This window comes from Struthio camelus, chromosome 8 (genome assembly GCF_040807025.1).
Source record: "Struthio camelus isolate bStrCam1 chromosome 8, bStrCam1.hap1, whole genome shotgun sequence".
Lineage (NCBI taxonomy): Eukaryota > Metazoa > Chordata > Aves > Struthioniformes > Struthionidae > Struthio > Struthio camelus.
In genome coordinates, this window is record NC_090949.1 from 28,153,271 (window position 1) to 28,224,778 (window position 71,508).

General features: G+C 46.8%; 1 protein-coding gene across 1 annotated transcript; it reads right to left on the reverse strand.

Moving 5' to 3' along the window:
* Positions 1-3,507: 3,507 nt before the first annotated feature.
* Positions 3,508-27,247, reverse strand: DMBX1 (diencephalon/mesencephalon homeobox 1). The gene is given in 6 exon segments (XM_068952378.1): positions 3,508-4,856; positions 5,328-5,682; positions 6,854-7,032; positions 11,762-11,927; positions 27,064-27,153; positions 27,155-27,247. Coding segments are annotated over 6 exon segments (1,284 nt in total). The 3' UTR covers positions 3,508-4,455.
* Between the last annotated feature and the right edge of the window lie 44,261 nt (positions 27,248-71,508).

Below are 71,508 nucleotides of genomic sequence, written 5' to 3' on the forward strand. Positions count from 1 at the left end.
AAAGGAAAGAAGAAGAGGTTCCTTTTCTGCCTCCATTACTAGTCCATTGCTGGACGTTTTTGTCACTAGCAGTAAGTATTTGGTATTTCTTCTGCACTGTTTAAATACCTTTTATTTTATTAACATCTATGAGACTCCTCCTGCAGAGCAGAAGAAATTTTCTGCAAACTCTAACTCTGGATATTTTGACCAGTTTTCTCATGGGCCCTGATCCTGCAAGGTCTGTAGCTAAAATGTTTAAAAATTGTGTGAGTAGGGTTTGGAGGGACAGTTTGTTCACTAAGGAGCGGGAATGCAAGCAAAGCCGTAGGAAGGGGAAAAGACTGGCAGAGAAAATCTCCAGACGCACAACTTGTTTCAAAATAGAAATTAGGGAGTTTTCTCCAGTCTCTCCACAACTATTTTTGAAGGAACAGACATGTCCTTTCCCAGCCCTCATGCCATGCTATGCATTTATTTGGGGAACATTCCTTTCACTCATTAAAAAAACAGCTTGACAGCCTGCATTACGAAATACAAAATGTTGCTTCCCTTTTTACGTTTATCTCCCTGCAGCTAAAACTGTACCAGTGCTGTTATGCTCCAGCATCAGGTTGGCTGGACACTCAGAGAAGATGGGAAGTTTCTTCCATAGTAGCTCTTCTCTCTGATGGGCTAGGATAATCGATATGGGTTACACTCCCGGCATTTTATGCCTGTGATGAAAGAAACTGCATTATATTACATCCAACCTCAGTGTTTGCTAGAGTGGTTCAGATCACTGCCTGGACAATGAGGGGAGGGAAACGGTGTTCTATTTTGTTTCTGAAACTCCATCAACAATTTGAATTTCGTAAGTAGCTCAGGCCGATGGCCTAGGAAACGGAACGAATGGAGCTCACCTTCTCCAATGCAAATCGAGGAAGATTTGCATGACTTCTTCTAACTTCAAAAAGTTAGGAGGAATATCACTCCTTTTGGTCTTCCCACTACACATACAGGCTTGAATTGGTTGCGGAATTTCTCCCTTTCCTTCTTTTTTTTTTTTTAATTAAAAAAAAGCCCCAAAGACTAGAGGCATTAAAATACATTGCAGGTAAGAGTCGGATCTGACAAGTAATTCCTTATGAAACTTTTATAAATTAGGAATCTAAATTCTTGCTTTTTGCATTTTGAAACCAATTTTGGCTTTATGTATGAGCTTACTATCATTTTTGAAACTTCAGCTAATTTTGACCAAAAAAAGAGAGAAAAAAAAAAACTTGGCTTAAAATGCTTCAATGGGCTCATATATTTTTAAGGCAATTTTTTTCTTATTTATTTTTAAATTTTAGATAATGTATTCATTCGCACTTAGAATGGGAGATTATCCCAACAGAAGAAATATTTCCATGCCTTGGTCCGGGACCAGCTGCACCTCAGTCAGTTGGCACCTCTTGCAGAGGTAGACACATATGACATGGACTAGACATCCCCAGATAGTGATGGAGATTCAGGTGTCTCTGCTTGTGGCTGTGCTGGACCCAGTTTACTTTGTGCTTTGCTGGTGTCATTCAGATGCCCATAATCTTAGGGATGTGCCAGAGGCTCTGCACGCAAAGTCCACAGGAGCTGATCAGAGCCCACCACGAGGATCCCAGCAGTATGACAGGCGATGAGAGAGGTCAGACACAGGAGTAGGTTGAGCCATATTAAGATGCACGATATTAAAATGAATTTTTGCCCTGAGGCATTGAGCATGACTCCCCTCCATGGCCTGGTGGGAAGTCCTCATATTCTGGAAGATCAAGGCAAACCTAGTGCTGGGTCAAGTGAGCCTCTCTCTTGCACTCCATTTGCACTTGCAAAAGCAGTGCAGATATCCATGGATTTTGCCCTTCCTGCAACAGGTGCTAACAAACCCTGACCTACAGTGTGGCTATATCTTCCCTGGCCGGAGACTGTGTCGCCCTCTCCAACTCTGCAATGCCAGAGGGCAGAACTGATGCCCGTCTTACCTTGGATGGCACAGGGAGATGGCGACTCTCTGCCTGAAACATCTGCTGATATGACCTGCAGTTTTGTGGGAATCTTTTGTTGTTTAAAGGAGAGCTAAAGTCCGGATTCTGATCTCTGTGCAGATTTCAATCCTTACTTCGTTCGTCGGCTCACTTCTAGACTGGCACTAGGAGACAACATCTAAGGAGCACTAATTAAATTTACTGTTGCCTTGCTCTAGCAAAGCAACTCCGCAACCTACATATGTGCTGAGGTTAGCAGGAGGCTTAAAAATAAGGTAAATACAGTTTTGAGGGGAAGGGGTGGAGAAAAATTAAAGCTTTGATCTAGTGTCCTTGGTTTCGGTGACAGGCACTCACTGCTACAAAAATGAAAGTTGGGACTTTCAAAGGATCTTTTTGGAGACTGCAGATGCACTTTGGTCCTTTTAATTTAATCAAGACTCCTTTGAAGGTGGCAGCCAAAATGCACTTTCTACAAATACATTTGGTTTTGGTAAAGTGTAGACTTCTGTTGGTCACAGAGGTTGATCTGATAAAATTAGAAAAAATAAAGCAGGCGAGAAACCCCGAAACTGAAGTATTTGCAGAACAGAAATGTTTAAGAACGATGCTCCATTTTCCTTGGAAGCTGGTGCTGCTGACAAATGGCACCCTCCCTCCCCCCGGCCAAGGTCTGCTCTTGCTACAACTGTAGGAGGGATAAAACATAATTTCCAACCAAAAACAACTATCCTCATACCTCAGCTTACAAGAGTTGAAACACTGCTGGAGTTGGAAACAGGCTTTTCTCTTCCCACATACTTATAGAAGTAATTTGAACCATGGCTTCTGCATTTGTATGAAGCAAGAAAAGAGTGAGAGGGGCTGTGGACTGTGCACACATGCTACATCTATGCTACGTGTTAGCATCAGGCACGGATCAGATTATCATCTGCAGTGAATTAACACTGCTCTGTTAAGTGTGTTAGTGGCAGACTCAGCTGACATCCTTTAGATTCAAACCTACACCTGCCACAGTCTGGATTTTTGGTCCTAGGCAATATTAGAGATTAGATCTGGATTTCATCCCTCCCTAATACTCAGGATAACAGCAGTGCGTTCAATGGCTTTATATGGTTTGGCAAAAGTGTCATTTGGGTTGGCAGAAACATTGCTTCTCAAAAAGGAAAAAAACCCTAAGTTGATTATTGAAATGAAGGGTTATTCCAATGAAATGAGGCCAAAACTATTAACTGAATTCATTTTGAAGTTGGTGAATTTGGGTTACTTGCAAACCCTGTATCTTTTGGCAAGTTATCTATTCCCCCTCAGCTCCAGAGAATATAAAGCCTCTGCACATCACCTGCTTTGCCTCCAGCATTTCAGCATTTTTTGCTTGTTATATTTTCACTTGCTAACCATTTTCTGAAGCTGCAGGGCTTGAGGGTAAAAATTTGGTGATGAGAGCATTTTTCTAAACACAGCTTGCATTAATCATGGTTTTGTCAAATAATCATATAATACATGGTGTATGAACACACTAGGAGCTCATGTAAAGTTTTTATTGCCCTCTGTTGTCAAAGTTAGATCAAGATGCTCTCCAGAAAGAAATCCCCATAATTTGTAAATAGAAGAGTTTACACTTCATTGAAGATCAAAGAGGAAACCATCTCGATCAAAAACAATCCTGTGAATTTGGCTTTCATTTTTCTCCCCATAGCCAGCAGCTTTGGGCCAATATTTCATCCTCCGTCTTTGAACAAGTGCTATTAAAAAGCAAATGAAAAATGCTTGCCCTATAGGAAGTGCTTAAACAGGAAATTTACCTCTGTTGTTATTTCCCAGTTATTACAAAATTGGCTTTGGCAGAGAAGAGAGAAGCAGAGCAGTGAAGTGCTCCATCCTTTCTCTTCATCTTAAACACCTTTCGGACTCTGACCCAAGGAGAGCAACTAGCTACAAGCTGAGGTGGGGACGATGGCTGACTTGTAATTTTGATACCAGCTACTCAAACTGAGAAAGAAGGAGTAAAAGCAAAAGAGGTCACAGGTCTGTAACACTGACAGTAACACACAGGTGAAGGATGCTTTCAACATTGTAAACTATATACAGGATAAAGCAGGACTCTCTCTTTTCCCAAAGAATGCAACAACAACAAAAATGTATATACAACACAGTTGGCACATTATCGTGGAGTTGAGGAAAGAGAGCTTTTTCTGAATCTCACAGGCTTAACTGACGGCAATCTGGAGGACAGTTCATCTGTCTAAATATACATCCTCTCCCCCTTCCTCGTTAAATATTTAGCAAAGACCAGGCTGATAGCAATGTCTGATGCAATCGTGGTGCTAATTAAGATGCTAATAAATGCAAAGTTTTCCCTGAATGGGAGCACCTTACTCCAGGAAGAGCTGAGGATGGGGGGTTCAAGGTGTGACATATCTAGTGCCAAACTTCCGGTGCATCTTCTTGTGGGTGACGGCAGCTCATCTTGCAGTCAGTTGGGTAGAGTGTCAAGCCCAAGGGAAGCTGCGTGCTGCTTTGCCCGGAGCCTGAGGTTCTCAATACTTGTCGTTTTACTGTTCAGGCTTGGAAGGGAGTTGGAGGCCTGCAGGATGGGTGAGGACCAGACCTGCTGAGCGTGGGAGAGTGACTGGTAGTAAGACTGACAGTGCAGAGAGCTCAGCGGCGCCATGTTGACATTCATGCCCAAGTAGGGCATGGCAGACGGTGTCCCCATTTCAAAGGAGGAGTAATGCACCAAGTTGTTGGTTGCCGCCATGTGCTGGCGAAATTGCTCCTGCAGGCGGAAGAGGCTCAGAGGCGAAGAGGAGTAGGAGTGGGTCTGAGCCAGGCTGCTGCTGGATGAAGGCGTCACAGTTGCACTGAGAGGAGACTCTGTAGCAGGAAGCAGAGGGGATAGGGGTTATTTCTACAAGCCGGATGAAAGCACTAATCCTTGTCCAGGTAAGGTTTGGACAACAGCATGGTTCTCTCCCCAGAAATGCATTGGGAATGCACCACAAAAGAGATGGGTTGTGTTAGCTCAGGAGAGCTAAAGCATGTCTGTGTGTTACGCTGAGCACCCTAGTTCCTAGAAATGGGTCTGCCCTTTTTCCTAGTGCTTTCCTGCTGCCACTAGGCACTGTTTTCCTCCCAAGCTCTAACTTGAGCAGAAGGTTTTTTTCCCCTCTCTGCTACAATAGAGGTCAGGCCTTCCACAGGCTCCCTTTAGTGCTGGCACCTAGTTTGGGCAGCCTACCTGCAAGATCCCATGCTCTAGGGAATAAAGGGCTATATCCAACCACTGGCATTCCCTTGGGAAAAGCCAAGTCCTGACACCGATGCTCCACCGATGCTGCCCCTCACCTGCTTTTGGGCTTGCTCTCTTGCAGTTCAAAGCCTTGCCATCCACACCAGGACTCTTGTCTGCTTTAGCCTCTTCCAAGGTGGTCTTGAACTCCTCCTCTCTGTCTGTCTGGTCCTCAGGTGCTGATTCGCTGGCCGACTGCTCTGAAAGGGTTAGGTTGAGCTCCACGCTTACCTCACTTGGGAGGTTCTGGGCCTTTTCGGCCTCTGGGGTGGTGGCCTGGGTCTCCAGTACAGGTGCCTCTGTCTTTCCTTCGCTGTGGCTCCCTTCACAGTCCTTTTGCTTCTGCAGCTGCTCCTTCTGCAGGCTGCGCTGCTTCTTCCGGAATTTGGCCCTCCGATTCTTGAACCAAACCTTCAGTGCCACAAATGGCAAGGAAAGAAAAGAGGTGAAAATCCTGCTTAGTGCCAAGCTCGGCATCATGCAGCCTGGAAGCTTCAAGGGAATCCCAAGTAATTAGGTACTGCAAGCCCATGGTACCCAAATGTCAATCCACTTGGTTGGACCTTAGAGCTCTGCCTTCTTTTAGTGCTTGTACAAATAGCACAATAAATATATATATTTTTTAATTACAACCTCTATATTGGATCTTTAAGGAAAAATCTTTTCTTTTTTTTTTTTTTTTCTCTAAACTGGTCAGATGGTCAGGATGGCTTATAGCTGAGTCTGAAGAAATTACATTGGCTGAGAGTACAGTGCTGTCAGTTTCTAAAAACATCCTATTATCAGTGTGCCAAAACTAGAGGAAACAGCCGAAATAAGTCATTACAGCTATAAGCTGATGTCTTGAAATCGGATCTAGGGGATGGGGGAGAATCTATAGTTTTTAAATAAAAATCTGCAGACATGGATTGGAAGAAATACCTTTGCAATTTATGTTAGTGTTGACTGGCTAGTTAGACCAGGAAACAAAAATTCTGAAGGTCAAAAATATCTTGACATCTGTATAAAAGAAATGAACTAACTTTTTTCCTAGAGCTACCGCTTATCCACTTCACACAGAAGAACTTGCTATTTAGTCTTTTAAAGTCACAACAGTGTAAGAACCACCTCATCAGCAGGTTACAAAGCACGTTGCAATAGTTGAAACTAAAAAAATAGGAAATCTTGGCCTGAAATGTTACAAATATTGATGCTGGTGGAAACGAGCAGCTGGAATTACTTGGATTTCTGCTTCTCTAAGAAAGCCAGAAAAATCTCACAAATAAATAAATAAGTAGACTTCTGTTGATGTTTCTAAAACTTCCACCAAAGAAATGTGAAATGACAAATGAAAACCAGCGTACAGTTCAGACAAACCTAAATTTAAAAAATGTGCTGGTGGATTAAGAACTTTTTTAGCAGATGTGTGCCTTGGGTTGAATGGTTTGGGTTTTTTTTTTTGTCCTCTTTGACAGGTTTATCTGCCCAAAAATCTTTGGTTATGCTGTAAGAATCTTGAAAGACCTATAGAGCTGGTCAACCCTCTGGGAACCTCACAGTATCCTTTAAAACGTCCCCACTAACAAAACCACAAAATCGGTACCTGTACTCTGGCTTCAGGTAGATTTGTGCACATAGCCAGCCGCTCTCTCATCACCACATCTGGATAATGAGTCTTCTGGAAGGTCTTCTCCAGGGCCTCCAGCTGTTGGGCTGTGAAAGCCGTGCGACTTCGCCTTTGTTTGCGATGCTGGGATCCATAACGTGCCTCCAAAATGATGTCTTGAAATGTACAGCCGTTGGAAGACAAGAGAAGTGGCCAATTTAATTATTGGAATTTGTATGCTGACAGTTGAATAAAACACTTGATAACAATACCAAATGAACCTACATAACAAGTGTTTTTGTGGCATTTTAGATCTGAAAAAGCCTGTGCATGCATTTTGCTAGTAACACAGGTGTCTGAGGAGATAAAACCTCTGACTAGGAATCTTCTTCTGGAGTGACAATCTTTCTATGACAGCTATGGGGACTTTTGAGACTCCTGCGCTACATTTGGTTGAAATAAGCCAACAAAAGTTAGGGGGGCAGGACATACAGATGCACAGATCCCACTATGAGATAAACATCGTTCATAGGAAACACAATAAAAAACAAGGGACTCCCTGTCATAATCAGGAGAGGGGCCCAACGTTACGTGTCACGTTCTCAGTGAAGACAAAGGCAGAGCTCCGGTAGGCTTCAACGCTGCAATGAAACTCAGTGCTGATCAGTGGGAAGTGCCCATGCAGCTCGAACACAGCTGCCTCGAGCCTGTTGTGTTGGCTGCAGCTGCATTAGAAGGCATGCATCTTCCCAGAAACCAGGCTGAGTAGGCTCTTCTTTAGGGTCTTGTATGTCACTTATTGTAGTGTTCAAGGCGTGATATTGGAGAGCTGTTCTGGGCTCCGGTTCAGGAAAGCACTTAAGCTTATGTGCTTATGTCTGTTTAGCTTGAAAGCACGTGCTTTACTGAGCACGGATACTCTCCAGCATCTGGGTTGGAAAAATCAGCCAGGAAGCAAACCCAGCCCCACTGATTGCAAGCCCAGAGCTCACGCAGTACACCTTTCACAGTAGAGGAGCTACTCAGAAGGTCTGACCTTGCAAACTGTGCTTGCAAAATTGAGGGCAGAGAAGAAATTCAGGCTGGGGAAAATCTGAGTCCCACAGTAAGGGCTTATTATTTTACCACAGGCGTTATGCTTTCACAACAGCTAGTTGGAGTAGAAAGATCGCCTTAAATCAATGAAAATAAGCTATTTTAAAATGAAAAAAAAAGCCTTTATTATGCAAGTTGGGACATGTTGTGCTACAGAGCTGGAATGAAATATTCGCTCTTGTGAGAGGTTTGCTCTCAAAGATGAAATGCAGAAAGAGCTTTAGCAGCGTCTGGTATTGTTTTTAATTTAGTTAAGACTATGACTTTGAGTAAAAGAGGGGTATAAAAACACTAGAAAACAACCTAACAGGGGAAAAAGTCAGCATTATCAGTGCACAGAGCCAGATGAAGGCTTTTGTTGCTGTTTATTTGCGCTTTTGTCACGAGTATCACGGCATGAATGTAAACAATAAAACAAAACCTGCTGTCAGGTCAGTCCCAGAACTGCACAGCCAGGTTCCAAATATGTTAGCTAATGAGCGTAGCAAATCAGCTTTGCACTGCTCAAGCATTCCTCTCCCAAACTTCCAGCTGTTTCATTCTAGGTCAGCATTTGCAGAGCCTTTCTGGGCTGTTGCCAAAGCAGTGTGGCTTTGGAGACCTGGAAAAGATGTGATTGGGCTAAAGGTCTTTGGCCAAATACAATACAGTGTTGGTTGCATACAAGAGACTTTTGTATTCAAGGTGTCAGAACTCTTGGGGGAATTAAAACACTGGTAATAGTTGCTGCCACTTTGGGAGGCAAAGACGGCATCCGTTATGCATTCAGAAGCAACGCACAACGCACCCAGGCTAGGAAAAGGAATGTTCCAGGACAAGAAATAGAAGCTACCCTGAAATGTTTTACAAAGCTAACATTTATGCTTCAAGTACAAGAAGTCAGGAGAAAGGACATTGGTTTAACACCCTACCTGCAGGCTGGAATATTCCCAAACTCCTAGAGTAGAGGTTAGACCTATCAGCTCCCCAGAGGTGGCAGCTCATGCATTCAGTTTGGCTACGCGAATGAAAGCTAAACAACAATTATTTTAATGTTTTAACAATGTTTTCAGGCTTTTTGCAAGAAGGAGAATATAAATTGCAGGTGAGGCTTTGCAGTTAAAATCAGAAACCTCTGTTTTCTGACTTAAGGTCGTTTGCTTTTGTGCTGCTTTATTCTGACTGTCCCTGGAAGGCAAATGAGATCTATAACCCTGCACTAAAAGATATTCAGAGCTAACAAAATGTGAAGTAACTGCAAAGGAACTGGCTTGTAGGTATGTAATGCCTACCCCACCAAAGATAAGGAGATCACAAGGGGACAGCGGGGTTTAATTTGGTGACACTCTTCCAAGTGGGTTATTAATTTTAAAGATAAGAGATCAGAAAATCAATTGAATTTCCTGTCAGAGAATATGAGAATATCTCTTCCATTTCTCCGTCTCCCTCTGCTTTTTCCCTAGTTAGGGTCAAAGACATTAAGTCCTCCATGTTCTATAGTAAAAGGTGCAAGTGATCAGAAAAATCTTTCAAAAGATTTTTGTGTCTAGGGATGGGCCACCAAATGCCCAAAGTCTGCAAGGCACATTACAGTACTTGGGACCATCCATTCCCACCCAATCACCTGCAAGCTGAAAGTGTGAGGGAAGGAGAGGATGGATGACCAAGACAAGGAAAGTGCCCACCTGTCATCACTCTTCAGGCCAATGACAGAACCAGGATTAGAGTCTAGGTCTCCTTGATCCCACTTTGATTCCCTTTTGTTGAGGACAGTGATTCCCCAGCTCCATCCTACAGGCCCCCAGGCATCTCAGAGGCCACAGTGAGTGACCTGAGGAACCATGTGAAGAAGGTCACTAGTAGCATTTTCTTCATAAAGTGGATAAGGGATCGTGGCTGACAAGAAGACTTGACAGTCAACAGTGGTCTGTTGATTCAAAAAGACTGAGACCCTTGCATCTTGCTTTCATGGAACACCCACCTAGGAGGACTGGCCTGAGACTTTTGTGTCCCTACCTTGACTTAAGCCTACGTCTCTTAAATTCAGCCTACTAAAGTTGTCTGCGTAGATGACTCTTTCCACTTACTCTAGGCTGGAAAGAGTCACTCCCGAGCTTTTTTCCAAAATATCAGAAATCTAGGAAGCTAGATTAAAGCAGATGCTTAATTTTTAGACAGTCCAGGGAAGATGAGCCCACTCTTGGAAGGTCTCTAGAATCACATCTACAGTAACTTTTCACTTTAGCTTTGCTATGTTGGTACAGTGCTTCTCCACTTCACCTATAGTTAGGTCTGGTCTATTATGCTGCATCCAAGCCCTGACCAAAACTGCGATTTGTATCTGTTGATCATTTGCACTGGAGTAGCCAACCCTTAACGATTTCAGATAGATCTAGGTGTGCGGTGGTAGGCTGAAATGTAGAGCAGATATACTCACCCTGCCTTGCAACATAACCTCTGATCTCTGTCAACTATTTTTGAACAATTCCTCCTACCAAATCATAAAATACTACGTGGACTTTGCAATTCCTTTTAATGGCAGTATTGTTGTAGCACTATTACAATCGTGGCTAAACATGGGAAACAGACCAGATACAAGACACTCGAGCAGTGACTCTTGTTCCAGTGTCCTGCCAGCAACAAATCCATGTGAAAAACACTCACTGGGTAAAGTCACATGTGACTTTCTTTGGACTTAAAGAAGTTTATTTAATGAAGGCAAAACACAAGAGCAAAAGACAGAGCAGGACCTTCAAGCGTCACCCAAGCCAATGTCTAGGATTTCCTGAAGAAATAGGTCAAGGTGAGACCCAAGAGAGGATCCAAATGAAGAAGACCTTTTTGCAAGAGAACAGAGTGCTTGGTGGGACAGTAGTTTGGAAAGTAGTTTGAAGAAGGGGCAGCATAGAAGGAGCAGGAATTTGCCTATAGCCTAGGATGGCAGGATACGGTTTGCAGGGAATGCAAGGCCTGGGCCCCTCGGGGAAATCGAAATCACTACATGCTCATGTTCATTGTGCTGTTACTAGTGACAAAGTCAGTCACAGAATCGCAGAATCGTTTAGGTTGGAAGGGACCTCTGGAGATCATCTAGTCCAACCTCTCTGCTCAAGCAGCATCCTCTAGAGCATATTTCCCAGGATCACATCCAGATGGGTTTTGAATATTTCCAGGGAAGGAGACTCCACTACCCCTCCGGGCAACCTGTTCCAATGCTCTGTCACCCTCACAGTGAAGAAGTTGTTTCTCAGGTTCAGATGGAACTTCCTGTGGTTCAGTTTCTGCCCATTGCCTCTTGTCCTGTTGCTGGGCACCACAGAGAAGTCTTTGTGGCATTTATTGGTTGCCGGTTAAAACAGATTACAGTGTCCTTTTAAACCTATCCTTTTAATACCATGTAGTGGCACCATGTTCCCTCTTGCACCCAGGCTCCCCAGCTTAGAAGGCCAGTCCGGAGCAAAGTGCAACAGCCAGTGTGCAGCAAACGCTGGAGGGCACGTGTCGTTCATACAGTATGGCCTATACGTGTGATATATGGGATTGCCAATGTTTGTCATCAAGGAGTTAACAGGTGAAATGCTGCCACTCCTAGAGATCTAGCCAACACCTCCATGATTTAAAAGCATGCTGCCTTCCCTCCTCTCCTGCACAGGGCTCAGTAGCTCTCTAGCCAGGGCACTCTGTGGTGCACATAGGCTCGTCCTTTTCCCACTGTGCCCGTTTGCTAAGTCACACTCCAATCTGCTTAAAATTCCCTGCTGAGGAAGAGTTTTGCTTGATAAAAACAAGCATTTTCCCCAGGGAATTGCAAAAGCCATAAGTTGTTCTTACCAGCCAGTCTCTCTGCCAGAGTGAGGGCGTGCACTGAGGGTCTGTAATCGGGGGCGTGTTGGGCTTGCTGAGCTGCCTGCTGATGCAGGTTGTACATGGCGCTCAGTGAGTTCATGGCATGAAGGGAGTAACCGTTCACTCCATAGTGCTGCATGGCGACATAAACCTGAAAAACAAGAGCCAGCAGGAGAGAGGTGCTTAGCAACACGCCATTCCAGTGTCCTGATGTCCCAGCAGAGCCTTGAAAACACTGACCTGAAATGTAAACTGAGGCATGCAAGGGTCACTTCCAACTGCCTGACTCCAACAGATGCAAACTAGTTCCTGCAGACCAGGAACCTAAAGCACCAATGACACCAGTCTGGCTTCCAAGCTGATGAGAGATCAGCATCTGACTATCTCCTAGAAGAGATATACTGAACAAAATATGGGACAGGATTTTCAGGACTGTTAGGTACATGCCGTCATAAAATGCATTATATTACCACCTTTAATGAATTGATCAAGCTTTATCCCAGAACCAGCTGGGATTTCGTCCCCGTCATTGCCTGCGGTGGGCTGTTTCACAGTCCTGTTGTCATAATGTCAAAGTGTGTCTTATCCGCACACATTCATGTGTAATTTATTTCCATTTACTCTTCTTAAGGGTCTTCTTAACAAAACACAAATGGTAGGCAAAAAAAAAAAAAAAAAGCTTGTGATGTAAAGAAAAATAAATCTGTAGTGTAATAGGGCCAAAAATGTCATGGCTAAAGGGAGAATTAAAGTTTGCAATAAATACTGTAGTCTTATAGTTCAACAGCAAGGAAATTATTTGAAAAACTCTTTTTTTTTTTTTTTTAACTGTGGGCTCTGTACAAAACTTCAAGCTGTTTTTCCTTACAGACCATCTGTAAAACTGAGCCAATATTGGTCTCAAAAGCTGAATGATGCTCCATTCATCCATGTTACAAATGACTAAGGACCTCCAGGATGTTCTTTCCCTGCTTTATAAGACATCAGAAGGCAAGAGGTGAAACATTTACCACCAAAAAAAAATTCCAAAATAACATTCACACTAGCAAGTCATCGACCAGAAAGTCAATGCAACAAATGACCATTCAGAGACAGAAGAGTTCCAGCTGAGCTAATGTAAGGAAAGCAGACAGGTTATCTATGCAACCTCTTAAAAAGTAGTTTTGATCCTTGGAGGGAGTTGGTTCAACTCCCATGTCTTTCAGGGGAACCTGATGCATTGAACTGCAAAACTTCTGTGTAGCTATTAGAATGAAAAATTAATTGCTGTTTTTTCCATAATAAGGACTCTCAGATCTCATCCTCATGCCTAAAGACTTCCTTTCTGCCTGAGGAGCACCTGTACCGTGGAGGAGGAGACCTCAGTGAAGATGGAGGAGTGGAAGCACATGAACGTGAACCTCTGGGGCGGGGCTCACCTGGGTCACACTACCTCCCTTGCTAAGATCTCCCCTTTGCTCCCCACCACTGTGAGGTAGCAAGTGCAAACCTGGAGTGACCTTGTTTAACATCCAGAGACCAAGCTGCTAGTTCCTGGAAAAGAACCAGCTAATTCCTGTGCTATGTGCTATGACTGACAATGAAACGGGGCCCCTTCCAACCTCCACCTCGCAAGCATCTCCCACTCACAGTGCCTGGGAGCAAAGGAGGAAAGCCTTGTGGTCTGGATTTTGGTGAAACTCCCTGACACCTCAGAGATGTTCCTCGTTGCTCTAGGTTCTTTTCTTTTGACTAAGGGATTTTGTGAAGCCATGAGCAAGATCCTTTGGGGTGGTCCTCTCAATGAGGCTGCAATAATGATGTACCAATAATTCAGGAATCTACCACCCAACCTCACTCTTGTTTCCCAAAATCCCTTGCGCTGCCATCATTTCATCTCAGTGCCAATAGCGCTCATGGAGGGCAACAGATCCGGATACGGTTACACCAGGGAGATCCGACACAGAACCTAACGCAGCCTTCATCTGCTTTGGGCCTTCCTATTCACCCACTCTAGATTCATTCCCAAATTAGTCTTCAGTTTTAGACTCCAAAAAAGCTTAGTGGCTTATCCGCACCCATTTCCCACCTTGCTCTGCACAGACGCAAGGCACATCCCTATGGCACATGGAGAGTGCTACCGGTGACATCCTTTCCTGGGCAAGCAAAAAGCACAAGCAAAAAAACTCTTCCCTATTTTAAACCATGGAAAGACAATTTTTACATGAATAGATGAGTTACTGAAAAATGCATCGAAGTGGGGAAGGGGACCTGAAATCTATTTTGTAACTGTTTCTGGAAAACCCGAGACGGGGAATGAAATCCAATCTGTTTTGTTTCTATATATGCAAGCAATTAACTTTGATTTCATTTTCAAAATGCTTCATTTCAAAATTTACCCAAGTTTTATTTTCAGAAAAGACATCCCCAAACTATAATAATCTGTTCAGCCTTCATCTATACCTTATTATGGTTTTATTCATTCTAATGGGGAAGAAAGAACAAGCCAACACTGTTTTGAGTTGAGCCACTGGGATGACAGATATTTTTGATGCAGATGCTCTCCTAAACACAAGGATAACTCTGCTCTAACACAGCTTAAGGAAGACTTAAGCAATGAGAAAATTTAGTTGGTTCTCTGTTCAAGGTGAAGAACTTCACGTGCCAACAGTTTTTTGGCATTTGTATTTTCCCCACTACGGATGCACAACAATATTACTTTGGAAACACTGCAGTTCTGGAGTGCATGGATTTGATGCTCTGGCCAGGAGCTGGGAAAGCAGGCAGGTGAAAAAGCTTTGCTCTCCCTTTTGCTGTTTGCAGCACATGCTGCAGGGCGGGAGGGGTCCTGGTGACCCGTACAGCTGGTGTGGGACCAGAGGTGACGTCCTGCGACCCATGGGAAGGAAGGGCCTGGCTAGCAGCCGAGGGATCGCAGAGTCTCTGGCAAAGCCTCACCCGGTCTGTCCCCTGGGCAGCTGCTCCCCATGAGCATCATCCCTCCCCAGCAGTGGGAAGCCACATCCCGCAGCCTCGCACACCGGCCTGACTTTGCAGATGGGAGCACCCAGCGCGTATGGATCCCGGCACAGCCAGGCAGGGGAAGCTGGCCAGAGCCATTCTCTACTGTGCTCTTCCAGGTTAGGAGCAGGACCGGCATTTCTGACCCCACAGAAGCAGGGAAACAGGAATTTTACAACATCGCTTTGTCTCCTCCCTTGCCACCCTCTAACTTTTGAACCGGCAGACCAATTTCACCAGCATTGGCCAGCCCGGTGGAGGTCTCAAAGCTTATTAAGTTCCTGTGCATGTTGCGAAAACCCATCGAGGACACAGAACCTATTAGCTGCTCTGGGCTGCTGCCAGACCTCAGTCCTTAACAGACGCTAGAGAATCCACGCTGGGCTCAGCCTTGCCAGGAGGTATGTGGGAGGCCAAGTGGCTTTGGCTCCCATACTCACAGAAATGCCTGTTTGTTTTCTAATCCCCTTTGCATGCTGCTGTTTGTATACCACAAGGGCACATTCGGCAAACAACAAGAGGAGGGGAATTCTCCCAGAATATGCAGTCCTCCGAGGACACAGCCAATGATCTTGGGTTTGGAGCCCAGTGTTTCCACTGAAACACTTTCCTCAGGAATATCTCCTTTTATTTGGTTGTTAAAAACTGATTTTGTATATGCACATTTGGACAAACTCTCCCGGGTGGCCTAGAAGAAAATGTATTAATAATAATAATAAAGCAGGGATCTTAAAAAAAAAAAAAATAGTGACAGATGCATGAAGACAGTCAACATACCTCACAGCTTTAGTGATAATTGCCTGGCGTGCTGCAGTGCAGTCGGCAAGCAGAACTTTCTAGTCACTTGTGCAGTAAATGCATCATCCCAGATTCAGTGTAAAAAATGGGGAAAAAAAGGAGATATCCTGTATTTACTGAGTTAGACTGTTCAACCCAATAGGCAAAGTTAGCTGAGACCGCAAACAATTCCTATTTAACTGTCAGCTCTGAGCACACTCCAACCCCAATAAATTAAATATTTAAAAGACATCATGCAGCAATTTTTTTTAATGGAGAAAGCCATTCATCAAGCCACTACTGTGTTTCATAAACTGTCGAATAGTGCTTACACTGGTTAAAATAATCTTTATATTTCATTAAGCAACCAAATAAGCTGATCCCTCCCCACTGGCTGTATAGATGGTTTTAATTTTCAAAATCTGCAAATGCATCTTTTATGTCTCTGTTGGCTGGAGGGCCTAAGGAACAAGAGCAACCGGAAGGAGGATGAGAGCAAAGTCTGAGCTTCTGCTTTGTGGAAAGGTATGGCCTCGAGTGGTTATTGAAGCAGCTGGGAGGGTAGCACAGGGCCCACCGGGATGGAAAAGGGATGTTTCACCCCGCTTGAGTGCGGCAGAGATGCAGACTGAGAAAGGGCGCGGGGCAAGGACAGATGGACGAGAGGCAAACACATACGTAGGAGGAGGTGAGCGCTGCTTCGCCCATGCCGAGAGCCACAGGAGGCTGGAGCTGACCCGCTGTGAGCGCATGGCGCATGCGGCACCAGGGCTGCTGCCTCCCGGGCAGGCGCTTCCCTTCCCCATCGAGTCTTCAGCAGCCCAAGGCTTGCTTCTCTCTTGGCCACCCACGCTGTCTGGGCTCACCTCTTCTCCCCAAGCATACGACCTGTCTTGCTATAAGGGCCCCATCCCTCTGTCGCAGTCTGCCAAGATCTGGCCTCAGAAAGAGGACCGGGAGGAATAAACGAGTGTTCCCCCAGCTCTCACCATCCCGGCTATGGGAAAGCCAGGTTTCTCCACCCTCCGCATTATTAGATGCCAGGCAAGGTGCGTCTCTGCCCACCCCAGGCTGACCCTGGGAGCACATCACTATCAGCTGCTCGGGTTCAATCCAATGCAAAACATGGCACATGTACGGGCCAGAACCTCCACAGCAGCGTTGCTGTTCCTGCTGCACCGCTGCTCCCAGTTGCCCCTTCCCAACAGCCGCCGTGAAAACTGCAGGCTCCCGTAATGAATGCCGTAACATCAGAGCAGTGCAAGTCCTTTTATGCCACTTGCCAACACAGCATACAAGGGGAGATTTGGCCCAGGACTTCAGAGTAGTATCATCTGCCACTAAGACTAGTGTCAGCTGGCCTGGGTTTCTCAACTTGTATAAATGACTCTAAGTTTCCCTATTTAAATAGTATCTAAGTACACATCCAGGAGCACAATCCTGTCCTAAGACAAAGGAAAGTAAAGAGAAAATAGCCACCTGTTTCCTCACTAGGTGAAAAAGTCTCTTCCTAAGAGCCGGTGTTTTTATATGTATGTATTTGAAACAGGTATGAAAACCATAAAACATCTTTTAAAATTTTGTGTGTCACTTGTGCTGGCCACATAGCTCATGGAAAGCAGGAGAGCTCGCCTCCATGGTGAGCTGTCCTGAATAAGGACAGCCACAATAGCTCCTTGTGTAGACACTGCTCTGGAGCAAAGCAATTTTAAACTAAGACAGTGGTTTTGCTTAAGTGGGTTGTTCTGGAGTAAAACCTTATTCTTCCAAAATAGACTATGTCTAGATAGATGAAGCTTCTTCAAAAGTTTATTCTGGCCAATTTTCCCAGAATTGAAGAAAATGTGTGTGTTTCCTAGCACAGAACAGTTGCTCTGCTCAAACTCTGCTGAGCACCATGAGTTTGAGGTCGGGTGTAGGGCTCACAGCTTTGCAGGGGCTTTGGACCATGTTCTCTTTTCCCTTCGGGTGGGCTCCTTCCAATAGTGAGTCATCCCAAACTTAAAGAAGGACTCAGACTAAATTCACTGGCCTGAGCATCACATGATGCTCAGATACCATTATGAAAAATGGAGTAATAAAACCTATGAGATCAGAGTTAAGAACAATACTAAATTTTTCTTGGAGGAGTCAGGAATGGGATACCAGCATCTGCTTGAGACTGGTCAGCATCAGCGAGATGTTGCTTCATCATTTCATTAGAACTTTTTGGAAACTGAGGAAGCTGGTGGGGGGAAAGGGTATGTATGAAGCCTTCTTAATGTAGAAAATAAGCTACAGCGAAAAAATTATATCTGCATTTTGATAATTCATTGGTAGAAGGCAATTTCAACACCACAGGTGCCATGAAGGCATCTCAGGAAAGTTCATTGCTGATGAAAATGAATTACCGAGAGATGCATTTTAATTTTGGAAGAGCTCTGCATCTCCTCGAGTCTGCACCTTGAAGCAAGACACAGCATGCAGAACAGGAAAAGCATCAGGAAAAACTTGTGAAAGAAGTGTCTAATGTTCACTCATGACCTATGCCTTACTCCCATTGGCATACGGTGCTCTGTAGGTGACCGAAAAATAGGAGCATCCCTGTCACATAAAGAGAAAAGTTGCAGTCTGCCAGCTGGGCACAGCATTGTCAGTGCCTGCTCGAATGCTACAAATTACTGCTCTTGTTTCCCTACATGAAGGGCAGAAATCTGTTCATTATCAACAGGGAACAGCTGAAAATGGTTTGTGTTAACAGCACCCTTCTTATTACTACTGGCAATGAATGTCACCAAAAAAACTTAACAAAATATTCCTCCAGTCCTAGAGCCGTTCTGCTTTATGATTTCATGCTTCGAGTCCTTATTCAGACACACTTTAAATCAGCAAGATAAATAACGAATCTCTGCCTCTACTTATCTGACAGTCTAGGAAAAGAGGCTCAATCTATCCACAGACATAGGTTTTATACGTATTTGGTGCTAAATGAATTACATACCTAGGGGGTTCTGAATAAATGAACCTTGCAAGAGGTTTTCTTCAATCTCTCTCTTTTTTTTTTTTTAATATCCCTAAATCTTTAAGATATAGAAGGGTCCAAAATCAAGTAAGATAATAACTAGCATGTCATAAATCAGTTTTGTTCCTCACGTGAGATTGCTAAATGTCTAAGGAAACAATCTCACCTTTGTAGTGGCTGAAATATAAATAACTTGAAATACTGCAACACATCATATTTTCTCATTCAAATAACAAACTCTCGGAGAAACATGCGTCGTAAAAAGTTCCAAAGGATTTTTCTTAAGACTGGAATAAAGAAACTGAGAATAGCTCTAAAAAAATCAAGATTCCCCATTTCTGATCTGCCTGCAACATTTTCACACCTGTGTAAATCCCTGGATTTAAATACAGTTAATTTCCTGATGTCGTGTGAGACCAAAATTAGATCTAGTCTATCTGAACAAACCTCAGCTCACCCAAAAGCAAAAACTGGCTTATTACACAAATTTTTGCAGCAGCTGATGTTCAGCTACTACTACTGACCTTAGTAAAAGTATTCCATTCCTCTTCGCAACAGGCAAGCAGTGCCTCTCTCTAGCCTTTAAAATGAAGATCATTTTCTTAAAAACCCGAGGTTAGCTAGCAGCTGAAATTTGGAAATACTTCCATTTAGGGACAGCATCACCTTTTTGGGGTAGACCTTGTCAAATCTTTGCCTCTGTCAGGGCTCTGGTGCTGTAGTGTACAGCAACTGTATTTATAGTGCTCACTTATTCGTAGTGGAAGCCCCATAGGATCCGAGCGGTTTCGTAAGTTTAAAAAAAAACAAAAAAACAAAAAAACCCCACAAACCAACCAACCTCCGAGCACCCTGCTGAAACGGGGAAGTTTTATCGTATGGCTCTGCAAACTCGGATGCTAGGTTGCAAGCAGGTGAGACAACAGGCCCTGGCTGATGGAGGTAACTCAGCTGTTGCTGTGATTTTTATTTAAGACTTTTGTGAAATCATCTTGTTCACCCCCCCGCCCCAGGCCCTGGATAACAGACCCAAGTGACTGAGTAGGCAGTTCCCGTTTAAAGAATTTCTAGTGCTTCTGTTTGCAGAGACTTGCTTCAAAGTGCCATCTCTAAAGGTCTGAAATAAAATAAAAATCAAGAGACCTTCAAAGCGTCTGCTTTTGAGCCAGGCACAATTTCTAAGGCTTGGAGACCAGTGATTCGCAGGGCAGAGCCTGGATCGGGATCACCAGACATCGCCGTGGTGCTAAATCTCTTGCTGTCCTTTTGAGCACATCAGTCATAACTGACACCTGACAAACTGTTCTTACAGGTCGGGTCAGTGTAAACGCAGCTCCCGTTTCACCTTCGGAGCAGTGCTCAGCCCTCAGTAACAGCTCTTGTAATCTGTGCTGAAGCAGAAAGGTTTTCCTGAGTAAATGAGAAAACGTCTCAAAACGAACATCGCTCGGGCTCTGGTTCCTGGATCCTGTTCTGCTTCCAGTTCAGGCAACAGCAAAGAAAAAGGGTGTTTTATGCAGATCTCTCATGATTACTATTGCAGAGGAAACCGACCTCTGCAGCCCAGACTGACCCCAGGTTACTCGAGCGCCTCCAGCCCGGCTCCGCTGCCGCGCGCTCCCCTTCCCGGGATGTCGAACGCAGCAGCCAGGCTGCTCCCGACCTGCTTGGCCAGCCCGTCCTCACGTCTCGAGCCCTCTGCCTCGAAACTAGCCCTGAGTTCAGGGCTCGGAGTAACCTTAAAGGGCTATGCAATCAAACTACCAAATTCACAAACAGCTTAAATTGTTTAAATTGGCTGTTTGCATGAGAAAAAGGAAAAAAAAAAAGTGCTTTCTGCCTCACCTCCTCCAAAACAAGCATGTTTCTGGCTTAGCTGTATTTGTGTGTGGTTTGCCTGGCTCAGCCCTTCCTCTCACTTCGGTAAAAATGGCTTTGTTTGAGAAGCGTCATTTCATTCTTCTTAACGCCAGTAGAGGGAATTTTCCAAACTGCATGATGAGAGGGCGCCAGCCTCCCTAACTCTGCCCTTCCCCGGGGCTGCGGGCTGCTGGGGGGGACTTATCTTGCTCCCTGCCCCGTGCCAGCTTTGCCCGCAGTGGACCAGACCGCAGACTGCCGCGCAGGCAAATCGCCCCACTCGAGACAGCTCCTTGGAGCTGCTGGCTGGCTCACTGGTGGGAGTTCAGGAGTCACTAGTGTCCCCGAAATCTGGAGAAACATCCTGGAGGTTCATACTCCTTGACATGGTCACATCAAATTGCCAGTGATCTACAATTTTGCACCAAAATAAGGAGGCTCTCAGGAGAGTCACTGCAAGTAGCGCTGGCAAAGACGGCCCCACCAGATAAGGTTTGCAGAGGCAATTAAAGATTTCCAGGTCCTCTCCTGCTGCTCTGCAGCTGTTACCACCCTGGGCGCTGGCTTGGCAGAAGGCACCACGTGCTCAGTGCCGGCCCAGTGCCTCGGCCAAGACCCCGGGCTCCAGGGAGTGTGACCGCGACAAGGGCGTGTGCTCCCCTCTGCTCTCCTTTGGGCTGGGGAAAGGGGCAGGCACGGAGGGAGGGTAATTTCTTCACCTACCACAGTTACTCACCAAGCGAGCGCTAGTCAGAGTGGTAAGTGGTGGGCGCTAAACTCGTAGCGCTTAAACACACAGTAGAGGACAAGAGAGAAAAGCATCCTTGTGAAATTTGGTGGTTTGCACCCCATCGTTGGCATTTGCCACGCTTGGCGTGGAGCGACTTTCCTGGGTGCTCTTCACCTGTTTAGCTGAAATGCTGCAAGGCCACAGCACCAAGTACAATTTTGCTTGAATCTGATCTCAGCTAGACCTGAAGAACAAAATTAATTTTGAAGGAAATGGAGAAGATGAGATCCTGAGCCTGGGATGTTTCTGCAGGTACAGTCAGACGCTGGGTCAGCCTCTGCAGATGATATCTAAAAACTACAGTCACAACCCATGTGATAATCTGAGCAGAAGCAATTGCTAAGATCAGGCAGGATGACAGGCAAGGGTTACCTTAGTCAAAAAGAAAGGAAAAAAAAAAATCACCAAAAAACTTGGAAAAGACCTCTTCTGCAAGCTATAGAACTGTGGGACACTTAATACCTTAAAAGAATAAGTGTCTGCCCTGCAAAAGTTTTGAATTTTCTTTCCTCACAACAGATCATGCTCATTTTCCTCACATCACTGAAAAAGCCATTTGTGCTCAATGGCTTTTACAGGGAGAAGGGGGGGGGGGGAAGAAAAAAAAAGGAGTTATGCCCTCTTAAAAAAAGTGCCACAAATGAGAGTAAGTACAGAAAGCAGTAGCTGGGGAGAGCTGTGGGTGTATGCAATGCTTCCTTTCCCATAAGCTTTTGGATACATACACTGAATTCACTGCAGTTGCCAAGGTAAGCAATATATTTTGGCCATCAGCAGGTGACCTGAGCTTTAGAGAGCCACGCACCGCAAAACAGGCAGAGCAGCTAAACGCGCAAGGCACTGGTGCAGCTTGTCGGCAGAAGTGCGTTCACCCGGCTTCCTCTGACAGGCAGCGAGAGTGCGCGGGGCAGCTGCCTGCTCGCTGCCCACCCAGCGCTCGGCTCACGCTCAAGTGGCTGCAGAAATCACGTTTCTGCAGCTCCCTTTGCAGGAGTCTTTTGTGCCCCCTGCGACCCATCTGCCTGCTTCCCCAGCCCAGCTGGTTTCCCTTTTTTAGAGCAGGCTAGTGAAATTTCCAAGCTCCCCCCTTTTCTCCCCCCCCCCCCCCAGTACTTTATGTTTTATTGTCTGAACAGTTTAAAGTAGTATTTTTCAAGTCAATGTTTGCTCTGGCTGCAATTGGTCCCAACAGTGTTGTGCCAGCAGCTACCAGGAAGAAATCCCATTCGCATTGTGGCCCACCCACAACTCTTGCCTGTAAACTGAGTTTGCGGCCGCTCGGGGAGCAGCTGGCCCCAGGCACCCCCTCCACCGCAGCCCTGCTCCCATCCCTCACTCAGAGGCTCTGCCCTTTCCAGGAGCTGCACCAAACTTGCTTCAGAAATCATAAAGAGCATGATCCAAAACCCACACAAGTGAACAACAACAAAAAATAATAATTTCAGTAGCTTTTGGACTGCAATAGGGTGGAGGAAAAAAAAACAGGGTTTTGACCAATCTCAGTGCATCACAAATTAATTCCTAAATATTCAGCAGCATTTAAGAATTCTTCACTCTGTCTTTGCAACAAGCATAGTTTGATAGACGTTCCCCCAAAGCAGGTTATTCTTATCAGTAGCTGCATAAGGATCAGAATATTTTGGCTTGTTTGAATCCTTGTTCCTCAGCATCTTCCCCGAGGGCCCCCCCCACCACACAAGTGGTTCTAAATGTTTTGTTCTGACCTAAGTGGTAGAAATCAGTACTGAAGCTTTTGCAAGGGCCCAAACCTAATTGGCATTTGTCAGTGCCTCAGCAGAAGCATTTCCAGCTTGAAGAGCCAAATTTCAGCCAGCCGCTTGGTAATCCCTAGGAGGATGCTACAGCTGACGTCTTTGAAAACACAAGGCACTTCTAGCTAAGGGTTTGCCCATGGCTTTAGCAGCAAAAACAGCAGGCAGCCACATCAGAAGAGTTTGGTCCCAGTACTTTTTCTGCAGCATCTTTGTTTCAGTAGGGCTTGTTGTGGTGATGACAGAGGGGAGAGAAATCTCTGTTCTCTCTGGATTCTTTCCATCGGATTCCTCTCTTCCTCAAAGAAAGATTCTTGAAGGATAAATGCATGACATTGGGAACAAAACCTACTGCAATCACTCCCTCTATGACTGTTTCGTGCTAAACTTGCCTGGCCAGCCCGCCCTTACCTCTGGCCAGCGGGGAAGCCTCTCCAGCTCTGGGTCTGGCTCTTTGCCACAAGTAGTGGCCCTGATGCCAAGGGGCAGCAGCCTCTGCACCAACCAGCTCTGTGAACACAGAGCTTCATCTTCTGAGACAGCAACCAGATCTCTGCAGCAACCCACTAATTTGTGCAAGTATAAGGAGAATATCCCATGTGGACATCAACATCTGTTTGCATTAACATGGAAAGTTGGAACACCTCTCTAACTGGCTCAGTCTGACAGTACAATTTTGGATGTATTTTTTTGTATTGAATACATTGGTGTAATTTAATACAACCTCTCACCAGTCATGGGGTAGCTTAAAGAGCTGAGGTCACTCTTACCGTTCCAGGGATTTTCTGCCCTTGCGGTTCTTAGTTATTTAAATATCCAAATGGAAAAACTGAACTTAAAAACATGATCTGAAAGCCAAAGGGATGTAGGTTCAATTCTCTCCTGCTGGGGCAAATGAGGGACCTCAATTGACTTGCATAGGCTTACTCATTGGCAAAAAACTAGCATGGAAGGGAAAAAACTAAACAGCTAAAGTGCCAATTCTGAGATCCAGGTATTGAGGGAGAAACGTGGAGCAGAGAGGATCTGCAGGGCGAATCTCTCCTCACCACTGCCTCAAGTAGTGCAGAGAGCACAGATGGGAGGGTGTAAAAATCTCTCTCTGTCGGGGTGAGCCCTCCATCCTGCCCTTCCTAGGACAGGGCAGGGAGATGACCTTATCCTTACTAGGAGCACTCCGAGAGGCTCAGTCTTTGCCACCCATCCTAGGACAAGGCTTCGTGCCTTGCACACTCGCCACAGGGCTGAAGGCACTGAAACTCCAACCCCATCTGCCTCGGTTTAGCTGTCCAAGGTTTAGAAAGTCGGGGGAGGAATGGGGGGAGGGAGAAGCAAAGAGGTGCTTGAAGACCTCGGGCAGGAAGAGTGCAGGGGGAAAGGAGGCGAGCCTGCAGCCCTGCCCTGCTCTGGGCTATCCCTGCAGTTCACATCACTGAACCCCAGCCAGCCTGGCCCCTGTCGCCCCCCTTTCCCCGGGACCCCTCCAGCCACTTGTGCTCTGCTGTCGCCAGCCCCGGCCGGGAGGACAGGTCCCACTGAATCAGCTAATAGCACATTTCTTTCCTCATTTGCTTTGTGCTCCTGGCAGAGGTAAGGGGAGAGAAGGGAGGAAAAAACCCCTCCAGCCCTGCCTTTGGGGAAGCAGGAGGCTACTTCAGACAAAACTGTTATCCATTAACATCCAATTATCACTTGGTCCAAGCCATTAATTATAAATCAGCCTCCTAATTGGGATAATTAGCTCTCTGCTACTTAATGTAGTATGACTGATGCGTTTGGAAAGAAGGTAATCACTCCATTTGTTTAGCGTTAGGAGAACAAATCCAACTCTCATGGTTTAATTTCAGCCTTAGCCTCCCCTCTAAACAGCATGAAAAGCTCTTTCCAGCCCCATTAATTGTTTGGGAATCACGACGTTGATGGACACACGCCAGCCCCGCAGGGCTTTGGGGAGGGCAGACCCCGGCAGGGCTGCGCTGGGGTCCTGGAGGGTCACCCCGACACTCGCCGGCCACCCCCACTCCGCACCGTGTCCGTCCCCCCGGGGGATTGCTGTATTTTTGGAAAGGGGGTTAATTAGAGGGGATGGGGCTGAGGCTAGGCGCGACCCACAGGTGCGATCGCTCCGGAGGAATCGGGGCGGGGGAAGCGCGGTGCGGCCGCGTCCCTCCGCGCCCGCTCAGCCTGCGCCGCTGCCGGGTCTCGCAAGGCGGCCGGCAAAACACGTTTAGGGGAACGGAAAAAAAAAACCCACAACTTTCCTTCTTCCTTTTTTAAAATTTTTTTTTCCTCCTTCCTTTTTGCTTTCCCCCCACTTCCCCGGGATGTCTCATTAATGCCGGCTGCTCGGCGAGCCGCCGATAGCTGCGGGACATGATTAGATATTTATTACTGTCATTTACATGGAAAACTTGAGCTAACCAAGTGGAACTGGAGGGGGCCGCCGGAGGGGAACGGGATGGAGTGCGAGAAGGGGCGGGGGGATTTCTTTTTCCCCGGCGCTGGAAACCGAGCCGGAGCCCGGGACGCAGCCGGAGCCCGGCCGGCTGGAGCGGCTGCCGCGGGGCCCCCCAGTGGGACGGGTATTTCGGAGCGACCCCTCCTTCGGTCCCAGGCCGCGCTTGCTCTTTGCCCTGCGCGCGTTTCGTTTCAGAAGCGCTCAGACAGCGTTTGGGGCGCGGATCTCCCCGGGAAACGGGAGCGACCCCCCGCTTCTGCTGTGGGGCTCGGCGGTGCCCACACCAGCCCGGGGGCTGGGGACACCGCGGGTGTGGCCCGTCCCCAGCCCTCCGGTCTGTCCCCCCGGGCCGTGCGCCCGTCGGGAAATAGCGGAGAGCAGCAGCGGGCGAGGGCCGGGGAGCTCCGTTCCCAGCGCACCCACGCGAGGAGCTGCCAACTCCTTTCCCCCTTCCACCCAAAAAAACAGCCACGGCGGGTGTCCGAATCAAACGCTGTCTCCCTCGGAGGAGAAACTTCCCGGAGCGCCTTGCTCTGGCCGTCCCGGCCTCTCTCCCAGGGCACCCCTCCTCGGCAGGGCCAGCCTCTCCGTCCCTTTGCCCCCTACAAGGAGACCCTGTCCCCGGCGCCCCCCCACCCCCCCCCCCCCGGCAGCAGGCACCGACCGGGGACATGTACTTTCCTCCTCCGAAGCGCAGGCTGCGGCTGGAGCCTCCCCCTCCCCTCTCCTCGCTGTTATCCTATGGCCCGAGGGGCGACTCTGGCGGAGATGTATGAGACCTCTCCCGGTAAAAATATGCATGCTGATCCCCATTTGGTTAGCCCTATAATGGAGGTGTAAATAGGTTTCGACTGCGAAGCCCTTAATTTATCACGCGAGCCTGGCAGTGCCGGTCCGGCGTTTATATAGATCTTAAAGGGAGAGCGGGAGGGGGGTCGGGCGCAGCCCGGCTCCCCAGTCCGCGACTGTTTTGCCGTCTAACCTTTCCAAAGCGTGGTGGCCGGGGATTTTCCCTAGAAACACTTCCTAGCGCTGCTTAGAGCCTTGCCCTCTCCTTGCCGTCCCTCCCGCACGCAACTTTCCAGCGGCCCCGAAGCCCCCCGCGGCCAGGGCCGGCCCCGCGCCGCCGCCGGGCTCTGCGCGTTCATTTAAACACCGATATGTAAATGGAGCGCAAGTTGCGCTCTCCCGCCCGGAGCCCGAGTTTCGCCCGGGCCAGTCCCGCCTCCGCCGTGCGCCTTTCCCACCAGCTGCCCAAAGTCACGGCGGAGCGGCCACCCCGGCCCCAGCCCGCTTCGCGGTTCGTCCGAGTCAGTTGGTGGGTTCCTTCTCCCCCCCCTTTTGTTTTTCCCTGGAGGGGAGAAAGCGTACTATATTCCAAACAAAGTAAAAAGGGCGCAGCAGCGGCTGGAGAGCAGTTGGCGAGGACTTGTGCTGGACCCCGGACCGAGCTTCCCTTCCTCCGCGAGGCGCGCATCCCTACGAGCGGCTCCTCCGTAGGGCGCGGAGTCCCCCCCCCAACATTCCCCCCCTCCTTCCAAACAAGCTCCCAAACTTGTCTTAACTCTTCCTCCGCAGCCTCCAACCCCTTCCCCAGGGCCGCGCTACCCGGGGCCGGGGGTGTCCTACCTGGGGCGGCGGCGGCGGCGCAGTCTCTCCGCCCGCCGTGGAAGCCTGCCCGTGGGGAGAGGGTACGCGTGGGAGTGGGCGCTGCGCCCCGGCCTCGCCCCCTGCCCGCCTTACTCCATCCGCCCGCGCTGCTTCCGCGCTGCCTCCGCGCCCGGCGGAGCTGCCATCTACCGGGAGGCAGCATTGAAGAAGGATTTTTAAAAGGAGCTTCATAGCGACCCGGGAGCTACCCAGCAAGATTTTCAATGGTCCTCCACCCTGTCAATCAAAAGAGGGCTGCTGATACATCGCGCCCCCCCCCCCCCCCGACTTCTTACCAGTCTTTTACTCCAAGCTGAGGTGTAAACGGCTAATTAAATCCCTGGGAGAGGACGGGATGCCAGGGGAGGGAGGAGGGCTAGCCCCGGGCGGGGGGGGTGATGGGGTCCTTAGGACACAGGGGAGGGAAGCCGTGGCCCCCTCCACCCCCGGCTTAGCACCACGCTGGAGCGGACCCTGAAGTTTTCCTCCTCCCCCGATGGCCCTGTGGGTGTGTTGGTGGAGAATAATCTTTTCCCGGTGTTAACTACAGACCTGCCGCGATCCCGCTCCTCGGCCCCGCGGTCCCCCTACCTCTGTCCCGGCTCAGCCTGCTGCCCCCCGCCCCGGCTGGTCTTTCACAGGGGACGAGGAGGGGGCAGGTAAAATCCTGCTGGCTGAGGCGGGCGGGCGGACGGGCGGAGGAGCCGGGGGGCGGCGGGGGCGAGAGGCGCTCGGGCTGCTGCCAGGGCGAGGAAGGGAAGGGGGAAAAGAGGGAGAAGAAAGCAGCTGAGAAAGGGAGGCCACGGGATTTCAATACAGAAGAAATACCCTTTTAACGTCTCTCCCCTCACTTTTTTTTAATTTGTTTTACGCTCCTTCAAATTATTTTTAGGGGAGGATGTAAAAGTAAGAAAACTATTTTTTTTCTTTCTTTCTCTGCGGGATTTCGCAGGTACCTTCCCGGCCAGCGGTCGGGCTGGTTATCTGGCAGAGCTAACTAACTGGAGCGGTGGCTGTATTTGCTTTTCAGCTTTGCCATGCCTTCGCAGCAGAAAGAGCAGTTTAAAGCCTTTAGAGAGACTGCTAATAGATGCCAGCTCCTTGCCTTTAGATTCTCTCCTAGCCCAGAAGGATTTAGGATGGGATTGGGAGACAAGACGCCATTTCAGGCTCCAAAACACCCTGTTTTAAAATGACTGCGGGTAAGAGGATTAAAACAATAATACCCTTCTCTTCTTGAAGGTTTTTTTTTTCCTCTCTCCCTCCTATAGAAAAGATTTCTTCTCCCAGAGCAAAACCGTTTAGACAGGAATTAAGGGAACAAGAAAGAATAAGAGGGGGAGAGAGGACCTTTTAATTTGAGCTTGATATTTTGGACAAATTCTGTCCAAAAAAAAAAAGAGAGAGAGAGGGGGGACGAGGGGGTCGGTGTGGCTCAAGACACCAGAAGGCTCCAAGTGATACTTTCGTGTTTTTATTTTTATTGTATATTTTTTCCAGAGGAATAAGTGAACCAAGCGGTTATCTTGGGAAAGGAGGGGGGAGAGTCTATTTAAATCTATTCCAATCTATTCCAGTCCTCGCTCCATCAACACGCTACTTGCTCCTTAAGAAGACGGGGAGCCCCTCTGCAGCCCTCGCCCCTCACAATGCATCTTTTCCCGCTGCTATAACTAAGAACCACTCGCTTTGCCCCCTTGAAACCGATTGGGCAAAACTCGGTGGCTTTATTGCAGTTATAACTTTTCGGGAAGCGTTTGACCGCCGTGCTTGTGCTGGAGCCAGCCCGGGCACCACCCCGCAAAACCCACGGCGAATTGCCCTCCTTGCGCTTTTGGGCTGTGGCTGCAAAAGGATCCCCCGGGTTTGCAACCGGCACCTTCCCCTCTCCGCTGATTACAACGAGTTGAGCAGAGAAGAGGCGGGGGGCGGCATGCGATACTTCCCAAAATTGAATAACCCGCCTGGACACCCCGCTGGGCCCCCAAACCCTGGGTCGGAGCAGCCCGGCGGACCTGTAGCTCGCAAGAGCTGGGGCAGAAGCCGCAGCCCCGGGGTGCAAAAATCCGCAAAAGCGGTCGGCATACTTGTCCAGGCTCCTCGGCTGGATTTAGGGGGGCAGGGTCCCCCCCGGGTGCCGGGCCCGAGGGGGTCTGTGCCCGCCGGGGCGGGGGCAGCGCGCCTCGTTTGTTGTTGCTGAATTGTCGCTTGCAGATCAGACACGACATACCAACCCCTCCGACCGCGATTTCACCATTGTCTCGCCTTTCTGGTCGCCGAGCTATTAAGTAGTGGAGATTTTGTGATTGCTTCGATGCGAAACCCTTAGTTTTAATTCTCTCCCTCGACCTTTGTAGAATTAAGAAGAGTTTCTTTCTGTCCTTAGGAAATCTTTCTGAGCTCTCCAGCGGCTGGATTTCTGCTGTTTAACCAGCCCTTATAAATAAATAACAGTATTTAATTCAGTGCGCCTTCGCAGAAACGAGCAAATCGTGCATTTAGCACAGCTCGGAAGAGTATCCCCAGTCTGCCCCTTCAAACTGATTTACTAGATTTACCCCCCGCCTCAATGTATCGATGCGGTCAAAATACGAGGAAATTGGCACGAGTTGGCGTTGAAATCGCAGGGGTTTCTTCTCTAAAACGCGGGGGCAGGATGCAGTCTGCAAGGGAGGGAAAGCAGCCCGGGGAAAGGGCGCTTTGCGCCGGGGAGCACCGGCCCCCCGGCCCTGCCAGCCCCGCCGAGCCGCCCTGTCCCCCCGAGGCTCCCCAAACTTGCGGCTGCCGCCGAGTCCGGCAGCAACCCTCGGCTTTGCTGCGCAAGTAGATTTCCCCCCCTGCGAATAAAATAACAATAATTTAAAAAACGGGGGGTGAGGGAGAAGGGAGTCAGAAATCCGACAATTTTTACGCGAAAATTTTGTGTTGCGGAAAAAAAGTGGAACGTAAAAATACAGAAGTCTTCCACCCTCACTTGAGCCCGCGCGGGAAAGGCGCGTGGGGGGAAACGGCAATTTATTAATTCACAAAGTAAAAAGGGTATTTTACGTTCCCATGATATTAACGGTAATATTTTGGACTAACCGGCCAGGTCCAGACATGAACCAAAAAACCCCTTGAAAGACCATTTCTTATGTCTTTCCTAAATGGGTAGGGAACTTCAGGTTTCTCCCTGCGTAGGCACTAAGTACTCTCACCTGAACGATGGAAAGAACAGCTGATACTTTTCATCCGAAAACTCCTTTTTATAAAAAAATCAATTAGACGACCAGGGCATCCCACGTTGGAGGAAATTAGTGCTTTCTTCATTTTATTTAGAAATACATGTTGTAGTTTCCCTGTCTTAGGTATTTTTTAAGCCCTCCCTTCAGATATGGAAGTATGTGTTCTAATGGAAAATAACTGTATGATCGCTTTTTGCATAAAAATTGTGGCTGTTTCCTTCAGAACAACTCAAATAAAAGCCCGTCTAATTATGTTTTAAACAGTTAATGCATTAACTCCCTCTTTCTCTCTCCCATTGTTTTTGTGAATTTGCTTACGCCTCATGCCGGGACAGTAAACCACGCTAGAAATGCAGATATTTAATTTTAGACTGAATGATGACAAGTAAGGCTCCAGCCCTGAAAGATGGGCAAGGAAGGAAACTGCAAACACTGACAAACCTCCTTACCCCTGGATCTACGACAGATACAGCGCAAGATGATTTATACTTGCCTCAAATTATTAAGGCAACAAGGTCTTAAAACAGCTACTTAACCAAATCAAGGCCACTTCGCTTTGTTTTGTTTTGTTTTTTTTGGTATGGGGCATCTTTGGGGGGTTTGAAATGTTCCAGACATTGTCCAGTACTTTGTCCCCGACGCCAACCGCATTCGTGTGAGACCGAAAGGGGATTAACTTGTGAACTTTTAAAAATCAGAACTTAAATGAGAGGCAAATCTAGGCCACAGCTCATTGTGGGAACCGTTTCTTAAGCAATTAAAGCGAGAAGAAATTCCTCGCAGCCTTTTTCCTTAAAGCAGCTTTCTGAAGGATTTAAGGAGGACTAGTGTCCGGTCCATCAAGAAAGATTTAAACTGCACAGTGATATAGAAAATCTCCACTTGCTCTTATTTAAAGGGGCACTATCACCATTTCCATAAGACCCTTGACATTGTTTCTTTAATCTTGTTTATAAACTTAAACAGATTTAAAAAGTTTTTTTTCTCTCCCCTGCCTCCTTTTTTTTCCATGAATTCACTGAAAATATATTTGATGCAGTATTTGAAAAGAGACCAAAACAGGCTCACTTTTAAGGATTTTCTGTTACTAAAAACTCTCAAGCCATAGCTTGCTACATTTCTCCTTTTGCTCTTGGAGGTTTGGAGGAAAGTGAGATTAGCGGGAAGAGGAATTTATATCTTTTTCCTCTAGGATCAACTATGCCATAAAAGTTCATTTTTCCCCAAATTAGGAGCACACAAAGCACCCTTTCCTCTCAAACTGACTCAAACCCTCATACAACATTTGTGCTTTAGGACGCTTTGCCTTTGCTGAGAGCAGAATTATGTGCTAAGAAGCCTCATGCAATGCCAGATTTTTTCCTTTTACGCCCTCCCTCCCCTTTCCTTGCCCCACTATACTTGCACTGTCTCCTTCTTAAGTCCTTCTGCCTTAACACACACTTGCTGTTGTGGCTAGATCCCACCCGTGTTCAGAGGTCAGCCGGTATTTCTTACAGTTTTTCCAAATCTGAACTATTTAGCACTATTTTCCGCACAGCATAAAACAATACCTGCTAACCTTATTCCAGCAAAACCAGTTGTTCCCCCTTAAGTCTTAAAAAAGAAAAACAGGAAAAAAAAAAAGGAAAGGAAAGGGGAAAAAAAGTGAACACCTTGGAGTCACCAAAGCTTTTGGTGCTTATAGCTAATTAATAGCCCTAATGATATTTTTCCAAGTCCATGAATACATTATACTTGCAATCCAAAAAGGCGTTAGCCCCATTCAAGGGTACTTCAACATCTGCTCATTTAAGGGCAATTAATCATTTTGATATATGGTTTAAAATTGACTGCTTCCAAGGGACTTTTTTTTTTGACAAGAATAACAAAGCAATTTGCCAGGAGCCATCTTCTGGACATGTTATTAGCAGAGCCTTCATCTTAAAGAGGGTTTTAAAAAAATCCTCAGATTTAGGTACCTGCTTTAAAGGGAACCCAACACCTTCTCGCCTGCTTTCTTTCTTACACCTCCTCCAATTCTTCATCTGCCCTTTCATTCCTGTGACAAGAGTTAGAGATCTCTCCATCTTAAACCTCTCTGCAGAAAGTTATACTGTGATGGCAGTGGCATGCAGTTTTATAATTTTGCTCCTCAAGGAGAAGGTGAGCTGAATATCAGGAAACATGGAGCAAGCCCGGCTTCTCCTCTTTTCCTTCTTTCTTAATTGTGATAACAGCTAGTTTTATATTTTCAACTAAAAACGTTTTGTATTCCCTCGTGGGCCTCATCCTTCTCTCACAGGCAGCCAAGGAAATTTCTTTCTGCTTCTAACTGCAGTTTGTAACAGTAATAAACCATTTGTTAGTTTAGCCTATTTTTTTAAAATACCTGTAAGGAATCAAATCTACCAAGAGTATTAGGCGAAAACAGCCAAAGAGATCAATTTTTTCAGCCTCTGGTTCCCGGTAAAAGTGTTAGCTGAGAGAATGTAAAGGGGAAGTCTCTTGCGTGCAGAGAATTTAAAGTATAGTTATGATGGGCAGATCTTATTTATTTATTCATGTATCCCTTATTTATTTATTCCCAGCTGTGTTCAGAGACTCCTGCCGAACTGGGAACCTTTTCCAGCCCAGGAGCTGTAGAAGAAGTGAGAGACTGGGAACAGAGGCCTCGCTCAGCCATTTCCCAGCCCTCCCCAGACCTGGCCGCACGTTCCCCGGGGACACCCCACGTCTGGACTGTGGTATCCCAAAGACACAGGTATTTTTCTTGCCTCCTTTTCACAGGTTGCCTACCAAGCATCTGCAGCTCTCCCCCCCCCCCGCCCCAGGTGACAGGGAAAATTTACTGTAAGATATTAGAAATGTTCTTGTTTGCTTTTTCTTCTTCTTCTTTTTTTTTTTCCCCCAACTCGATGCACCAAGGATTGCTTGTGGTTAACACCTGGATCCAGAGCCCTCTGTCCTCTCCTCTCCCATGGCTTCCCACTGCTCTGGGACCATCCAAGGCCTGAGCTGCTCCCTATTCTTATACAAATTGTATCCAGCAGTCTAAAGCCAGGGAAAATGTCACTATTTGCTTAAAAAAGTTCATCTGCTTGAGTGGAGTTGGTTTAAAAGGTGCTCCTCTTAGAAAACCTTTTAGTTTTGATTGGGAATTTGAAGCTACCCTCAAAATAACTGAATAACCTGAAAAGAAAAAAGAAAAAAAGAAAAAGAAGGGGGCAGTTGTAAATTAGCTCTGCTGCCATGGTGTTTCGTAGGAGTTGCAGTCTGGGCATGGCTGGGTATGTCTCCTCCTCTTCTCTGGGCCGGGCTCTGCAGGCATCTCCCAGGGCTTGGGAGAGGGAGATAGTTTGAAAGGGGGTCGACTGCCAGCGAAAACAGGGTCACAAGCAGCGATGTGCAGGCTCCCCACGTCTAAAGCACCTCGACCACATTGCTGAGAAGACCTCTTTTCACGTCTGCGTTTTAAGATCTTCCGAGAAAGAGTCTCCCTCCTGCATCAGATGTGACTAACGTCAATACAATGTCATTCCAGACCTTATATCTTCATATTTTACCCAGAACCTTTTTTATGCAAAATGTCTGATGAAATGCCTGAAAACGCCCCACTGTTCAGTCAGGCTGTGGTCTGAGAGAGCTTGAGCAGAGACAGAAAGTTCAGCACCTCCTTTGCCACCAGAGAAGGAACCAGGGTGAGTCTGACTTGCCCAGTCCCTTTGTGAACAGCAGAGAACTTTTTTTTGGTGACTGCCTCTCCCATGGATTAATTTAGGGGGAAAATAAGCTCTTGGGGCTTTACAATGGTTATATTGAAACCTGGCATGAACAAATTCATCTACCCAGTTCCGCAGACTTTCTTTGCGGCCAGGGTCTGCCTGGCGATTTTAGTATTCTGTACGCTCGTCGGAAGCGCTGTAGGATGCTGCCTCTCCTCTCAAAGGCATTTCCTCACCAGAAAAGCCTTTCCTCACTGCTTTGAGAGGTGGGGAGCTCTCCACATGGCTGCAGCCCTCGATTTTACTATCTACACCCCGAAGGAACTTGCAGAAAGAAGTTTAGGAGTGGAGGGAGGCTGTGATAGGGGTACTGCAGCTCCTACAGCCTGTTCTGTAGCTCCTGGAGTGGCAGAAACGTTGTTGTGTCTATGCCACTTCAAGTTATCCAAGCGCTGGTGGTAAAAAAGAAAAAAAAAAGCACGCCCAACTCTCCTCACCATGCAATTATTTTTGTCTCCTGTTGCAGATTTGTAAAACTTGATGCAAATACCATGAGAGGTTTGGGATTTCCCCAGCACTTTCTCTCCTTTCCATGCAATTGTTCTTCCACTTCTCCCAAGGAAATTAGCACCGCCAGGGAGATCCCACGGGAGCTTTGAACAGCCTCCCCTCCTTTCCGTTTGAAGGAATTCTGGTTTTGGCCTGCATGTTTCTCGGGAGCCCGGCACCCTCATCGCCTGCAATAGAAACGCGGCACCTAGCGCACAGGGAGCCTTGGGCTGCTGCTGTAATGCACGGCCAGGACAAAAATCCTCTGGAAATCTTTAGGATCAGAATAGAAACTCCAGAAAGCTGCTTAAATTCAGTTCATGAATATGGCCTGGCATGGAAAGTCTCTGCCTTTTCTAGCTAGCACCCAATCCCGCATGAGGAACAGAGCAAACTCACAGTCTCTGCTTTGCTTTTCTCTGCTGTACCCTGCGATTTAGGGAATTGCCATTCATTGTATGTATGTGTGCTGGGTGTGTGTATGTATGTGTGTATGTTGTTTTTAAGAGAAGTCCCTAAGAAGACTTGCTTTCCGTGGGAATTAGATGATGTGCCTACCTCTGTGGGTAGAGGCAATGTGCAAAGTTTGAGGATTTTCTGACCCTGATTTTTCCCAGACGCTTGAGCCACTGTGCAAGCCTTCCTTTCGAGCCCAGGACTCCCTCTGCTCACCAGGCTGGGATCTCGCTCCGCTGCATGGGAAGCGCAGGGTGGCTGGGACTCCAGTATCACTGCCCACTCTGGGTTTTCTCATGGAGCGTTGTTTCTACTCACCCTTGAGAGAGGGATCACTGCTGCATTTTAGCTGCATGTAAATGTGGACCCAGGCCCCATGTGTAATCAGAGATGGGTTCTCCCCACCTCCCGACACCGAAATCGGAGTGGGGCTTTGCCACTGAGACTGAAAATTCAGCCCTTAGCTAGCCCATCAGACCTGGATCTGCGCCGCTGCCTTTTCAGAGAAAAGCCCCAATACTGGTCTCTTCGACATCTGCGCAGGTCCTGCCTGCTCCGGCAGCAAGGCTGGATGCAGCTCAGCTCTGCCTCGCTATTGTAAATCCAAAGTAATTTATTCAAAAGCAATGATATTTATCTAGATTTACATCATTTAGCACTAAGTTTGGTCCTTTGGTAACGGATGCTCAAATGCATGACTGCATTTATTTTGTACCTACCTCTGAGCAAAATGATAGATATGTTTCCTGGGGGATAAAATCCATCTCCCAGGCACAAAGCCAGGGTAGCTATGTTTTGCGCAGGAGAAATTTCAAGGACATGAGCGGGCTGGGGAGAACGAACTCTCCCTCCTGGGCCAAGAGCACGGCACTAGGCCCATTGCCCGCTTCTATTAGGGCTTGTGAAATAGTGGTTCAGTCCTCGCATTGCGTATGGAGGTTCGGCATGAAGCATTTCAACCCAATTTCCCCCTCCTTGCATTATCACAGCCCATCTGCAGCCTGCCGTGGAGACCCATGCCACAAGGGAGTGGGACTGGTGTGGTTTCCCTTCCCGGCAGGCTGGTTTTGCTGAAAGCCTCTGCTCTGCAGGACGGTTTCTGCCCCAACTTTGCCTCCCCGCCGACTCAGCAGGCAGCCACCACCATGACACTGTTCCCAGGCCACTCCCACCGCCGCGGACCGTTTCTCCGAGGTGGGAAGGAAAAGTGAGCTCCACGCAGGTTTAGGTAACATGTGACATGAAATATGGTAGGCAAACACCTTATTAGAAATGATTTGTCATCCCTCTCCCTCTCTCAGCTGCATATAACTCTATCTCCAGACTATTATAGTATCAAATATATTTTACAAGAGTTTTACCTACAGGTGACTTGCTCTTTATTACTAGATGTAGGCAAAATCAATACTTTTGTAACTAGAAGATCATTTATTTTGCTTTTTGAAACATTTTTCAACAGTGGGAGAGCAGCTAAACCCTGCGAAGCCATGATTAAGAACCACAAACTCTACCTTCTTTTCCTTCTCCCCCTCCTAACCCATTTATTGACTTAAATAGGTAATTTCCAAACCCAGAGCAACATCCTGAACAGGCACGGCTGGTGCATGGTTTTCTTTCTTTCTTTTTTTTTTTCCCTTGCAGAGATAGATAATTCTTTAAACTTGAGTAATTTCAAGGGGGAATCAACTTAATATAAATGTACCTGTCACTGGTTGAAATAGAAGCAGATTCTGGCCTTTCAGTAAGGCCACTTCTACAGTTCCACACTGGGGAAAAATCAAAAATTGCTGGGAACTGATAATGCATTCCTAAAGCTATGCAGCCCTGAAGGAGTTCAATCAGGCCAAATACCCTGGCTGGTTATATGTGTTTATTTTACCTTCTAATTTGTTTTGAAGGTCATATGATGCAAAGATGTTTGAGAGGAAATGCTTGTTTTTTTAAGGAGGTTTATCCCTATGTCACATCAGCCTGCTGTCTTGTGAGTGCCCCATTAGAAAGGGAAAATGCCATGAGGCTGGTGCAGGAGAAGGGAGAGGCTCTTACCCCTTCTTGCCAACCAGGAAGATTTTTATTCTTCGGGTTTACAGTTCATTCTGCAGTAGCTGCAGATGATAAAGTATTAAACTAATAGTGAAATAACCTCTGGGAGCTCTGGACGTGCGAGGGGGCACAAGGAGGTGACACCTGCATTACATGTCAGCTGGGTGTTTTATCCCCCCTCCCGGTCAGCGCTGAAGGTAGTGGCGGCGGTTACGTCGAGTGCGAACCGGAGCTGCGGCGCGAGGCCGAGCCAGGCTCCCTCCCAGCAATGGGAGCACGATGCTCACCTGCACTTTGCCAGCCCAGCCCCTTAGTGCCCCCAGCAGCTTTAATGAGGTCCCTAAGTCTATAGGGTATATTCTGCACCTCCCAGTTTGTGAGCCGTCGTTGCATGGACTTCCTGCCTCTACTTTACCTGGATGCAAGGAAGGAAAATCCTTCCCTGTGCATTTTGCAAGCTTGCACACGTGGAAGAAGGGAAAGGGAACAGGGGGGCTTGCTATGGGAACTGCTGGAGAATGCTGGGGTGGGAGAATTTGCTGACAACATGCTTTGTGTTTGTTTTCCTTTTCCCCCAGCCCCAAGAATACAGCCTATCTACAGGGAAAATGTGAATTAAAACATTTCCAATAAAAAAAAGAAGAACAGGTGCATTTTGGGGTGTTGGTCCACCCGGAATCTGCATATTTTGGATTTTTTTTTAGCTGCTGCAAAACATGTATTTTCAAGTCAAGAAAAAGGAAAATTAAATTGTATTCCCCAGTGGAGCATTGCTATAGGAGAGCTGTATTTCTGCTGTGTGGGCTCCGACTGGCTTGGCCGTGCTGGGAGACTACACCTCCCAGAAGGCGCTGTGCTTATTTCCAGTTGACGTTTGTGGTGCATCAAGGGAAGTTGCCTGATTTGTGTCCATCTTTGAAAATGCAGCCTGGCTTGAAGACGGGACATGGAGGAGGAGAGGTAAGCCAGGCTGTAACCCCCCCTAATGCAGCAGACAGACATGTGGAGTGCTCACGTAAAGTATTGGGAAAACCAAAACAGAACAGGTTTTCAGAGCATCAACATGTTTTTTTCTTTTCCTGAAAAACAAAATGCTTTGACTTAGTTCTAGGTTGATTTCTTTCCCTCTCCACAGCTGCTATTCTGCAAAAAACATGAAGCCTCCATTGTTTTTAATTCTATTTTGGAGTGAGAACAAGTCAGAACAGCTGAATTTCCCTCGGGATGGGTATTTTGAATTTCACCTGGATCAAGCTGCAGTCATTATTTCTAATTTCAAGCCTGAGAGAAAATGGCGATGGGACCATTTGAGTACTTAGGAAGATACAAATATGACTTTGTAATCAGGAAAGCTTACAGCATGGTTGAGTATGTCTTGAGCAGACGCGTTGGGGTGAGAAGTTTGCTCAGCATTCATGTCCCATCAGACGAAGCTTTCAGAGTGAGCCTGGCTAACGAGAGCCCGTGGCGATGTCTCCCCCATCTTGAGAAAATCTTACTTGATTAGTGTCAGACCACCCTCATACCGTTGATTGTACCCATCAGTTATAGTGGTGTATAACAAGGTGGTTTGACTAACGTGCTGTCATGAATATTTTTACTGGATGGACTACGCATACGCATGTTTTTAACAAAACTTCCATAAAGAGGAGTGACTGAGTAGGCTGGACTCTTCAGTCCGAAAAGCACCCGTAGAGGGAAGATACTGAGTTGCCTGGAAAGGAGGATAGGGGAGTGACTGCCCACCTTCTCAACAGTACATGGGGTGTCGAGTGTAGCCGCCAGGAGCTGGCTCAGAACAAGCAGAAGGTATTTGCCCTTCTTGCACTGGGTAGTTTGACCTGGCGGACTCCTTGCCACAGGATGCAGTGGGTGCCAAAACGGACAAATCTATGCAAAAGAAGTTCACTGAGAATTATGAATACATACAAAACACGTCTACGGCAGAAGACTGATCTCTTGAAAATGATTGACATCTAGGTGAGTTTTGTAGTGGAGTACCACATATGCATCCCCTGTTCACAGAACGGCCAAGGTTGGAAGGGACCTCTGGAGATCATCTAGTCCAACACACTGGCCAAAGTACTGTTCTTACACTCTTCTGTAGACAGCTGCTTTGACCCTTGTTGGGAAGGTAAGATCTGAGCAAAATAGACTGTTGTTCTGGCCTAGCATGGCTTCCCTTAGGCTCTTATGTTCTTTGTTAATATTATCCTGTATTTCCATAGCAATTAGATTCCATTGCAAACTAGATTCCATAGCAATTTGGACCCTGCTCTGCATAGATCAAACTTGTGCTCCTGCACTGAAGAGTCTAAAATCTCAAACCCCGCAGCCTGGTGTGCGGAACAGGCGATTTCTCACGTTTGTTGGACCAGGGCTGTGTGTCGACACATGACGCCGTGTCCCTGAAGGAGCAGATTGGCAATGAAAAGCAAGGGGAAGTACATAAATTGCTGCAGGGTGGAAATAAGTTGCCCGTCAGGAGTGATATAGGACTTGAGTAGGTGTTTGGCTTTTTCCTACCGGTTGTTCTTGCTTTTGAAACAATCCTGTTGCACAGGAGGGGTTGGGAAGTGAAAAGGCCTTCGTGCGCTGATTCAGGTGGGGGCAGATCTCCTGTATGTATTAAAACGGCAGATTTTCGGAAGTTCGTGTGCTACTCTTTCTGAAAATCCGGCCTCATTTTGGCAGCTCCTGAGTCCTGGCCCAGCTCGAGAAGCGTGCTGAAGACACCAGCCTTTGGAATAGCAATCACAGCAAGCCACTTGGTGTGGCCGTGGGAGGCAAAGGGTGCCCCCAGGAGCCTGACTCTGCTTCCTGCCAAAGAACCAAGGCTGCCCGCTAATGCCTCGGCTAATGCCTAGGCTGACAGGCCTGCTGTGGCCACATGGCACCTGGTCTTGATTTCCTTCTAAAGTTGTTTCTCAAGAGTATTGTTTCGTGGGGCTTTTGCCACTCTTTCCTTGTTGTCTCTGTGAAACCTGTGAAACTTAGAGCTGAGCTGGCCCAAGATCTAGCCTGGTGCTGCCATGGTAGGGACATCCCATCAGCACATGCAAAATTTAGGCATTCCCCAAAGGTGGGACAACAGAGGAGAGCCAGCCCCTTGCATGGCTGGCTGGTGTTCAAACCAAGCAGCTATCCTTGTCGTGGGATGGGGCATGTCTGCAGCACCGCTGTGGCTCCTTTCTCCTCAGGGTTTGTCTACACCATTGCGGCTGGCGAGATTAGGTGGCACGGAGTCCTGCTCAGGCCATGGTCTGCTGCATCGTCTGGAGAAATATTGCGCTAGCCATGATGAGTCTTTACTTGCCCTTGGTCTTTACTTCCCAACCTGAGCTGAATTTTACTCATTTTGGGAAAGAAAGGCACCGGAGGGAGGCTGGGACATGATGGTTCATGCCGTCTTGTAAAAGAAACCCCCTCCGCTCTGCTGTGCACCGTTCCCACTAGAGGTCTGGCAATCTTGCATTCACAGTGTGTCCGGCAAAGTTTGTGTCAGTGGATTTAAACTTTAGATTTGTGTGACCAAGGAATTCCCAATTCTGTTGCATGTGTTCCCCTGTCTCTCCCTCTCCCCCCCGTCTTTCTCTTGGCTGTGAAACAGCACAAGGAGACTCTTTGTATGCTCCTAATCCTGAAGCAACACAGCTTTAGCAACATCCAGGGATAAAAGCACCATCAAACCACAACTTTATGGGGGCAAATCTCCTCTAATCCCTCGCTTTAGCTAAACAAAGCTTCTTGCCCTAATCCGCTATCGCTTTAAAAAAAAAAGGCTCAGATTTTGTTTTTAGTAAGAAGATGATCCAAAGGACTAATTTTAAGAGAGACTAACCAACTCTGACAGCTTTTAAAATAGACGACAAGAAAATAGATGCAAACTTCCCTCTCAATTCAAGGGTTTTCAGGCTATGCAATAAGAAAAATATCCAGGGTTTAACTGCTTTCCTTTAAGCTCACTCTTATTGTATTAAATGCTCTGACCAACTCAGATTCAAATCACCAGGCGTAAATGCCATTTGATCTTTAAAAAGAGAGTTAAAAAGTGTGCATATTATTCCCAGGAAGGCAGTCCAAGGAAAATCAATTATCATAAACAAGGATTATATTACACACACGGTCAATATTGAAAAACAAACACAGTGCTGATAACAGGCTGTTGAAGTGGCTCACATTTGAAGCTACTTTGATTGCGTTAAATTCTTTATTAATCTACAGATGTGTGTGTGTGCAGAAGGTATAGTAGTGAGGAGTAATTGTGCTCTTAAACAGTCGGACCAAGCTTTTGCTCCAAACTTGAACCAAACCTTGACTCTGTCTTCCTTTTTTTTGGATTTTTTTCCCCCTTGCAGGAAATAGGAAAAGTGTTAAAGTTTGGCTTGGGGGCTTAAGTGTGTGTGTGTGCGTGTGTGTGTGCGCGCACGCGCGTGTGTGTGGGCGTTCAGCCCTGCTTAGCTTTAGATGGGGGAAAATACGGGGATCGGGGGAGTTAAGGGGAACCTTTGGGGCACCCTGAGAACCTGATGTTTTTGGTCTCAGCAGTGAGCAGCCTGCCCATTTCACCTGTCCCTGGCTTCCCAGTTAACCCCATTGGTTTCTGCTGGTTTCTTCTCCGGGTGTATATCTCTGCACTTGGCAGTACAGGGATTTTTGGGTTTCCCTCAGTGCCCAGCTTGGCGTTCAGCAATCTGCCTGGGTGGAGGGGACGTTCAAGAATGGGGTTGCGACAGCACTGTGGTTCAGTCCTTGCTCATGCTTTGCTCTGGAGGGGCAGGAAAAATTGGCACCTGTGTTTTTGCATTGCGTCCACTATAGCCTGAGCAGCTTGCTGATGCGAGGGGGGCATTGCCGTGTCTCTGCCCTCGCTGTGCACCAGAGCAGGGAGGGAGGGATGTGCAGGTGCACCCACCCACTCGCTACTGTGCTGTCACCCTCCCCGAGAGCCATGACCCGGTCTTTTCTCATCACAGGTCTTTCCTTCGAGCTAGTTGAGGAGCAGGGAAAAAAAAAAGTATTTTTGTCCCCAGGAATTCCAGCACTTTGAAATGTGATTTGGTGCAAATCTCGCTGGAAAGTCAAAATTATCTGTGGCTAGTTTTGGTGTTGTGACATCAAAGGCCAGGAGTAAATATTGAATACAGCACGAACAGGATATGAAATAAAAATGAAGTTGTGGGAATATGTTGACATAACATAAAAGTAGAAGTTAAATAAAGTGAGGAAACTCCCCCCCATGAGGAAACTTGCTGAAATGAAACACTTTTGATGCTCAGCACAGTGAGAAAGTCCGGACAGATTCTTTGGGTGTTTTCCCGTTATAAAAAGTAATGAAGCTCGACACGTTTCCACCACGTGTTGGCTGATCACCGTCAGATGGGAAGCAGTTCTGTCTAAAACGCTGCGAGCCCCTGTCCCGTGGACACAGCTCACAGGAGCCCTCAGCCCCTGCTTGCTGCCGGATCAGTGTTTGCATCAACCAGCCTGGATCCCTTTTCACCTCTGAGGAAACCCATTGCTAATGTCCAGGATGCTCTACCTGGTGGCATTGCATCGCGTGCTGGCGTTACCCCCTGCCGGATGCACCTGAGCCACTGTGTGTTTGCACGGCGGAGCGCGCTTCGCCGCAGTCGCCGGGCTGGCAGAAGGGCTGGGGCCCAGCGAGCTTTGTTCCCGACCAAAGAGACGTGTATAATCTTTGGCTAAGCGCCCCCAAGACACCCAGCTTTTCCTTTGCTTAGCCAAACTGAAAGGATCCTTTTGAAGTTTGCCTGGCGTTGCGGGGTGTGTTTGCGCGCTGATGGCATATGAAACTGGTAAACACTATTTCTCGCGGAAAATCTCCAAAGTCCATATCCTTTTAGACTCAAAGCTTCCCTTTCTCATTGACCTGTGCCCAGAAGTGACTCCTGATTTGAATAGCAAATAGTAGCTGTCTTTCCGTCTGCAGCTAAGCCTTTTTCTTTTCTTCCTTCCAAAGCGAGGTGGTATCTTCTCATGATGCTGTTCAGAGCGGTGGAGGGGTAGAGGTGACAGTGGAGGCAGCCCACGGCAGATGTTCAGTGGAGCCGGCATCCAGGCTTGTGCAAGGAGGCCTTGGGTGGCCTGGTTTGTTCCCACGCAGGCCCAGTCACTGGTGGTTTCCCACCAGGTAACGATGACCCTGCAGAGGTGTCATGGCATGGGCTGGGATTTTTCAGAAGTGGCCTTTGATTTGGCCAGCATGGCAGCTGAACGCCCAGCAGCGGGCTGATCTCGCAACATCTGATTTTTTATCGTGTACTCTGTAGGGAAACCCCAGTGAAGAAGGAGGGTGATGTGAGGGCAACTTGAGCACTTTGAACCCCCAGACTCCTGCAGGAACAAATATAAACACCCTCCCCCATTCCCACGCTGCAGGCCAGTGAACTTGCTTCAAGGTGAGCTAGTGGGTCAGGTTAGCAGCCGATGATCAGGTCCAGAAAATCAGATGTCAGATGAGATGAAGCTTTTGAAAGCCAGTGGCTGGATGTTTTCCTGAAAATTTTTTTTCCCTCCTCCCCGAGGGCTTTTGCAAGAGCTGCGATCATCACATGTCCTGGAGGATGCAACCCTGAGGCTGTGGGCTCTGCCCTTCCCAAAGCAGCCATGGGACGTTAACAGGTAGAAGGGCTAGAAAGAGCTCATCTCAGAATTGTGGAGAAAATGGGGTGTTTTCTCTTGCTCTAATGGAGCAGCCTGGGAGAGTTTCCACAGGTCACTGGTACTTGCCGTTTTAGTGTTCTTCCACTGGAGCGGGACAATGGGGAAAGCGCCTTCATTTGCTTTTGTGCTAATGAAGTCAAACAAGCATCAGGGAATTTGCACTGGGGCTCTGTCCTAGGGGTTTGATCTGTATTAAAAAAAAAAAAAAAGACGCTTCTTTGGGTAAAGCTTATCCCAAAAAGCATCTGGTGGGCTGGGGACATCACCTTTGTTTTCAAAAGTAAGGTAGTGATTAGGAGTGGGGAGTTTTTGTCCCTAGATTCAGATCTGAATCTATATTTTCTTCCCCACTCAGAGAAAAAGGATAGGATGCAGGAATGTATGGTTTGTGCTCATTGCTGGCAATCAAACTGTTCTCTGAAAAATAAACTGCAAAAGGCAGCAGCCTTGCTGGTGATCCCATTTGGCCTTCACCCTTAAATCTCTGGGTCCAGGAGTCATGTGATGATGCTAGACTCTCCACTTCCACTTTTAATCAAGGTGGAGAAAGGTACCCAGGTGTAATTTTAAAAGCCTGAAAACCCAGAAATAAATGTGTGATGTTTTGCTTTATTCTTCTTTAACTCTTGACTTAAAATTTTGGGATATGGACAGAGACGCTGAACAGTCTGACAGGAATATTTGGAAGCTTCATGCAGTTGTTCAGTACCCTGAGATGCTTTGTAAGATTATAAAATCCACTCCCTTGCTGTCTAGATTAACCCGGATGAAAACTATTGATCCATTTTGTGGATCGTTGTAATCTGTGTGTGTAGGGGAAAGGCTAGCTTCCGCTGAGGAAAAACCACCAGAAGGTCCCATTCTCCTTTCTGTGCTTTGAATGTGCCCGGGTGCTCAATCCAAAGCCCAGAGCATCCAGCGCCACGTTCAGAGTTTTCTATTCTCTATTGCTTTTCTTAACATTTGATGTGAATATCTCAGAAAAACCTTGCAAAAAGCAGGCAAGCAGCAAACCCAAACATCCGCTTGCAGCAAATGCTGGAAGAAATAAATTTAGCTGAAAAATCTGTCTTGTTTTTTTGTTATATTTCTTTCTCTTGGATAAGGCATAAGAAGAGGAAAAAATTAAAATCCCTTGGTTGCAAAAATGCCTTCAGTCAAGTTCTCTCTCTTACTGACAGCTCAGTTCCAGCTACAGGAGTCTTAATGATATTTTGGCCATAATGCCAAGAGAAGCAAGAAAGCCCCTTCAGACACCGGGAGCTTTCACCCGACTGGAGCAGTAAGTAGACAGCTGAAATGCATCTTTGAACTCAGGGCAGGGAAAAATAGTTTGCTGTGACATTCCTCCTCCTCTTCCCTGCACACGTCTCTCTGCACTGATATGGTGGGTGCTTGTGGTGTGTGTGCCCCATTGCTCGGGGCTATTCCCTGTGAGGCATTTTAGGAAGAGAGGATGCAAAGCTGTCGGCAGGCCTGGTGCTATCTGGGGACCCTCTCACCAGGGTGTCTCCATAGCCTTGAGGTGTGCTGGTAGGACGCAGTGGGGAAAGTTTTTGGCCTTTTCAGTTGCATTTGTTGTATGGGTCTCCCATGGCTGCAGACTTTACGGCAGTCATTAGCAGCCTGAATGTCCAATGACTTCAGTGGAAGGGAAGCTGCTGGACTTTCCTATGCCGAAAACTAGTTCTGGGTGTCACCATGAGGTCTATCTCAGTGGGCTGTGGCATATTATGGGCTTAAATGTCTGGGTGTGTGTTAAATTGAGGTTGAGCTAAGGGTGAGGAATCTGCTGTCCTCTTAATTGCAGGCCTTCCAGAGTCTCTAGTTCCCCATGGGTCAGGGGGGGATGTGTCTCCTGCCCCGTGCTTGTGGGACACGTTAGCCTTGTTACCCCTCCGTGGCTGTGTCTGGCAAATGTGGCCAATCTTCTATCCCGGATTTTGGAGGTAGGGGCTTATGCCTCTCCTGAGGACATGAAACCTTCAGGCTCTTTCTGATGATGATCCTATCTCTGGAGCGTTGCTAAGGTGATATATCATCATCCTCATAGGTGTCCAGCCTCACAGGGACAAAGGGAAACTGTGTGGAAACTGTGTGGTCCTCCTTCACATCTCTCTTCCTCTCTCTCCCTGTGCCAGAGGGCTTGTCCGGATATGGACAGCTGGTGGATGTGACCTAGGGGTTGGTCTGAACCGCTGGTGGGAAAGGGAGGTGTTTGTTGGGCAGGGAGACGTCTGAGGCCCGCCCCCCCGGCTTTTGGGGCAGCTGGATGGCCCCACCTGGATCTATTGGTTGGGACACTCACTTTTTCAGCCCGTCCTTACAGATGAAGCCCCAGCCTAAAGAGGGGTGCGTCATGCTTCTGAGGTTTTGCGTGCTCAGTGAAAGGCATTTGCAAAAATGCTCTTTTAGCCCTTAATCAAAGTCATTATCCATATGCTTTATTTTCCTTTAAGCCCCAACTGGAACGATTCACAGACATCTCTGAGCTGATCCTAAGTAATAAGCACTAATGTTTGAGCTTCAAAATTGCTTGTAAAGTTGCAGTCTGGTAAAGCCATCTGCTTGAAATCTGTCAATACTTATTATCCACTGGAAGTTTCTCTTTGGGCAGCTCTAATACTGTCTTTCGTTATCATGGAGAGCTGATCACATTAAACTAATTACAGGGAATAGCTGATGACAAGTTCCTCTTTAATCTGCTTTTTTTTTAATTAAAACTAAGGTCATCCTCAAAGAACTTGGTTTTGGAAACTCCCTGGCAGCAATAGTTAGCTTCTTCAAAATATTTACAAATCCCTCTATCTCCTGTTGCTCCCATTAGGAAAGAATAAGCAGATTTGTTAGTTGTATTCAAACTGAGCATTGTTTTAGAGGTACTAAGTATTGTTCCCAGTACTACTTATACCGTGTGTGGTGGTGAAGAGAGGCTTTCAGACTTTCAACCTTGCTAAGTCAATTTTTCTCAGACAGTGTTAGGTTGCCTTTAGATCAACATGTGTTTCCGGTTCTTAGGCTTGGACATACCAGGGGAGCAAAGAGGGAAGTGCCCATCTGTCCTGTAGGAGCAGTGAAACAAAACTTCCCAGAGTATTAGTGCTTCTTCAGCACCAGATGAAAATATAGATTATAATTTGACAACAGCCTCTGTGCAGACTAGTCTGTGCCTTGCTTCCTTAAAGGTGCTGGCAGACCCATCATGTAGTTGGCCTGGGCCTCGGCCAGGCAGTTCAGGTGAGTATCCCAGTTTTTGTGCCCTGCAAGAGGCAGCAAACAGACTAGGAAGAAGTCAGTGAGACCTTAGGATTGCTGGCTTTGGCTCTGCCTCCCTGATCTGCTTGCTGATGGTTTAGGGGTGAGATGATGTAGTTGCTCTCTACCTCAGTTTCCCTGAGTTAAGGATACTACCTTTAAGGGGAGCTAGGAGGGAAATCTTGGGGAGTTCATTTCAGGGTTGGAATCTATTTGCTTTGGCTGCTTTGGATAATGCCTTTTCTAGTTGTTACCTGGTTGTGTCCAAAGTTTGGAAGACATAGTTCATCCTTTTCCATTGTCTTTAATAGCCTAATGTTATTACTTCTGGACATATTCTGCTGTGAGACGTGGTGAGCAGCTTCCTCTGCTATCACAGGTTAACTTCCCACCTGTATTTACACCTCCTTCCCCATGCTGATTTCCAGTAGATGAAGAGTTTGACTCAGTGCTTATAAAATCTGGTCAGGACACTGCTTTCCAATTACCTTCACGCTTTAAAAATGAGTCTCCTGTAACATGGTGTAATTTGCTGCTTGGGCTTATTGCTGGGTCCCTACGATGTAACTTGGTACCACTGCCTCCATCCATGCAAACGGGAACAACTGGAGCCCTTCCCGTAGGGCTTACTCAAATATACTACATTTAATAAAAGTTAATCCCTTTAACACAGTTGCTGGCCTTGCCTTTTGAAACTGGATTAAGATTGAGGCACTATAAAGAGTTTTTAATGCCAATGAAGGCTACATGTTCTAGAAAACGGGAGTTGTAAACATGGTATGGACACTAAGATCAACCTGACCTTAGGAACTGGCCTTAGGAAGAGCTGAACAATGGCCTTTGTCACACCTTTTACTCCACAGGACTTGATGGCAATGATGTTAACAGATGAGCAGGGCTATGAAAAGTTTAGCTGATTCTCAGAAGCATAATTAAATGACAATCAGGCAGAATAAACACTTCTAGTGCGAGAGTCCTGAAGAGCAAAATCACCAGCATCCACTCAAGTCCACAAGAGATTGGAGGTGTCAAACCCCAGAAGCAACTTCAAGACTGAGAACAATTGTCGCAGCTCTGAATCCTTACGGGGGAAGAAACGTGATGAAGCAAATACGGTATGAAGGAGAGTGGTCCACAGTGTTTTGAGATCTGTTGTTTAAAAAGAGCTGTAGCAGAAATTGCTCTTTTAGAAATGGCTTTGAAAAACCTCATTAACTCCATCCTTTCGGAGTTCCAATTTTCTGGAAGGTGCAGATATTCTTTCATCTCATATTTGGGGACAAATTAGTGTTTTACTTGTAAAATTTTAAATCTAAGTGTGTATTCAGATCGGAGTTTGAAGCGATAAATGGAAATTTGGACCTTATTTTCACTCAGGCTGATTTCATGAACTCTAATTTACTCCCCTCCACAGCATTAAGGTTTTCCATCCAGTCTCTTTTCCACAGCAATGAAGAAACAGAAAATGCATTCAATGGTTATATGATTGTGTACGTACATGGTTATACATGTGCCTGGATCTCGGAACACTGATCTGCGAATGCCAGCGGGGTGGGATGGAGGCTGTCCCATGAGCGTCACCCAACCTCCACGACAAAGCAATGGCTCGTGCAAGGGGCTGGACTCCCACTCCTGAGCAGCGCTGTACTGATGTACAGCGGGGACTTGGCCTGGTTTATCCTTACCTTTCATGCTGTTTTTCAGGCCTTTACTTTCCGAAGTAGTAAGGGGAGAGAGGTGTTTGCTTAGCTTCCTCCATTTGCCCCATCACTTGAAATATGAAGTCATAAAATTAAAGCCTGGATATCTGCAGTCTATTGATAGGCATTGGCAGTTTCAGATCCGTTCCCTCTAAGTGGAAGGGGCAGTTCATGGACGCAAGCAATTGCTAAACTGCAGTGACATTTGGACAGAGAGGAAAAAAAAAAGGAGTAAACAGACCCAGGGAACTCCAGCTTGACATAAAAAACAACGTGATGGATAGTCCACAGTGACCATTGGCTCCAGTGGCTGGAGGACAAGAGAAAAAAAAGCAAGAAAAAAACCAGGACAAGCAATCTGCAACCAGCCTAGGAAGATTACTGCCATAAAAGCAACGCTGGAAGGGGCTAGTTATCAAGTGGAAAACAAGAAAGTACAACTAGCTCCCCAGTCACCAGATTTAGGGGACTCTGGTTGGAAGGTTCATACTCTGGTGGGCCATTAGAGCAGAAACAGAAATGGATGCAGTAATCCAGAACATATTGAGTCTCTAGGTTACCATGAAATATAATGCAGGGAGAAATGAATTATTTTCCAAGGGAAGCTGTAGAAAGCACATATACGGACTTTTTTTTATTGGAACTGTGTTATCAACAGTCTCTCTTAATAGCTGAAAACAGCTTCTTATGTTTTTTATAGAGTTTTAAAGATCCCTCTGGACATGTCTGGAGGGGCTGAAGAGGGGGAGCTGCAGGCAGAGGAAGAAGCAGGGGAAGAGAGCAAGGGACACAAATGCCACGAGAGTGAGCACGGTGCTGGTTTCCTTGGGCTGGCACAGCATTTGGATGCAGTATTGCATTATGTTAATGTTGCCTCCTTCCTTGCATAGAAATGATGCTGCATGTCACCTCGGTTACGCATACAGCCTAGCTGGCCTGAGTGTTTTCCTTTGTAGTGGGGTGAACCAGCACTTCTTCTGCAAAAAATATACGGAGATCAACAAAAATCTACCTCCACCTGCTTTATGCCATTTCTTCCTGTCCGGGAGTGCCCCAAAGAGGGTGGCAGAAAGGCAGCTGGAGGAGCCCATGGACCTAAATTCCTCCAGATTTTGGAGGTTTGGGGTCACCTCCTGATTTTATTAAGTTGTATGTGTTCCTGTGGCTGTTTCTCAGGGCCTGCATAATAGTTGCAATCTTTATTCAAGCCCTACAACCTGAGGTCATGTGAATGCATACCACTCTCAGATTTCATGGGGCAAGGAGGTTTCTAGCTAAGTGTTGTGAACAAAAATGTCTTCTCTAACAGCTCAAGACCCAGAAAATGAATGAGAACTTTAAATACTTCTTTTTTTCCCTAGAGAAAAGAATCTCATGAAGTTGCTCTCATGACATTGCTGTGACTTTAAATGTTTGGGAGTGAAAATATTAAGGCTGATCTAGGAGAGTTTCATGGATTTTTCCATGCACAAAGAGCAATTTTATACTTTAACATATCTATCCACTTCTAATATTAATGCCTTGTGAACAGAGCCACTGGTAGCATGAAGTTGTCATAAAATGGATCTAGAGATTATAAAAGTAATGATGTGTAGCAAGGTTTCTTTTGCCTTGTCATCTGGATTCGGAGGCTCTGGCCTGAGCGTGTTTCATGTTTGCAAGGCTTCTTGACAACCATAGGGGAAAAAACGAGGGAAACAAGGCAAGGGAAGGGAAAAAGGGAAAAAAGGAAAAATCAATCTAAAACTCAAAAATCCCTTGAAAAATGAAGTATTTCAACTGGAATATGCACTTGACATTCTTTGTGTGCACCCATCATCACTGTACTGTCTTCTCTGTTATTCCAGAGCTGCTAAGTAGAAGAGCTCGTAGCTGTAGTTTTCGCTCTGCTTCAATATAAAAAAAAATAAGTATTTATCTTATTGAATTTCTTAAAGTACAGCCATGCTAACCCCAATATGTAGAAGAGAATATGTCAGGAATGTAAACAGAGTCTCTCTTCAGCTCTGTACAAAGAGATACCGATGGTAGGATGGACTGATATATATAAATTGGAATTCACACTGTGTACAGAACAAAATAATTTCAGACGCCCAGGTAGTGATCTGGCATACAGCACAGTCTAAATTTCTGTTTTTTTAATGACCACAAGGAAGAGGCGTCTATCTCAGCTTAGCACATCTCTGTTCAGTTCCTCCACCTAAAACGTGGCTCTTTCTAGCTTCAGACACGGCAGAAAATAAAATAGCTCCTGCCTAGGAAACCAGCCCCCAGGTCTTTAGACGGATAGGGGCCCTGTGGCATCAAAGCTAACAGGGCCAGGGCCTGCTTTACAACGTGAAGGGGAGAGCGCCAAAGATCAGTTCTCGTGACAAAAGCCCATTAGGGACGGGTGAGACATGAATGTTGCAGCGTGGCCGGCTGAATGGGCCCGTGGGTGGCTGTGCCATCCTTCTGGAGGGGAGGAGGTTTCTGCAGTGGGCCGGGTATCCCGAGAAACAGAGATCCTGGCACGGCGCGTGCTGGAATTTCTTTCTTGCTGTGCCAGTTTCCAGGTCTTGTGGAAGCATTTGGGGTGGCAGTGGGGGGAGACTGGCACAGATTTGCATGCCAGGCTTGTCTCGAGCTCTGACTCTCTCTGCTGTTCCGCCTGGGCTTCTTTAATTTAGAGTCCTTTGTTACAAAATGTAATGGATATTGCCCTAGGAGCTGTTTTCAATTGCTCGTGACTACGTAAGAAACAATTAGGCAAAGCATATTTTTGTTTATACCCTCACTGCCTCCTTTCCTCGGAGAGATTTAGCGATCCCTGGCTGGGTGGGTTATTAAAATGTTGTTCTCTAAGCCAGGATCTGACTCTTGTAGGGTAGAGTGGAGTCTCAGCTCTCTCCCAGCTGGGTAGGGTTTGGAGGAGGAAGGTAAGGGGAGAAACCAGAATTGAAAGTAACAGAAGAACTGGAAATCTGATTTTTTCCTTGCTTCAAAGAGGTTTCAGATGCTGCCCTAAGGCCGGTATTCAGACTGACCTCACTCTACTGGCAATAAAATCTACATTGGGCAACTCGACACATGTCAGGCTTAGGTCTGGGACTGAAATTCATGGCTGGTTAGTCGGAGCCATTTGGTGGATGATCCAGGTGAGGGTGGAAGAAGCGGCACAGAGGAATGGGGGGAAGCGGAGCAGTGCTGGCCCCTGAGCTGCCCGCCGGTGACACCTAGGGAAGCTCATGGCTTTGATTTCTCCTTCCCAGGCTGGACTGAAGGGTAAATGCAGCGGGATGTACCTGGACGTGAGCCTCTGAGCCAGTCCTGCAGGTGTTGCAGAGATGCAGGAAGGGATAGTGAGAGGAGGCATCCTTTTGCTGCACTTCATGTGATGCTGATGGGGAGCACAGGCTGCCCTTTGTGCCATATTGTTTGGGCTGGGGTGGATGAGGTGCTCTCAGATCGCATACCCAGCAGTAAAGGTTATCAGCCAAGCAGTGGATGCGAGACTCCATTGTCCTGAACCAGGTGGGAGACCAGGAGAGAGCCCAAAGTGGAAAGACGCTATCGAACAGGAGGGAGAAAGGGAGGAAAGCCCTGTCAGCTGCTTAGGGAGAGAGGTGACAAAGGGTGATAGGTTCAATGCCATGGCCTGCACAGTGGTAGGGGTTTCCGTAAAGAAACCAAGAAGTAGAGACTGCTGTCAAATGAGTGGGGGACGCTAGGCTTGGAAAGATTGTGTTGATTGTTCCATCCTTCTCCTGACACAGGATTGATCTCCACTGGACATTACTGTATGGCCTGTCTAGCTCGAAATGGCCCAAACGCTGAGGTTGTGTGATTGCCCATTGGAGGATGGACTCACTGTCCGTTAGACATGTTGCTGTGTTTGCTCGGAAGTGGACCCCAGTACCCCAGTTATATCAGTTAACACAGTAAGAGCTGAGAGCAGCCAATGCCAGCAGTGAAGTACTCCTGCTATCTGTAGGCAGACACAGTGCAACCCCCATGCCCCCATTAGGCAGGGGAGGCCTCTTCGTCAGCCTAACGAGCCCAGCAATCTGCATGCAAACAAGGGCAGAGAGGGGAGAGCGCATTCATCAGTGTGGCAAAGGGGCTGGAGATGCTCAGAACACATGGCCTGTCCTTGGGAAATTGTTGCCTGAGGATAACACAGTATTCGGACCTTCATCTGGCACAGGGAATAAACTGGAAGCTGCCTTCCTCAGTCATTTCAAATAAATCTCAGTTACTGATACAAAAGGCTCTCAGGGGGTCATTGATAAACCTCAGTGTGAAACCCAAACAGCACAGCCACCTCCTGGTGAGGAAGGAGCAGGTTTAGAATGGGTTAATTAGAAAGATAATGAGCTAACAAGGCTTCATTTCTGTTCAGTGGCTCAATGAGGAATTCATTAGAAAGGCTTAATCTAACTGAACAATCCCACGGCTTAGAGAGATTGCCCATTGATTGCCAGCCCAAACTGTTTATTTGCAGGTTTTTGCTGACTGAAAGGTCTCATTCCTTTATTTGTAAGGCCATTCGGATGTCCCATAAGAAGACTTGTGTCCCCAGCAAAAAGCAGTAGCAATAAAAATCTGGCAGAAAAGCCAGATGGGAAGGAAAAAGGGATTGATTCTCCCAGCAAGACCAACCATCTAATTTCAGCACACTTCTAGCAAACGATGGGGCTAGGAGAATTTATTTGTAGGACTTGGCTGCTACTAGGAAGAAAGGAGAAATTAAATGTTAGAAAGGAAGAAAACTGGAGGACAAATGCCAGGCAGTTGTGGGGAGGGCTGAATCTGATCCCCCCAGGCTTTTCTCTGTTTCTTGCTTTTCGGCATAAAATGGGTGTAATTTCAAAAGTCATTTCCAGGGGCCCTGAAATTCCCTGGGGAACTTTCCTATCTTGGGAGGGGGGTGTGAAACTAGGAATGTGCCACTGGAGAAAATCTGGGAATTAAATCTCTACAGGCAAATCCTCTTTCCAATTAGCCCTCTAGCAGCTTTTGTTTCACTCTCTCCCCTAGCGTTTCAGAGAGGGGTAGGACACTGTGCTGGAGCGGCTGAGGTGTGGGCACATTTCCCACTCCTGACAACTTCAGGAATTGAGTTTTCCCTGGGAAATGCACCGCAGCACCTTGTTTCTCCTTCATTGAAAGGACTGCCCTTCGCCATTCCTGGTGACCTGTTTTCATGTTTTTACAAACTGAATCAACACTATACTGGGTTGCACTGAAGTCCCATGAGGGTTTCCTTGTTGAGATGTCATCCTCTAATAGTAAGTCTCTCCTGAGAACTGACAGTTTGGTAAAATTTCAAGCCCAAACTTCTGCTAATGCACTCTTATGTCATTCCAGCCCTGTTTCACAGAGGTTTCCTTTGCTTCTCTGCTTCACTGATGGGCTTTTCCTCACAGGGGAGAGTCGCTCCAGGGTCTGTCCCTGGAAATCAAACCAATGTGGTTCATATCCAGGAATCTTACATCAGATCTTCCACCAAAATGCAACTGTGAGGTTGTGGGTTTATTTATATCCTTGCTCTTTTAACAGTGCTCTTTCGCAATATGTGATGGGACTATATTTAGTGGAAAAGCACTGTTCTGGATCATAGGACAGGCTTTCTGGGGAGACAGCATCCTTGATAGGGCTATTGGCTATTGTCTGAAAAATGGTGAAGAAGATGTACATAGATCTGAACGAGGTTGAGGCCTGGGGGCTTTCCAAGTTCCCTTGGGCATCTTCCAGTGGTACGAAACTGAAGAAACTAGAATGCCTTTAAACACAGAAGAGACCAGGATCTGACCTGTCTTGCATCTTTGTAAGCTCTCTGTGGTCTGTTCACTGACCACAAGACAAGACCTGCCGATCAGAAACATTATGTTTGTACTGGTGAATGAGGACAGTGGTAATTTCTAGATGGAGTATGTTAGAGTCACGTTATATTTGCTGAGCTCTTTAAAATCTTGACAGATTAATAGTCTTTAAAAAAAAAAATCTATCTCAGTGCCACATTAACCACAGGCCACAGTGTATTAACTGACAAAACCCAAATTGTTCTTTAATATTCTTAAAGCTGGTGTTAAGCACAATAAGAACAATTTTCACTTTCAATAAGAATCTGACCCTGGATTTGCCCTCTGCCCTGACCTGGGTCTTTCTCTACAACCATGAGGGACCATGTGGAGTTGTTCTGTGCTCCCTTTAAATGATGATAATTAAAAACCATTTGCTTTCTGATTTTTTTTTCCATCTAATTATTCCTTCACCTTTTGTTTCTCTTCCCTCCTGGATATGCAACTGGAGTTGCCATTTTATGTGTCATTCTTGAATTCCTGTGTTCTTCCAAAGAATCATAGCACACAGCACTCCAGCTTTCCGTTCGCTGCTCTGTTGGACTTTCTGGGGTTTATTTATGGGAGAGAGAAGCAACATAGTGCCCTATTCAGTGTTTCATTTTAGGGATGTCCTTGCTGGCTGTGTCCAAGTTAGTGGCTGTCTCTTGCCTCAGTTTCCCAAACTGTAAAGTTCAAATAACAATACGTGCCTGGCGAGCATTGTGTGAGGTTACGTGAGTAACACTGATAATAGCTCAGCAATCAGGGATATGTCAGAAGTTGAAAAAATTCAGAATCAATAGCCGTTTTCTCCCCCACACAATGTATTATTAAAAGGAAGAGCTTGATACACTGTATGTCTGGTGACAGGAGCTGGGCATTTATGGCTAACCTGAATGTGCACAGTTAGTATTTCCAAGTTATTTGGAAGGGATATGAAGCCTTGTGCTCCAGGGTTTAAACTGATCTCCAGATGTTAGGATATTTCTGTGTAGTTACGGATCATTTGCCATCATGCAGTGTTACTGCACCTTCTGCTGAATTCTCTGTTGCTAGTTTCTAGCTGGGACCAGAGATACAATCCAGGATATGGTTACTCCTGCCTGCCTAAAATTGCACTGAAGGGGGGATATTTAGATGGAAAAATCAACCCATATAATAGGAGAGAGCTGCAGAAGCTGAAGGACCATCAGATACACATCATGGTTTTTATCTTCTCCAGCACCATGTTGGTTTGTGAAGGTGACATCTTCCTTTCTGCCTGCCCTCCTGTCTCTGCTGCCCCATCAAGCTGGTGCACCAGGGCAGTGCTGTTACCTCAGCCACCAAAACAATACAGCTTAAAAACACCCTTCTCCTCTGCTTTTTTTTTTTTAAGAACAGATTTCAGCCTAGCTCAATTGGCTGATCAGCATGGGGGAATGGAGCAGCAGAAACTTCTTAAGCCATGTCCAAGAGGTGGCTGGGCTTTCCAGATTTAGAGCAACCAAGGCAATCAGGGCATCTTTTTCTGGCCAGGAAGTTTTCCTCTCCTATTAGGAATCAAAGCAGCTTTTACGCATTTCAGGCAACCATCCCTCAGACCTGCTGAGCAGGAGAAAAAGAACCTGATTTGTTCCCTGCAGTGTCTGGCAATTTTTTATGCTTAGAAATTAAGTGCAGAACTCAGAGATTTACAAATAAGCCAAAAAAAAGATAGGTGGGGGGAATGACTTCATTTGATGGTTTATTCAGAGCAGAGCAGACAAACAGCTCTATTGTCAATTTGGAGAGCTTCTGTAAGGGGAAGAAAACACTCAGATTTCAATATTACTGGCAGTCTACTTCTCTAAAATCCTTTAAAATCCTGCACCTGGAGCTCCCCTAAGAGCAAGACTATGTAATTCAGTACCTGCAGTGACTGTTACTGACATGTGTTTTATGATTTTGTTCACTGCAATATAAAATCAGCGTGTGGGTAGATTTTATTTTCCTTGATCAGAGGACTTGGTAATACTGCACTGGTGCAATATTGCAAAATATTTATTAGCTCAGAGAGGAGTGCGGGAAGAAGTGCTGAAAGCAGAACTGATGTTCCTAACTTGCAGTTTCCTTTGCCCTCGATTTTTGGTACCTGCTCTTGCAGAGAAATAGTTTAGGGGAGTGGAAAGAGAAAAGCTTATTGTCTCTGTGTTTCCCATGCATTGTTCCCTATGAAAGCATCTCTCTGCAACCTTTACCTTCTGTTCAGATGGCCCCAGCCTGCGATGGGAGAATGGCAGATTTGTGCTTTCTAAGCTCCAGATGGGGCTCCTTTCTTCTTCCTCTGTAAGTTAATGGTGTCTTGCTGAGACCAACTGGGCATGTAAAGATTTGGGCAAAACTCACAGCAGTGGTCTCATAACCTCAAGGCTTCACAGCCTCATCCCGATGTGACGGTGGGTCCCCAGCGGAGCTCGCCTGTGGCTCTGATATGGTGCCAGAGGAGAAGGGGAAGGTTGTGTTGATTACATCTGTTTACCAATGGTTAAATAAATTAAAAGCCCATTGCAGACCACCAGCAGGCAAGGGTGCCTCAGCCCTGCTCTCTGCACAAGGTCCTGTTTGCACTCCGGTACTGCTTTATGTATTGGGCACCCTGCAGTATTGCCAGGGTGACTCTGGTTTGATCCGGGTGAATCTTCACAAATAAGTATAGATAAGATATGAGCTTCCTCCTTCCAGCAACACCATCTGCCTCAGCCAGATCCTCCGGCTGGATCAGGGTCGCTCCAGTGACGTCCGTGGGCTGTGCTGATTTGCACCAGAGGGTAGCTGGATCAGCTCCCTCCTGGTCCACAACTGATGCTAAAGGCAAAGATGGGAAGAAACATTTGTAGAATCCCCTCTAAGACCTTAGTGAGCTCCAGAAGAGCCTGCAGGAGGGTTTCATACTTTGTTGTTGCTGTTGGCATAGTGTGGGAAGGGATCATGGTCCCTGCGTGCTGGGCAGTGTTTACATTCATTGTAAGAGACGGACCGCTGCCTCAAAGAAAATAGTCTCAATAGGCAGGAGGAGAAACTGAGGCAGCAAGAGAAGTGCTTGCAGTGATGCAGGAGGCTGGGGAAGAGCTGGGCAGAGCATGCGCTTCCAGTCAGGGATCTGGTCTGACACTGTTGCTTTCACCAAGTAGGACATGGTGTGAAGGAGGCCTGCAGGGTGAGGAAGACTAAGCGGCCTAATTGGGCTTCTCTGCCTCTAATTTATTTGATTCTCTGAGCTAAGCCATCAGATCCCTATCTGAGGATTTTTCTAATTCATTCCTCAGCAGCCAAATTACCAGCCATATGGAGAAAGAATACTAGAAAAAGATTATTAAGATTATTAAAACAGATTATTTTTGCCATCAGAGCAGAAGCTGTGGGCAGTGGCTAGGGACTGGGCCTTTCCCCATTCCTCTTGCAAGCCGAGATGGTTCTCAGCACTTCTTCATGAGGCCTTACAAGGTCTCTTACCTTTCAGTATTTACCCCAAGTGCTTATAAAAACATGCCTGGCCCTCCTGGTGCTTAGGAGTGTGCTGGTGTCCCATAGGGTCTTGCGGACCAAGGCACTACAGTAGTATTATGAAAAATTCATCTCATTAGTGTCCAGAAAGTTCTTATCCGGTGTTTCAGGGAAGGAATGCACCAAAGAATCGAATGTCTGCAGAAAGAGGAGCTCAAATGAATGGCAGGAGTTGAGATCAAGGCGTTTCTCAGGGACACTGGACACCTTTTCTTCCATTGCTGTATGGGTGTTGGAAAGGGAGGCACAGGCATAATAAATGGCCTGGGTCCTCTCTCCAGGTATGTATGGCCTCTATAAGAGAAGGGATCAACCCCTTTTTTCTGTTGGCCTGTGGGGCAAGTCTCCCTCCTGCTCAAGCTGCTGTCCTAGTCTCCTTTGCAGTGGGGAGGATACGGGCCTGTGAACTCATCCTTGCAGTGACGAGTCTGCAATGTGTTTCTCTGGCCTGCATGAGGGCTGGTCTGTATATATGAATTCAGGACCATGTAGTCAACTACCAGATAACTTTTTTAAGAAGGTTTTGATCTAGCTGAATGTGAATCTTGGAGCCACCAGTGCCTGCCCTGGGCTTCCCAGTGGTCATACGTGATACCCACAGGACTTGGAAAAGAAAGAAATAGGAGAGGTTTTCAGAGTAGAGAATGGGTGGCCACCAGGCAAAATGACAAGGGTTATCATAGTCCTAGTAGCCCAATCTGACCTCAGAGCTGCCTGTGCCTTCCAGAGCAGAGGTTTGTAAATCTGTTCTAGAGATAGGAAAATCTCAGCATATTTCCTAACAGGCACTACCTGCTACTGAAGATGGTGAAAGGGAGGTACCTGAGGACTCAGATTTACCCATGCATGGCTATGTGTATGCATAGAAATCATGTGAGTGAGTCCCATTCAGTCTGAGGGACATTCACACTGGAGGAAATGCTTCCATGATGGGCGGACCAAGAGGGAAACTCATCTTTGCTCACTCTCTCAGAGGGATGATCTCCTTTTCTCGCAACACCCTTCACCATTTTTGTGCTGCCGTGAATGTATCCAGCTCTGCAGCAACAGAAGCACAGAGCATGGGACTGAACTGACGGAGAATAAACTGCTGCTGGGATATAGAAGTCTCTGGGAAGGCCAGGAATTGCTACAGAGAGACATGCAGAAGTACCAGCCACAGACTATTTTTTGGTATAAGTGCTCTTATTTCAAGTTTTTTCAGGTGTGAAGTTTCCCCATTTGACAGCCCATCAATCACATTGGGGGACACCATTAATAAATCTGTCCATGCTTCCCCCTTGAGCTTGAAGAAAGAAAAACTCCAACTGTTAACAATTATTACAGAAAATTAACTCCATGACTTTAAACAAAGACTCATTGCAGGCTATTTTTACATCATGAGGAGGAGAAAAATCACCCTATGAACTACAATGGTAGTTGCAGATGTTGGACAAAAATTTAATCCTGGAAGCAGATGCAAGTTCAATTCTATGACTCTGCTGCTGAATCTGACTTTTTGCTAATTCCGTTGTTAGCTGGGTGCTGCAAAACTGCGTAATAGTAGTCACCAACATTGCATCTAAAGAGCTGTCAAGGCTTATTGCCTTTTTCTAGGCTGACCTCATGAAAAATGTTACCCTCTCCTCCGTGCATCTCTCCCAGCATTTGTTGGCTGGGCTTGGCTGTATCTTTTAGAAAGTCCCCAATCGTGATTTCCTGACTGTGAGCGATGAAGAAGGTGAGTGATGGAGAATTCCTTCCAGCCCTTAGTAACCCATTTCAATGGCTAATTACCCTCACTGCTAATGATTTGCATGTTCTGTATAGTTCAGCCCTTGCTAGCTTCAGCTTCCAGCGCCTGGATGTTGTTATGCTTTTGTCTTCTGGATTAAAAACTGCTTTATAAACAGGTCAAGGAACCAGAGACTGTGATCCTGCCTGTGGTACATAGGAAGCAGGAGGGGATGGGTACAAGGGTATATCTATGGATGAAGGCCTCGTCTGCCCAGAGCTCCCCTTGGATAATGGCAGGATCATGTAGGAAAGTGAATGAGATTTTTCATGTTTACACCTGCTGAAGAACTTCCCCATCTTGCCTAAACTGGTCACTTTGCACACCCCAGGGAGTCAAGATTAGGCCCCAAGGAGCTGTCGCATAAATGGTGTCAGTTCCCTTCTGCCCAGCCCAAGTTATGAAAGGCCACAGCCTGGGGGAGTCCTAATTTGCCACTCATAACTGCACAACCTTTTCAGGCCACGTGCTTTCTAGGAGCTCAGTGCGACCTTCTTCTGTGCCTCCTCTTACCAAAACTCTCTGTGCTCAGCCCTTTCCTTCCCTCTCTCTCAGTCAGAAGCTTTCTCTGAGCTGATGAATCCATGCACAGTAGTAGGTTATATTCATTTGTCTTGTCCTCCAGTTCATTTATCACAATGAGTGCTCTGTTGTGGAGAATCCTGATAGAAAGTCTGCTTATTCTCCTTTTTGGTTGAAATGCAGCATTTCAATCAGCTGATTGCTTATTCTCCTGACCTCGCTGGAAAATCTAGACAGCCCCCAGGAGGGTGGGGAGAGGGGTCTTCCTTTGTCACTCGTCTCATGTGGAAGAATGATAATAGCATTTTCATTTCTTTCCTACTGTCTCTCTGCTCTGTAGAGTTTTGCCTTGTTTTTTTTTTTTTTTTTTAAACCGTAGCTATTTTCCAGTTGCTGCATGTGGGCTATGAAGGCTTCATTTTGCCAGATAGTTCGTTAGCTGGGAGGATGGGGATTCAGGGGAGTTTACAGCTTTAGGCTGATGGAGACATGCATACAATAGCCACCTTGGGATCCGCAGAGGGTCCCCAAGCACTTTATTAGCACGAGGGGGAATGGATTAGGTAAGGATTGCCTAGCTTTGGAGTTGTGCTTGGCCAGGATTTATGAATAGGATTTGAGGTGTGACACAAACCCTTTCCCATCTATCCGCGTCCCCAAGTCCTGTGGCAGAGTTCGGAGGATACCCAGTTGACTGCATTGAGGTGTTTGGTACTGCATGGCAGCTGGCTGGGCCAGGACTGGCAAAGAGAAGAGAGTAACTCACAGCATCCTAGGGTGGTGCTGGGGCAGCTCAGGGCTCTCCAGCCCAACCTCCCACCCAGGCTGGGGCTGTCACCAATGCCAGAGGAGGCTGGCCATGGTTGTGTCTTGCCAGGTCTTGCGGGGATGGAGATCCCTCACCTCCCTGGTGTCCTCCCGCAGGATAAGGAGCAGTTTACTACCATCCAAGCTGAACCTCCCAAGCTACAATTTGTGGCTCTTGCCCCTTGTTATATTGTTTGGCACTGCTGAGAAAAACTTGGCTCAACTGTCTTTGTAACCTCCTCCAATTAGCTGTAGTCAGAACCCCCTTAGTCCTCTTTGCCAGACTAAACGAGCCTATCTCTCCTCCCCTCTCCTCGTAGGGCATGCACCAGCCTCCTCGTCCCTCTTGAGCTGGGGGTCACAGACTGGACACTAACTATTCCAGCTGTGGCCTCACTGATGCTGAGCAGTGAGGACAATAACTTCCCTTGATCCTCTTGCAACACTCCTCCTAATTCAATAACGTCTACAACAAAAATGGGCAAAATCCACGTGTCAGCTCTGCATCACTGGCTAAAGCAGGGGAGAAAGGTGTGAACGTGGGCCTTCTTAAAGTGCCTTCCTCCCCGTCTTCTGTGAATCTGTGACCCACACTAGGAAACTGGCCCAGCTACGTACAGAAATATCCGCAGGAGCTAACACAGCTGCTTTTGGGCAGGAAATGAGTGTGATTTGCCCTTATTTTGTCTGGTAAAAAAGGTGTCTGGTGGTTGGTTGCCTTGCATACACGACATTTGCCCTGGCACAGCCATGTCAAGATACCCTGGCAATCCCTACAACATACGTCCTACGTGCAGGTTCAGGCTTGCAGACGCATGGTTAGATTTCATCTTAAGCACAAAAATATCAAGAAGATTGCATACTAAAAAACCCAAGAGCTATTCAATAACGCATTCTCACCGTGCTACAAATGTGGACATTACCCTTTGACACCTGGCTCTGCATCCGTCCTTTCAGCAGCAAAAGACTTAGCAGAGGAATGTGACACAGTCTGAACTCTTCCCCATCACCAGTCAGAACAAATGGATTCCAGTAGCAAAGCACACCATGGCTTTATCATTATTTTGACAGGTAATTTTATCCCCAGTGAATATATTCAAGGCTTTTGCAAACCACCTCTCAGTAGATGGAATGAAGTTGTTTCACTCCTGGCAGCAAGGAACGAGCCCAGCAGTGGTGCTGGCTTGTTTTTCTATGTCTCTCTGAGCCCTACGTTCCTGAGAGCATGGTGAGATTCTTTATTATCCCCCGATTATGTCATATGTCCTCACTTGCCTGCTATGACCGTCAGGTGTGTTATTTATTACAGCATTTTTCCAGAAACCTTCTCCAAGGCATTTCACACACAACTGGAAGATAATATTCTCTCCCAAGTCTCCCTCATACTGTAAGGGCTTACTCAGCTGCAAACTCAGTTAAGGGTTGTTGCCCCTTACTTGATAGCAAAAAACAGAATTCAAACGCAATAAGGGTTGTGGTATGCTGCAAAGGTGCAGATACAATCTCCACTGCAAGGAGAACCAACATCACATTGAAAGAAGCTGGTGATAGCATGCATACTACAAGGAGGAACTTCAGCTAAGAAAATAGGGGGAGGGGTTTAGAGGGAAACCGGAGAAAGAGGTGGAGGCTCCAGCAGAAAAGTTTGGGCTATAGGGTCTAAACTACAGTGAGCACCATTTCAGTTCACCATGGATGCAAACAGTCTACCATTTCCCATCAGGCATCGTGGCCATGGACTCCTTTAATGCGACTTGTTCCTTGTCCCAAAGAACGTGATGCATCCAGGGAGATAAGGGCTAAGCAGGGGCAGTGGCTTGTGGTGGCTGAGCGAACAGGAGAAATCCAGATGACAAGCAAGATGATTAAACACAGTGACATTCCGAAGAGAATGTGTGTTTTGCTTTTGACAAAACCTAGATTTTCTCTTTATTTATTTATTTTTACTTTTTTGCTAGTTTAGTTTTCAGATGGGCCAGTCCCTTGAACTGACATAACTTGTTCCATGTGACACAACTTGTCACATATCAGGAGCACAAGGAAGGGGACAGGAATGCACAGGCATGTAGGGTAGGATGGGAACAGAGCACAGTAGTCCTGATTAAAATAGGCTTAAACTTAAGCGGGCAGAACCTGCTTTTGAACTATTGAATGGTTAATGATAGAAAAGACCAATGTTGTTTGTTGGGGGTTGTTCATTTAAAGTTTTTCCACAGGGATTTCAGTAAAACTCATTTAGATTCAGGGTCTGGCATAATGGAAAATCACATTTCAAGTGAAACTGAAATGCTGAGGCTATGCTAGAACTGGGCACATGCTAGTGGCACGTGCCCATGTCACTTCCAAAGCGGGGGTCCCAGGCCCTTCGGTTACCACCTCGCTTGCTCCTCTACCTCTGTCTTGAACCTGTCTGGCTGGATCTGACAGCATTTGAAAACTTTCCTCCCTCCAGGCTTTTCCTCCCTCCAGTTCCTTAGTCTCAGACCTGCTAGCAATGGGCCTTACAAAGAAATACTGAACCGGAAAGAGAGAAAGTTTTCCCTGGGTTTGCTATGCATCCATCCTCCTTAACACCAACATTATACAGGGTGCTTGTGGTCACAGTGTAAGTCCGGGGGAATGTTTCTTCAATCTAGGAATATTTATTTTGAAACATGTTTCTAGTCTGAACCAGGACAGAAGAAAATGGGAACAGCAAAAGTGAGGTAGTTACCTTGGTTCAGGTGTCTTGAAAAATTCTGCTTCAGTTCTCACCATTTTGATTTTGAATTGCTGGGAGGCATGTGTTTCCCCCCATTAGTTCAAATGCTGGCATTAGAAGTTGTAAAGTGAGAAAGAGAAAATTGAGAGCATTGAAATCTGGAGGGGTGAAGGAGCTCATGACATAAGTCTGATTTCCTTTCTTTCTCTTCTATTTTTAGCTTGCAAAAGACGTCATCTCAGCTGAGATGTTCCCCCAAATAGAAAAATGATGAATTAATTAGGGAGAGGGAACTGTGGAACTGACTGGCAGATAGCCTTCCCTACAGATTCACCCCCCTTTCTGTGGAGCATCCAGACCGTGACTTGGCCAGTTCTTGTGGCATACGAGTTCACAGCATGGTTTCTCCTTCCCTGTCATGTACTGGCAAAGATCTGGTCATCATGAGGACAAGGACAAACTGCTGGGGCAAAGCCTTCCTATTTCTCTGTCCTAGAGAGCCCTAGCAAAGCTCGGGGTATTATATGGATGAAAAGGACAGTTCAGAGTTATGGTAATTGGGAAATAAAAAGCTTCCTCGTAGACCACAGGTCAGACAGGACTGTGATGATTGCACTTCAGGTTTATTTCACTTGGGTCCCTACAACATTTCTGGGATGGATTTGTCAGCCTGGTCATAGATTTCACAGGTACAGTTGTTTTTTTCCTAAGTCCCCATACTTGGACCTCTGATCCTTTTTGCTCCACAGTCCAGCAGAGCTCTCTTGAAGCCACAACTGCTCTGCAAGGCAGAGGCAGGATCCCTCCTTGTCTCCGTGCTCAGGACCCAGGAATTGCATCAGCCTCCTTTGGCTCCGGGTTGGCTATGTGGCCCAGAAACCTGTGCCAGAGTCCCCATTTGATGTCTAGCACAAATTCTTGCCAAACAGTCGTTTAGCTGTGCACTGAACCCTTTTTAGTGCATTGTGGTTGAACAGGAATCCAAAACAGCTGATGAGTTCCTCTTGTTTTTTGCACCAAAGGACTGTGTTGGTCTCCTTTGCCGCAGTGGACTGCTGGGCTGTGTTTCTGTGACCTGATGGCCAGTGTGGGGGCAGCTGCTGGAGTTCGCATGTGGATCTGCCTTGCTGATGAAGGGAAACCGGACAGGGAGACAATACCCAAGGGAAAGGATGGCCAAGGCATCACCCCCCTCTTCACTGTGCTGCTGGCTGGTGGCTCTGAGGAGCCACAATGGGTTGGGCCAGAGGCAGGCTGGTTCCTCACCTGTTGCACCCCTCTTCCAGGCTTCCCTGAGCCTCTGCTCTCCGAGTCCCCAGTCGTGCAAGCCTGGCCAACTTCACTCGTTTTGACCAGATCTATTTAAAATTCAGCCAGGAGATGGGCTGCAGCTTGTTAGAACACTGTTACTGGAAATGAAGTCATCACCGGAGACTATTCCTTTTTACAACTTCAGGTATATAGATTTTCTCTCAATTCAATTTATTTTTATATAGTGTCTTTAATACACTGTCTCTCCAAATGCTTTAGCAGATAGAATTGAAATAATGAGATAACGTTTTGCAGAAGTGTGTGCAACTGCTCTCAGACGGGCAGCGGGGTAACACAAAAGCAATAGACGGAGATAGAGCAGAGCACGAGGTAGAGGCAGCGTAACTTGGAAGCAGCAGTAATAGCAGCAAGCATTCACGCAGGCTATTACAGCGAGCACAGAACTGATGGATATGGGGAAAAGCTAGTAGTCGGGTGCTCTCTAAAAGGAGGAATTAAGGAGCAATTTGAATTGAGGAAAGATGACTCTATAGGGGAATGCATTTGAGAGGGATGTTTTCAGACAAATGGGTAAAGGGCAGCAAAAGCGAACCTTGATTCTCTTTATTCATCATGAACAGAGATCTTGTTCATTCCTCATCACAGCAACGTAAAACAGAGCTGTGGACAGCATAGGTAACAAGTGCTTAAACCACTGGGTTGTCCTATTGACTTCCCTGGGAATGGTCGAGTGTGTAAAGATGTAAATGCACCCAGCAGGAAATTTCTCTCTTAACCTGTTTTCAAAGGATAATGTTGATATAGTAAGAGCAAAAAGGTTTTAAAGGCAAAGAACTGATCAAGAGCAGAAACTGCATTTTGATCTGATAAACATGCAGGTGGCAGATAGGCTGTTTTGATGTTTTTGTTTGAAATAAATATCAAAGCGTAAAAATACACTGTGAAAAATGTGAACAAAACTGGGAAGGAAACTTAATTTCATCCACCTCAACTAACTTTTATTCGGAAGGGAAGAGCAGCATGAGAAATTTCAGCATTTTTTGTTTTCATTAAGGGAGGGAAATGAAATCATGGAATTTTCTCTAAATGGGACAATTCCATTACTGCTCAGCCATAGTGAATGACACAAGAGTTTGAAATGCTTTTTTAGATTGGGATTTCTGGACCTAACCAGTGACTACTCAGCCCAAGGGTAGTTTTGTGGAGGCTTCTCAAAGGACCAATCTTGAGTGACAGGGAGAACCACTAGCAGGCAAAGGCTGCTCGCTGGGACAGGGTAAGAGGATGGAACAAACTCATAATATTTAACAAAAACTGACAGTTTCAAACTGCACCTAGAAATAAATAGGAAGCCTGGCAGCACGATGAGTGCAAAGCTGTGTTCAGCGCAGCGTTGCTTGTGTGGAGATACCCCTCTCTGGGCAGCAGTTCTGGCACGAGTGTGTGAGGCACATGTGCAGGTGTTACACCAGGGCAGTGCAATAAGGGGGTTATTCTCCTACCCCTGCTCTGCCCCGAGGGAATGAGCTTATCCATGGGGCATCCCACTGCATTGCTAAGTTATCTAGGGAGCTCCTGATTTTCAACATGCTTCTTCCTGGGTTGCCGTATCCCCCTTCTGACACCCGCTGTTTCACAGGATGCACTGTCTTTTCTCCATGCTCCAGTCTCCCGCCAGCATAAGGGTGATCTTCGCGTGGAGCTGTTGCAGCATTGCTCTGGGAGCCACAGGGGCTGGGAGTCCATCCGCTCCGCACGGCCAGGATCAAACCAATTACACCCCAGCGCAGAGCGAGTCGGAGGCAATGCCCTCGCGCCCATGCAGAAGCAACCTGGACGCAGGTTCAGCGGCAAAGCTGCCCCTGATCGACACAAATCCACTGCACCAGCTACTTGATGAAGAGCCCGGCTTCGTTTTAGCTGCCTGTGTCTCACGTGCAGGGTTAATCGGTACCCACCACGAAGGCCTCCTGGGTGACGATGCAGTGAGAAGCATCTTCTTTGATTCTCCAAAAAGAGGGGGGAAAACGTGTGCACTGAGTGCTGGCTGCTCCCTCTCCTTCTCTGGACCTGCCACTAAAAACTCAGCGAGCATCTTATATTTGCTCTAAATACATAGATGTCTTAGATAAATGATTCACACAAAAGTGGAAGTGGATTCTGCACAAGAAATCTGAGTCTAGGTCCCAGTCTGGAAATGATTTTCAGACCCTTGAATATCTTTATTCTTGAAAAAAGCTCTGAAAGCAGATCTGAGCTGAACTGGGAGAATTTGGTTCTGGGGTCCCGATTTGGACTTAAAAGTACAGATATGTGAATTTTGATTATGTTTCATTTAATGAATTTTGAAAAGATTTGGTGCTGATTTAAAAGTAACAAAAAGCCAGGGAGATGAATGACCCTTATATTAAATTCAATTGGCTTTTGTGCAATTTGTTGCATAGCGAAGCCTTGTTAATACATTTTGCAGATGGTTGGGTCATTTGTCATCAGCATCTCACTTTATGGAAAGGAACTTTCCTCTCTCTTCAGTTATTTTGCACTGAAATGAGTTTCCTTGGGTCCTCTCTGCCAGCAGAAGCTGACCTGGCTTCAGCAGAGCCACATGGTCTGATGCCAGAGAAGGATCTGGCCTGTTATTTTCTGTATGTTTATCAGTTATCCTTAAATAGTATGCTCTACAGGTAACATCTCATGTATAAATATCTATAGCCCTCATCCATTACAAAGAAACACAGGCCTATTTTACAGTTAATAATATTTATTATATCCTTTTGCTTTTCTTGAGAGCCAGTGCTGCTTCCCTCTCTAGAGGAAAGAACGGGTGAAAAAAATAGAAAAAGCTTATTTCGTTTGCATTTTCCTAATTTGCTTTCCTCTAGCTCAGACATGTGTTGCCTATAAGCTATTAAAACTCTTTCTCTAGGGTTATTCCCCCCCTCCCTCTCCCATCTGATATTCACAGCTTCATTCTGCCTGGATCAATGACTGCAAATTTGCTTTATGACAACTTGAACAAACCCATGATGGATCAGAAAGGACCTCAAAGTAGGCTGAAGCCTACTCAAGTCAAGAGCACCAGACACGTTTGTTAAAGAGCTCATTGGCCTCTGATCCTCGGGTTGCTGCAGTATTGATTTTTAGGGTCCGAGCTCAATTGCACTGGAAGTCGAGTCATATGGAGTCGCATGCTCGTTGGGGAGACAGGAGCTTTATAAAGGGAACGGATCGATGGGGAATGATTTAGCACAGAGGGACCTGGAGGCTTGGCATGAAAGCTAAGCAATAATCGAGTTTGTGGACTCAGAGCCGTCTCAGGCCAGCCCGCTGCCTGTCTCGCTCAGCAGCGCTTTGGTGAGCTCTGGAGCTGCGACGCTGGGTCTGTGCGCGGGAACCGGGCAGCCCAGCGGGTCCACACAGGTCCCGTGGCGGGCACGCCGAGTGCGTGAGGAACCGTGACACAGGTATCGTTCATCTTGAACTAGCTGGTATCAGTGTACTTTCCCAGCACTTTTCAGTCTAAAATAGAGCAGGTCGGATCCTCAGCTGCCACAAACCAAGAGCTAGTGTTGTCAGCCCAGTAATGCAAGGTCTGAGTGTGTCTAGAAAGAGGGTTGGGGGACCATAGCTCTTTGAGGTGACAGGGTCACTGCACGCAGCACTATGGCTCTGGGCTCACCCCATAAGCGACTTGCCAGCCTTATGCAGCCAGGGGAGCACAGATGTGCAGCCAGGGGAGCACAGATGTGGGGAATGGCATGTTTTGTGTGGGCTTGCAAACACTTTTTTTTGTTAACTGCAACTTTCTTGCAAACAGAAGGTTTCTCCCATTTCTTGACCCCTTCACCATCAATATGGCTGGGGAGTGTGAGACCCAATGAGCAGGGATTTGCTTTCTGCCGTGTGTCAGCACAGAGCTCCCTAGGAGCCCTCTTCATACCTGGGTTGCCCCCACCCAATATTGCATGCAAATCCAAGCAATCCCACTGAACAGAAGAGGGGGCAGGCTGCACATGAAGCTGTGTGCCTCAGTTTACCTCTCTACAAAGTGTGAGTAAACACCACCATTCCCCTTCCTTGAGATAGAGGGGAGCAAACAATGAGGTGATACCTCTATTGTGTTTCCATGCATAATATCCACAGGTTGTATCTAAAGCCAGATGGAGTTTTATATCTAGTGCTACTGAGAACGAAGTCTATGGCAAGGCCCCCCGCTCTGCTATATCCAAACCCTCAGGTCATCAGTTTTTTGGCTCCGTCTGACTTGAGGTGGGTTATCTGGGCTCAGGTCCTAGTGGTTTAAAGGAGTGAGGTGTTCTCTGAGACTGAGCTTGGGGGGTAAATTCCAGCCCCCATCCCAGCAAAGTTCTCCCTCTTCTGTCCTGTGACCGGTAAGTCACTCTTGTTCCTGCAGCTCTTGAACGTGTCTCTGGGAGCATTTGCCCCTGCACAGTGTCCTGAACTCCACCCCAATGCCAGGATCTGTCCATGCAGTGACTCTGGCATTGAACTTGAGGGTGGAATGGGAGATGGGGTCCTTGCTTAGAAATGCTGCAAGCACCATAATGGAAGAAAAGAGGTTTTTTCCCCCTGCTCAGCACAAGTGCAGGTATTTTCCTTCTCCTGTGAGGAAACTGGGCCTGGATCTAATGCTTGTCCTATATTTATTTGTCTGAGGATGCTTTATCAAAGAATAAAGGACAGTGGCAGGACTGAGGGGCAAGCCAGAGTGTCTTGGGGCTTGGTACTTCGAGCTAAATCAGGCACCATTTTGCACCCCAAGGATAGCCAGTCTCCCAAATAGATTTTTTTGGCACACAAGAGTCCATATTTCAGCACACGTTGTTTCAGCAAGTCCTGCCTTGTTATTTACCTCTGCTTCCCCTCCACCTTTTGAGACATAGCTTTTCACATTTCATGCTGAATATTTGCATAGCACCTACACATCATGTTATCCCTGTGTACCCTGCTATCTCCCTGCCTTCCGCCTGGGTCAGTTCCTCAAACAACACCTTCTCAGGAGTGAAAGAGGGGGTTCAAAGGGAAGGATTGCTCCAAACTTGCTTGTCCTTACACTTTTTCAGTGCTTGACACTTTTTTCGGGGGCAAATGATGCTACCACAGATGGGATCGTGGCCTGCATGGACCGGCTAAAGCTGTTGCTGTGCTCTCCAATGGCAGTAAGGAAGCCAGGAGCAAGATATTGCTCCTTACATGCAGCTGTGACTGCTCAGATGTATGTAGCAGTGACAGTCTTCTAGCAAAGCCCTGATGTGCATCCCTGGCTGGCTTGGGAACGGATCCAATTCAAATTCGCCTCCCTGCCTCAGCGTCACCGCAGGTCACTGCTGGCAGTCGCTCTCACAGGGATTTCTCCCACCCATTGCAAAACATTAAGTCTCTGAAGGTTCAATGGAGGGAGTCAGGGGAACTCATCCCCTCGTGAAACAGGGGTTTAGCAGAGACAGGGTGTCTTTCAGGACTGACAGTAAAGAGCGACTGCAGAATTTGGCTCTGCAGGTTCACTCCCTAGTGCCTATCAGCAAAGTCAGGACAACTTGCCTAGGCACTCGGTGTCCAAAGTTTCAGGAGGCTAAACCTAACTGAAACTGAGCCCTCTGTGCCTGCATTTCCCAGAGCTTACACTGCAAATAAACATATTTCCTTTGTGCATCATTTCTGATGCCATGTATTTGAAGGCCTCTGCAAAGAAAGCTCTGCCTCTCACTGCCTGGATGCACAAATTGTTCCATCCTGCTGATGCTAAGTGACTGTCAATAATAGAAGCAAGCTGAGAGCAGGTCTAGGGATTCAGATAAGTGTAATTAGTAAATCTTTGCTTGGCAATTCACAATATTTTGGAAAAAAAAAAGTATGATATCTTAGCCCCATGACAGCTAGGTGCAGCTTGTGCTCTGAAGCCTTTGCAGAGAGGTGGGAAGAGGCAGCCAGGTTTTGTATGTATGGGCAGATTATAAAGTGGGGGGATTAGCAAAGAGTAATTACAGTGCCTCCACTGTATATTAAGTGTGTGAAACAATATATAGGCACTCAGTGCGTGGCAGGCATTTATGGCTGGGTGTCATAGTTGACATTTTTAATATCCATTATTCAAAAATTGATTCCATGCCTGACTATCAAACAGCACCCAGCTATAATATGGGAGTAGTACTACACAACAGCCCTGTCAGCTGCTAAGAGCTTTACAAACATTAGCTAATTCTGCCTAACCTCTCCATCAGCGAGGAGTAAGGGCTGCTATTTCCGGCCGTTTGAATACTGGGAGGAGCTGGGACTAGACAAAGCTGTTTTGGGGAACCTGCTGTAGGGTGTGAGACCACAGCGGCCGCGGGTGCCTGGGAGGTGAGCAGGACAAGAGA